The sequence below is a fragment of the Chrysoperla carnea genome, chromosome 2 (genome assembly GCF_905475395.1).
Source record: "Chrysoperla carnea chromosome 2, inChrCarn1.1, whole genome shotgun sequence".
NCBI classification, from domain to species: domain Eukaryota; kingdom Metazoa; phylum Arthropoda; class Insecta; order Neuroptera; family Chrysopidae; genus Chrysoperla; species Chrysoperla carnea.
The window spans coordinates 63786250-63858338 of NC_058338.1; the positions used below are offsets into that span (position 1 = coordinate 63786250).

General features: G+C 28.9%; 1 protein-coding gene across 1 annotated transcript; it reads left to right on the forward strand.

The window, feature by feature from the left end:
* The first annotated feature begins 41860 nt into the window (after positions 1–41860).
* Positions 41861–54350, forward strand: LOC123292834 (homeobox protein ceh-30). The gene is made up of 3 exons (XM_044873547.1): positions 41861–41933; positions 52088–52544; positions 54098–54350. The coding sequence occupies exons 1-3, from the start codon at positions 41861–41863 to the stop codon at positions 54348–54350; spliced, it is 783 nt and encodes a 260-aa protein (XP_044729482.1).
* The last annotated feature ends 17739 nt before the right edge of the window (positions 54351–72089 follow it).

A 72089-nucleotide genomic window follows, 5' to 3' on the forward strand; every position in this document is an offset into this window, starting at 1 on the left:
TCCCTAAATCCATGTGTACATAACGATTTAGTAAAAGCACAAACACTGAACACTCGATATTTTCTATAAAGATATACAATAAAAACTCCTATAATGACGAGTTGGAGTGCTGTTGCTTGTTAACTTTAAACGTTACGACAGTGGAAATTTTGATTCTCAAAATTTGAAATTAGATTCGATTTAAAATAAAGTGATGTGAAAAAAAGTTTTAATTAACTTGGAATGTTGTCAATATTATTGCTATATTGTCATGAATGATTTAGTGTGCTAGAGTCACGTTTTTAAGGATAACGCTGTCCAGGGCCTAACAATATATATAATTGATGTAAATTTCTTTAGAAACTTTATGCAAATTTCTTGTCAAGTCTAATATAATTAAAGTTTTTCGTGCTCAGCCGCATGCCCAATTTTTATATTGCAAATTTTCGAAAGTTGTACGAAATTATTTTTTTACATACCTTGAATAATATTCAACTTGATTCATTTTCAATTTCTTACTTTCACAGACACGGCACTTACAAGTATATTTTTTTGATTTCAAAAATTTATTATAACTTTTTAAAATCTTTTTACAAATAATGTCTACACATAAATGAAAAATTTGAAAAGAGATAAAGATTAAGTAAACGATAATCCCCCACCACATATTCTAATGTTTCGATCAGCTATATCCTCTATTTAACAAAATTTTTGGTTTACTTTTATGATTTAATAAACCCTTTTTAAATTCGATGTAAAGTGGACAAATTATTTGAACTAAATAATTTTATTTTGTATTAAGCTATAATTATTTATGTTTCACTTTCAAAAAGTAACTGATCAAATAGTTTATTAGCCAATAACTGACAATATTCTAGAATTTACCTGAAAATCACCAATCAAATTACATTGACCTTCTCATTAATTTTAGTGAATTATTTTGCGGTAAGATATTAATCATGTTTTAAAATAGGCAAGCCCAAAAGTTGTCTATTGAAAACTTGAAAACAAATATTTGGAAATTTGAAGGATACAAATTCCGAAAATTACCGAAGTATAATTTGCATAAAAATTTTGGCTTATAAAACATTGGGAAAATCCAACCAGCTATTCAAATTGTATATGTATAATAAATTGTTGAAAATTATTTAGCTTCAAATAAGCAGAAAGCTTGCTTCGAAAAACTTAATAAAAAATTATATAACATAAAATTAGAATATAATTTTATTTTGGCGTAGGTACTCAGCTAGAGTTTTCTACGGCCGTTTATTCAAATTAAGATATGCATTTCTGAGAGCTATAGTATGTATTAGGCTAAAAATATTTCCTTCAGGACCCGCAATAAAAGTTTTTATAGCTTAATATTCTGGGTTTGGAATAGATTTCTTTGAACAAAATACATTTTGTTTTCTTGACCTGATTCAGTGAGAAACTGTCACTTAGTAGCTACAATTATTGTTATTTTTGGAGTTGGTGCCAGCCAAGTTGATGTAGCAAACTGTTCTGTCACAGTTGTTTCCTTGGCTGACACCGAGTCCAAAAATAACAATAATTGTAGCTACATTATATTTTCGTTATTTTTTACTTTTTAGTGCATATCAATCTGTTTTTGAATTGTTTTTTTTGAAGTCGGTTTTTGTTTTGTTAAAATTTTTTTTTATATTTACAGGGCATCTGGCTCGAATGTAGAACCTCTTTCTTTTTTGTTTGAAGTCGGTTAAAAATAATTTCAAGGGATAATAACTGGATAAAATAGTTTAATTTTAATCAAATTAAAAATTGAAATTTTGAAAAGATTCGTTAATTTTGTTCATGGCAGTATTTGGAACTAGCTTTAAGATTGTGGGAGGATTTTATCCCTTATCAATATTTAAAATGTGATTTAAGACTTACCTTGCAAAATTTTTCACTTTTGTAGTCATTTTTATTTCACTATCACAATGTTTTTTTTTTTTAATTTCTGATCTGATGTAGTCTTATAATAAACCCTAATTTAAAGGTTGCCACTTAAAATATTGCAAGCTTATTATACTTTAGATTGAATTGTTGTATACACTGACAAAGCTTGCAATAGTTAATATTTAAAAAATTATTTACGTTTTTACAATCAGTTTAAGGTGACCTATATTTTTGATCACTTTTTTGAAATTTTTTACTTATTTATAAAGGTAATAAAAAATAAAATTAGATAAAAATGATGTATTTTTCATATAAAGGATTTAGTGAACTTAATCCTTTGTGAAAGAGAAAACTAATGCCCGCCTACTTTATTTAAAAATAAATCCTTTTTCAATGTTTTATGATTGTGATACACCGTTGAATAATAATCAAATATATTTTTAACAAAGCCAAAAGTTTTAAATATACTTCATCTTTAGCACTTTCATCATCCTCTTTAAAGCAAATTGAGGATCTTGGTATAAAATTTACCTGTTTAATTTTAGTTTTATGTTCTAAAATAAGAAATACAGTCAAACCTGGTAAGCGAGAGTTCAAGGGAGCACAATCTCATTCACGCTTATAGAGGTTTCTCACTAACCCGAGTTTCTCGCTAATGCAGGTACATGGGTAGCGTTTCTCTCTTAAAGAGGTACGCAGCAATAGCAAGTCACAGCAAGCACGAATGTATTTTTAATGTAGCAATAGTTCCTCCTAAATAATATAAATAAATAAAGCTCGACTGTCGCTTATAGAGGTATAGATAAGTAGCAGTCACACTTACGGAGGTCCATGAGGGAAAACGACTCTCTCTTACAGAGGTTTCTATTTCTCGGTAGTAGAGGTTTTGGGAGCTTAAAATGACGGGTTCTGGCTATTATTCTCACTTTATAGAGTTTCTCACTTATCCAGTTCTCACTTACCCAGGTTTGACTGTACTTGGATAAGTTATATTTGACATATTGAAATTTCTTTCTAACTTTTGTACTCAATATGATTAAGAGAAGTATCTATAATCTGCAACAGCCTTAATCTAATGTGAAAGGGTTTTTTTCGAATATAGGTACTAAATGTAAGTTGTACATTAATATACTTATCGCTACCAGGCCTTAGTATGTGTATTTGCTTAAGCGATTCTAATTGCTGGTTGATTTAGACTGTAGATTATACATGTATCTCTTATAGAGATTGTTTTCCAACTTTCGTAACGAACATATTCTGTGCAAGTTGGGTATGGATAACTAAGAAGAAAACTTCTGTAAATGAATATCCTCGAACACTTGAATATTTCATTTTCAATTTTTTCTAAATTTACGCACGCCCCCCCCTTTTCTTGATATATTATTCCAATTGTAAATATAAAAGATAAATTATCCACATTCCTTAAAGACATTTTTATAGGTAAACTGATTCTAAAGGAGAATTTGCGACAAAATTACCATTGACTTTGTAATCACTGATAATTACAAATACTGGTGGAACCTTAAAATTTATTCATCGGCCTTGATAAAGCGATATTTCTTTGTTTTCTTTTTTGTAAGTTTAATGATTGAATGTTTCCCATGGTCCGAGTGTCGAATTTATTGAAGATTTTTGACTTTCAATTACAATTGGGAATGTCAATGTTTTTTTTACTTAAATAAAAGCTTAGACATGCATCAAACAGTAGTTTAGGTCGAGAGGCACACTTAATAATTAGGACATAGGACCCATTGTGATACCATATACATGTTTTACCAACTTTTCCGCTGAATATTTCATATATCAGCTCCTCATTTATTTTTAGAGGCTAAGGAAGCGTACGGAATTGGTTATGCTTTAAACAAGTGAGTTATTAGATTTAATCATCTGAGCTATATGGGTTAACTTAACCTAACCTAACAAACAAGAGAATAAAATGATTTTTCGAATACCAATAAAAACAACCAAGATAAAAGCCATCAAAGATTTGTTTGTATCTATTTCTAGCAAAAGCGAAATAACCCTGAAGTTCTTATGATAAACATAGTATACGGCGTCAAATACCATACTCCTTGTCTCTCTATCATATCTGACTAATTAGTTGTTAAAAATGCTCATATCATCCGCATTTCTTGGTCAATTTTAATTCTAATTTCACTTGTAATCATTTCTTTTTTATATTCTGTTAAGAAATGCTAAAAAAATTTATCGATATGCCCTATTGAACTTTATTTTTCAATACTTAATACCTTTAAACTTCCTGCATGTGTGTTCGCGAATTATATTGTATGAGACTTATAGCTCTACAAAGGCAGTTGAAGCGGGTGTGAACATCTATCTTCGGTTAGAGGGTATAAACAAACAAAAATCATAGAACATATAATCAATCCATTTTATACATATAATTTATTCACAACTCTAGCTCGTAAGTAAGTCACTTAGTAGAAAGAAATTACGATTTTTCTTCATTTAATTATATGTTCTGAGTAAATGTTTACACTCTCTTTAATGGAATATATTTTTGAAAAAAATACGCATATATATAGCTACTCAAAATTTTATATTTAATAATTATTATCTAAAAATATTACAAATAAAAAAATACAATTTTTTCTATATACAAATAAATAATTTTTTAAGACTTAATATATACTACATACAGTTTATTATGTTACAAAAATGCTTAGATGCTTAAAGCTTAATAGGCCTAGAGCTAATTATATATTACAGCAACTCAATTGACCTATGACGCTAATGAAAAACTGATTTGAAAATAAGATGACAATTGAATAAAGAATACAAAATATTAAGACTTATAAACACAAAACCACAATTTGGAGCCAAAACTATTTTTAAAAAGTACACTTTCAAGATGTGCTCGTCAGAGGGTCATTTGAATCTGTAAAAAAAAATAAAATTGATTAATAAATGCATACTGCATATATGAAAAATAATCGAATACTGAACTCAAAATGCTTTTGATAAAATTACAAATTACAAAACTTATAATCAAATTACAAAAAATAAGTTGTAGCACACTTCTTTAGGTACTAACAGTTTCGAAAACCGTCATAGATATGACATATTTTAGAGAAAAGTTAATCAACCAATAATTCTGTTAGCCCAAATTCTTATTAATAAACAGTTTTTATGATAATCAAAAACTACTAACCTCTAGAATTTTTCTTAATCTGCAATGAAATTATGAACTAAAATTCTTGAAAACTGATTTGCAATATTTTTCTATAGGTATTTAGGCCAGTGGTTAGATGCTTTTTTGTTCGTCTTGTTTTTGTTGTATTACCCAAAAATTTTAGCGTTCGAACTAACTTTCGAGTAAAATTACTTTTCATTTTTAACTTCAATAAATCACTAGGACTTTTTACTTCACGGATTGTTATATTAATTTTTTCCATTTTCAAATAATTCATAATAGTGCGTATATCTTCCATTGATGTGTTCTTCTTGGTTACCAATTCCAATAATCTACAAAAGAAAATTGTTATATAAGAGTGTTTGTTAGTCTCAATATCATACAAAAATATTGGGTGATGGAATTAATCCAAAACTCTGTGCTCTCATCATTTAATAAAACTATTTACGCAATTTTTATCGATATTGGAAATACAATAATTTCAAATAATAGCGACGAACTAAATCTAAAACTATAAAGTATATAGTAAAATTTGTTTATTATACACTTAATTTAAAAAACTTCGAATTAAAATGTTTTTAAATTATTTTTGTTGATTTGGTTCCAATAATGGATCACCAATTTTTTACGATACACATCACATTTTGCAAATAGACATTTCTATCACTTTTTCACAGCTATTCAACCTTTCGATTGCACGGACCAAGAGAAAGATTTAAGACTTACCTAGTGAAATATTCCACTTTCGTTGTCATTTTAATTTCACTCTTACAATAAAAATTTAGCGAACTTTATATGAAATCTTATGAATTAAAAAAATATTCAACTTTGTATTGAAGTAAAAATTGAACACGTCCAGTTGCAAAATTTGCACTAATCAAAGTTTAAAAATATCTGAACCTTTTTATATTCAAATTTAGGTGACCCAAATATTTCGATCAGTTATATATTTTTTATTTTTTGAAAATATTTATATAACTATAATAAAAATAAGAAGAATTACGTAAAAATAATTTATTTTGAATATAAAGGATTTAGTCAATTTAGTGTACTTAATCCTTTGTGTATTGGACAATTTTGTATACCAACCTACTTTATTTATGAATAAATCCTTTCTCTCTGTGTATGTTTTATGACTCTGTAATTCACCGTTGAAAAAATAACCATCTACATTTGTAACAAAGTTAGGTAATATCGATTTAAAAATAAAATCCGATTAATGTACAATATTTTTTTTACATATTTTAAATAAATTGACAGTAGGTATAAACACAGTATATTTTTTGAAAATCGGCGTAGATGTAGTCCATGGGAAGTCTAACAATACTGAACAATGCCGCTACCTGAGATAGCCATACCTTTAAATTTCGTATCTAAGTAAATTTTTAAATGCACAAAAATAATATATAGAATAATATGGTTTACATAGATCTAACATTGATTTCAAAATGGCTGGTTTTTGGATATTTATTTTTTTATTAGCGAATTTTCGCAGGAAATGAAGCTATTGCTTTTGTACTAATTAAGGAATTTTGAAAAAATTTCTCCAAATGTTTATCGATCCTATCTAATAGAAAGGTCAAGTTCGTTAATGAGAAAAATCGACACATAGACAATGGGGGGCTGCGCAAAATACAAAATTTTGAATTTTTTTTAAATAAAAAATAGTTTTGTATTTTTTGATCAGTTTTAAGTAAAAAAGTACTTTTGTGATTTTTTCTCTAGGCGCTTAATTTTCGAAATAAAAATTTTTGAAAAATTAAAAATGCAATATTCGATTTTAAGAAAAATGTGTTATTTTTTCAAACTCTGAGGGAATTTGCTTAGCTAACGCAACTCTTGCGCTGCTCTTTTTTGGAATAAAATAGGTATGGTCTGACACCTGAGAGCAATTTTATTTACTGCCTTTACGTTAAGGTATTTCCAGCGTAAATGCACTTGGCGACAGATATGGTCCATTTCTTTTCACAGACTCAATTGCAGAATTTTTGGTTTTTTACATCGCGAGAAAATTAGCTGCAAAGTTCATGATGGCAAGCATCAAAACATGTAAAATTCACTGTCCTCCCAGCAATTTTTTACGATATTAAAAAATTTCCTCGAAATAATTGAAAAATAGTCGAATGGTTGAAAATAAAGTTTTTAGAATATGAAAAAAATTGCCACACAAAATTGGGAACTTTGGGATTTAATAGTAAGAGTCCTATTCTTAGTTTGTGAAAAAAAAATCGTTAAATTCTGTCGAAAAGTAGGTTTTACCATAGTTTTAGCATAGGAACAACAAATACATTGCTAGAAAAGCTAGAAAATAAAAAGACATATTTATTTGTATCACTTTGTTGTTACAAGCATTATCAAAGATAATAAATACGAACTCTAGGTTTTTTCGAAATAAATTACGATTCTTGCACTCAATTTTCTAAAACAATTTTTGTATTTTACAAATATTTATATCGACTATCAAGTAGTCATCATCAGTAAGAATTAGCTAATCATAATTACTCTTATAAATAGTGTATGTTACTCCTTGCTAATTTGGTGACCGAAACGGTGCAGACAGGTTTATTATAAAATGCAGGCAGGTTTATCATTAAGTAAAAAATTACACAATATTTTTTTCCCGATATTATTCCACATTTTAATGATTAACTCCTAAAATAAATCAGTTTTTATGAGCTACTTTTGCTTACAAATAAATTGAGTAATTTTATAAACATTTAAATTTTACGACCAACTCTGGGAGAACTGGAACTATGATTTACGAGTTTGTGACCCTTAAAATAGTTAAACTTTTGGTGGTTTAACACTAAATTATTATGTTGCAGTTTCACAGTATTTTCTACTAAATCGACTTTACTCGTTTGGCTACTGACTGGGAGGTTGCTTCAAGTATAAATTTAATTAATGGGGCGGTAAATAGATCACAATGTCATTGCTTGGGTACGAACGAAGTAACCGACTTTAGGTACCCACATCATAAAGTTAATTGTATATATGGATGTAGTTTAAAAATATATATAAATTAAAAATAATGATGTGGGTGGCTTTGTTATAGATGGATATTTGAAAAACGGAGATTAAATAACATTATTATTGCAGGACTAATAGTACTAATTCATTTATGATTGGTAAATTTTTAATAAGATAATTGTTTAGGTATAAGATTATATCTACAATTTAATGTAACGCTCATCCAAGACCTTCTCATAATTCTTTGAGATTTTTTTTTAGCAAGACAGAAAGCTGATAACATCGAATATTTAAGTAAATTATATCATATAAGTACGATCATTATCTCCAATATTATATTGGTGGTTTGGTTTGAATGTATTTAAAAATTACTGAAGTTTTAAATAATTATTAAATAAAATTTCATAAAAAGTTTTATTTAGAATATTTAAATTAAAAAAGTTTTTTAATTCTTTTTATTATCGATACACAAAATACAAAATATTCGGAATAATTCGATTTTTTAAATTCAAGATTACGTATCTGATCTGATTTTAAAATAGAACTTAAAGCTTATATTATTAGGTCTATTTAAAAAGGTTGAGAACATCATTCTAGAAAGCAAGCAAATGTCTTTATTTGGTAAAGTATGTATTAGTATTTTCATATAAGTATTGTAAATTTAAAATGCAACATTAGAGGCTGGAATAAAACAAAAAAGTTTTATTATCACACCCAAATTTTATCCTATTTTAATAAACCAAGTATAAAAGCCCTCTAATTTTGGGCAATACTTTTCAAACTTAACGTTACTGTAATATTTTTCAAAATTTAACTTTCATAATTTTTACATTTGGCCTCAGGAATGGTATAAGCGACTTACTAATACAAAAAAATCGAAAATACGAATCAAAGTTAGTATGTTTCAAAAAAAATTGCATCCAAATCGAAAAAAATTTGTATGTAAAAGTATGTAATCCCACTTACTTTGGGCCATACTTTTCAAAAAGCGACTTACTTATACGAAAAATGGAAAATAGGACCTAGTTAGTATCTTACAAACAAAATTTCATTCAAATTGAACAAAATTTGGCCAAGATATCCAAAAAATTGATTTTTTACACTCTATGACGTCTTTAAAATCCAAAAAATTAGATTTTGCTCTATCATACCAGAATTTTATTCTATTTCAAAAAACCAAGAATGTAATCTAATTAATTTTGGGCCATTATTTTCAAAGAACCCCGGACACAATACATTGATTTTTGGTTTCGGTTAAAATTTTTTGAAAATTATGGATTAAAGTAGCTTGGATCATGCTGATTAAAAGTTCTTATAGACTCAACCATCAAAACCCTTTTCTTCCAAGCTACGGCTCTTCAAAGATTATGCCTATAGAATTATGGTCAAGCAGGCAGAAAGCCATAGCTACTTTTGCATTTATAATATTAGTTGATTGATAACATTTATCATGATTTAATTAATAATCGTAAACAAAATAATAAGATGTATTTATTTGCATCATTATGTTGTGTATTTGGCACACATCACAAGACGGAAGACAATAACATGATATCTACATGTCTTTTTTTATTTTATATTCATTATGTGTTTGTTTACATTAAATGGTCCAAATAACTGATGGTGATCCAGACAAGCGCAGCCGTTTTGTTTTAATATCATTTATTTTCTTAATATAATCAACTACATTATTAATAATAGTCAAAATAGTTAATACGGATGGTTTCCGAAAATTGTTTCAAGTGCTTTTTTAATAATAACAAATGAAAATAACCTGTCTACAGACATAATGGCTAAAATTCCGTACATTTGTTGATTTGGTATCAATTTTTAAATAGTCATTACAGATAATAAAAAATTGTGAAGATTAAAATTAAATTATTTTGTCTGCAGCTACAAAAACAGTTTTCGTTGAGAAAAAATCAAACTCATTTTGTTTTTAATAATAATTTTCTATCAAAAATGTCATTATTTAGTTTGTCATTTGTAAACCTTAATTTCTGATGGCATGTAAAATCGATAAAACTAAAAATCGGTAATTACAAATTTTGTATTTATCGCCTAATCTAAATCGATAAAAACGTTTTTCTTCTTGAATTGGATTTTTAATTCATCTTCGTGTATTTTTTCGTTTTCATAAGATTACGTTTTTGCATACGTTGAGCAAGTTTTTTTTTTTTGAAGTTAAAATAAAACAATTCTGAAATGATTGAGTTGTTTTATTTCGGGATGAAAATAAAAAACAAAGACAATTGAAAAAAATACATACATGCTTGAGTCGAACCGGGGTCTTTTGGATCCATGCCTAGCGTTTTAATGAGCTTGGCCATGCATGCTATATTTTTTCAATTATCGTTTATTAAGATTTACTCCACAAGCTATAATGTCATTTATATAATAATGTCGATCATAATCGAAAGACTTCGACGTTTAAAATTTGTATACAAAATTTAGTAAACAAACATTAATAATATATATATTATATAGTTAAACAAATTTCCTTTTTTTAAATTTTATGTGCTAGTCATTTGATATAGAGATGAGTAAGTCTTAAGTCGTGGTCGAAGGCTTCTTTTATATTTATGATTTCTAAATATACTGTGTACACCATCCATATATTTGATAAACATTTTATATCAAAATTCATAAATTCAAAATAAACATCAATTTCAATAAATTCTTAACATTCTTGTAAATTGTATATAAATATATTGTATAGGGTGTTTCGACGGACTACGCTGTTCTTTGGATGACAAAAAGTTTTATGATTTTCCTAAACATCCAAATACAACCTTAATTCAAAATTACTTTTGGGATATTAACACTTATGAATTTGGTAAAAATCGACAACTCAATGCTACATTCCACTATATTCATAAAAATATAAATATTTCAAGCACTAATAATTGTTTACTTAATTTTCTTCATACTCTTCTAAGTCATTCATGACTGTCCTAAGAGTTATTAACATATTCACTTTTAGAACAGCCTGTATATACATTTTTATTATATCACTAAATAAACAGACAGTAAACAAATATTATTTTTCCTGAATGGTTTATATGTTTATCCTATGTGATCCTTATATGTATATATTTTAAAATATACCTACAGGATGCTCATAAAGCTCTAGAAATACCGAAGAAATTTTTAAGGGATGGTTCCCTTTTGATGCGAATGGTGAAGGACTAATTTAAAGGCCTTTGTTCTTGAATCATCAAAGTGTCAAAATATGACTAACACAGTCAGTTTATAACATTCCACAAGACAACCTTTTTTTTAAACTTGATCAAGACTTTCTTCAGCTTGTTGGTTATAAGAAATAAGCAAGAACATAACGTTTTAAGCGGTGAGTCATAATAACTCTTTTAACTTTTAGTTTTTACCCGACTGTCAAGGAGTGACTATGTTTTTCGGGCGTATCTTCTATCTATGTATCCATATTTCTTTGTCCTTTTATAAGATATTGTATCTTATAACAAATAAATTTATTGGAACGAAGTTCTTTAAGACAGCTTACCATAGTAAGCAAACTTTGAGATATGCTTTGTCTGTGTGTGTGTGTCATATTCATGGCAACCACGACATATTATCCTACTTGTATTATTTTTATTTATTTTTATTTATTAAAGTACACTTATTTTGCATTTTTGTACTATTTATAGCCAATTACCCGTACAAATTAACCGTGTTTGTCAATTAACTGAAAACTTTATGATTCCTAGAAAATCTATTAATGAATAGCATTATAATAGAGTTTTTTTAGTGCTCGGACAATAAAAAATCTAAAATAGTAATTAAAATAATAATTTAAAAAATCAAAATCCCGACTGCGTTAAATAAATCGGAAAATAAAGAAACAAGTGCAGTATTTTACATAGCGACCCATTGAAATATAGACCGAATCAAATCTTCCCAGTAATGGACCCCGACTGTTAAAATAATTCCTAGTTTCTAGTTTTTTGATAAGGGGTCGTCATTGTTATCTTTTTCGTGCACGTTAATACTTTTTAAATTAAAACAAACGTTAATATGCCAACTTTTATTATATCCAAAAGTTAAAAACAATTTTACATATTTTTAATAAGTTTGATGTTCAATTAAAAATATTTAGAAATTATCGTTTTATATTATATATTATATTTGATGTGATATATGTTTTGAGCGAGGTTTTATGCCTACCCAAGGAACTACTTTATAAGCACTCACGGAAGATAATTTTTTATATATAAAATGCATAATGGGTATAAAAAACCATAACAACAACATTTTTTTTTCTACAGAAACAACATTTATTCATTAAAATAATTACATAAATTTCATCCTCTTATAAATTCGACCGAAAACGGATGTTTTCAATGTGGTATGTATAGCGCTTCCGAGGTGACGATTCAAGCCATGGTGACTGACTAATATACTACAATTTTTAAACCCTACTAAAAAACTATTATAAGAAAATCGCTCAACGCGGCTAATGAAGAATCTACTTAAAAAATACTTTCCCCACTTTTTCGTAGTGCAATAAAAGACCTAGAACTATATAATTTTTTTTATTGAATTTGTATGATCAATTTGGCTTATCCTTTGTCACCGAGAAGTAAAATGTGCTTATTTACATCAGAAGTTTCTTAAATTTTTAACCGACTTCAAACAAAAAAGAGGAGGTTCTCAATTCGACTGTATTTTTTTTTTAAGTTTGTTACCTCAGAACTTTCGACTGGGTGAACCGATTTTGATGATTATTTTTCTATTTGAAAGGTGGTGCTTCCCGTGTGGTTTTATTTGGTTTAGTTTTGACAATGGTGTCCATGAGAAAACCATATAAGTCTGAAATTTGCATTAGGTATGTGCGCGACAAATGGACAAATAACTCAATATCACGCCGACCGATTTCTATGATTCTTTTTTTAGTGACAAATTAGGTAGTGTACTCAGATTCACTAAAAATCTAAAAATAATACAACTTTTAACAAAAAAACAACCGACTTCAAAAAATAAATATATTCCAAAACAAAGTAATATGCACTAAAAAGTAAAAGGAAAAATTGCGTATTCTTCTGAATAACAAACAATAATCAAAACAATTTTTAGAGTTTACCTAAGTAAAATGAACTAAAAGTATTAGACTACTTAAAAGTCAATCAAATTAATATAGTATATAATGTAGTTACAATTATTGCTACTTTTGGAGTCCGTGTCAGCCAAGGAAATAACTGTGACAGAACTTGGCTGACACCGACTCTAAAAATAGCAATAATTGTAATTACATTATACTATCGTAATAATTTGATTGACTTTCAAGTAGTCTAATATTTTTTATTTCATTTTACTTAGGTGAACTCTAAAAAATATTTTGATTATTGTTTGTTATTTAGAAGAATACGCAATTATTTGTTTACTTTTTAGTGCATATTAATTTGTTTTGGAATACATTTATTTTTTGAAGTCGGTTTTTGTTGTTATTAAAAGTTTTATGTAAAGTTCACTTGCTTCAGTAAAAAAGATGAAATCTTCTTGTCAATACACATTTCGGAACACCCGATGTGTTGATGTATAATACATTATTGAAGAAATGTATTGGTGGAATATATATATGTATATAAGCTCCCATGTCCATTTTTAGAATCTGATGATCAGAAGAGAATCTCTTCTAGTGATTCACAAGATCATACCAAGAATATATTTATTTCATATAAACCATCCATCCACCCTCGTGAATTGAAAATATTCCATTTATTTTATTTTATAATATTTTATGATACTAAATATTGTATGTTTGTTTCAAGCCAATTGTGTGTAGGTTATAGTTGCGTGGGATATTTTTAACCCTCGAACTAAAAAAAGGGGTGTTATAAGTTTGAACACTATGTGTGTGTGTATCTGTCTGTGCGTCTGCCTGTCTGTGGCACTGTAGCGCCCAAACGTATGAACCGATTTTGATTTTTTTGGTTTCGTTTGCAAGGTAATTTATTGGAGAGTGTTCTTAGCTATGTTTTAGGGTTCCGTACCCGGAAAAACTAAAAAAATTGGCGATGGTCTTCAAAATTGGTTCATTTTATAAAAAGCTTTACGGAAAACGGTAATTTAATGAAGAGTCTTCTTAGATATGTTTAAAAGTGCGAGTTTAGGGTTCCATACCTGACAAATTTGTAGGGGATTTTTGTTAAATTGGTAAATTTCAATTGTTAGACTGCTTTAAATATGGTACTGCTTTAAATATGGTGGTGCGACTATAAACATTGAAATTCTCTTTAATGTTACTTTCCAAAACTTTTCTTTTTAAACGATTGGATGTAGAAGGTTGCAAATTTTTTCTTCGAGTTGTTAGTTTAATTTTTTTTTTAATTTTACACCAAACCCACACGATCTTTCTTAAGAGATTAAAGCAAGAACTAAAAATGTCTTTCAAAGTTTTATATATTTGTGAGGCATATACGTCAAAACAACATTTCTGCTATATAAGTGAGCAACCATTTTACAACTGTTTCAAAACTTCTAGCTATTTCTTTACGTGATGTAAGTAGGCAAAAATAAATCTTAAATATCACAAAAATTATTAGATTTGATACTCGATACTCGGACCACAGACACGGTGAATATCCCATTTTTTCATTGTTACGAAACGTATCTCAACCAAACCTCTAAACAACGCACCAAAATGAATCACAGAAATTTTTCTTCAATGTGGGTTCTTATGTTCTATATGCTTCTAACATATATTTCTATCAAATAAGGTTTCGGTGTACTTATATCGATACAAAATATATTATGTCTACATTATCTATCATACACTTTTGTAAAATATTTTATGTAAAAAAATAAATAATATTTTCAGTATTAAAACATGTTTGGGATATACATAGACATTTATATTATATAACTATTTGGAATGAAGACCGTGAACCGTTGATAAAGCTAAATTTATGCGTGTCTTTTTATCTGTTCGCAGGATTGTTAAATATTATAAGTTTGGTAAAAAAAGTGAAGTTTTAACCATATGAACCGAGTATCAAATTTTAAAGAAAGCGAATTGTTCTATATTTTGCTTCGATTTGTGTCTTATTTTGAGAATGTTTCTCGGAACTATGTTCCTTATCGCACGTTATCGATCTGATTTGTTTGCTGGTTGGGAGGCAAAACCAAAAAAAGTGAAACAAAAAAAACAACTCCAAAAACCGACATGTATAGGTTACTTAGAAAACTAAAACTTTTTTAATCGATTCAGGTTGCCATGAATTTTGGGAAAATGCAAAATATTTGTATAACTGTATTTTTGTCAAAATTTTTATCATTTAAAAAAAATTGAGGTGTGAAAGTTATCAGAAGTTAAAGCTAACAGAGATAATTTAACGTAAGTACAATGAAATTTTTGAGTTATGTCATAATAAATATCCTGATCAAACCAAACGTAATGTACGCACATATTGGGTTGACTACTAAATCAGTAGTAGGTCTTTTTTAAACTAATACTACAATTTACTAATATGATAAAAACTAAAAGTAAAAATATAGCTCTTACCGGGTGTCCCACGACATCTCTCAATTTTTTTTTATTATCAAACTTATCATAACCTATGTTCTTCAAATGACACACATGAAAATTTCGCTTCATTATGGGCAAACGGTCGAATACACACATATATTACACTATCTAATATAATATGTATGTTTTAAATGTATAACATTATCAGAGAACAAGAGAAGAGAGAAGTTTGCTGCAGCTGATCATATGGATATGATCCATTTCGCCAAAATGAGTCTCAAGAGAACACTTTATTCTAGACTTTGACATAAAATATATATGTATCACTATCACTCTTACATGTATACAAATATGTACAGGGTAATTTGGCTAGTAAATTTATTTTTATCTAGTCATTTTTCACCAGGGATAAGCATTTTTAACTGTCACTCACTAAAAATTGATTGATTAGGTAGCTTTTGCTTCGTAGTCAAGTATCGGTGATATAAATAGTGTGCCGCATTTAAGATGGAGACACCCTCATATTTTCGTTTTTTATAGGAACTCTAGTAATATCGATTTGAAATTTTGCACAGTCATACAAGATGATGATTCAAATTTTTTAAGATACTGACCCAAAATCTGAACTTTAAACTCAGCCTACTACAAATTGGCAAATAGGTCCGGTTATTAATATTTTTCCTAGCGTCAGAGATGGTTGGAAATAATTACTAGAAATAGGTTTTTAGAATATTTTTTTTGACCCATACACCAATTTTCATTACCAAATTCGCATTATTAATTTTTTCATTATTTTGATTCACACTCATAATTATTGCAAGTTTATTGAAATATTTGAATACATGAACACTTTTAAATTATCAATTTGTCCAAGTTTTACATTCCATAGCGCACTGGTTATATTATTAAAAAATAAACTTTTATAACTAGTGTGCTATGGAATTAAAAAGTGGACAAATTGATAATTTAAAAGTGTTATGTATTAAAATATTGTAATAAACTTGTAATAAGTTTGAGTAAGAACCAAAATAATGAAAAAATTAAAAATTCGAATTTAGTCATGAAAATTATGGTAAATGATTAGTATAAAAATTATTATAAGCAACTTTTTCTAATGTTTTTTTTCGATGTCTTTAACCATCTCTGACGCTAGGCAAAATATTAAGAACCAGTCCTATTTGTAAATTTTTAGTGTCCTAAGGATCTTAAAAAATGTGAAAGTGACCATCTATGACTGTGTAAAATTTCAAATCGATATTCCTATAATACTAGCATAGATATCAAGCTTATTTGGCTGAAAATGACGGCATTGCGTCAACTTTCCCTTGAAATCTAGTAAATAAAAAACATTATATTTATGGCATCACTCATTTTTGTTGCGTACGTTTGTATGACACTTATCTGAAAGAATTGTGAAGTGGAACTCTCAGTTTTATCTTACTTTATCGCAACTCTCAGTTAAAACGTCGAATCGTCCTGTATTGGATGTATGATAGGTAATATATACTATAAATACATAAACTTCACACAGGATATCGTTGTAACAGTGTATCGATGTATGTGTTGTGATAACACTGTTGTAATTTTGATAATATCGATATGTATCGAAGAATATGTTTTAAAACTATTGGGTAAATCTTCAGAGAAGTAGTAAATGTCCTTTACTAATGTTAGACATTTCTATTGATAATACATGAATATGGTAGTCCTTGTTTCGTTAAAATACTTGATATGAATTTTTATTTACCCGATTCGTTATTTGAATTCCAATCATAAAGTTGATTTAAATATCTCAAATATTTTGATTATCGAGCATTCGTTATCTGTTTGCTTTACAAACGCTAAGACAATTATAAAGTTCCCAATTCAATCAATAATTTCCTTATGAGTAAAATGTTTTGAAGTCGATGGTAAGCGTATCCTTACCTAAAAATCGATTCGTTGGCGACGAATTTAAAGCCTTATTACTCACAAGGAAATTATTGATTGGTGTTGTTACCTATTTAAGAATTATTTGTTTCTTTTTATCACATTTTTCCTCTACTCTTTTTTTCCAAAAAATTTCCATTCTATACATTTAGTGAGGTGTACCTTCAACTTAGGTCTAACTTCGTACGTAATAAACACAGTCAGTTGCATATATTAGTCCATATCTTAAAAACTGCTGAGGAAATTTTGTTGAAAAAATTATTGAACCACTTTGAGAATACACTCTTTCAAACAAAAGTTCTTCTAAATCCACATGCGAATAAATCGGTGAACATACATAATAGTTGGTTTACAGATGAAAATTGGGTGGGTGAACAATAATTTCTTTTTTTAGAATCCTTTTGGTCGAAATTTATATGGTATCAACCTGAAAGAATACCTTATCAAATAAAATAACAACAATTAAAAATCGGACTACCTTACAAAATGTTATACATGATCAAACATTTTTTTTAAATATACGAGTTGAATTGAGAACCTTCCTACCATTTCGTCGGTTAAAAACTAGTAAGCATTACATACAAAACTGATATAAAATGATTCCAATGGATTGTCTATTATTGATTGACCCAGATAATATGGTATTAATTGAATGGATAATTAACTGTATTTATCTAATTGCTCCAGTATTATGATTTAAATTTCATTTATGTTTGCGTATCACATAAAATGTTTAACCAGCTCAATTTGAAACAAATGTGAATTAATAATTTATTTTCAAATATAAATTTAGACTATGAACTAGTAACAAAAAAAAATAATCAATTTTTTACAGTCTGCCAATGATAGAGGACATAAAGGTCAGCCATAAGTAACAGAAAATATATAAAATAGCGCATTAACGCATAGTTAAAAAGTGACATTTGTTTAGTGTTGTAAAAGTAATGAGAAATTGAGTACCGGACCCAAATGAATTTGTTACTAAAATAATCAGTACCCGTTACTGTCATATCGTTACGTTACTCGTTACTTTTGATACATATTACTTATAATATAATTGCCCGCTCCGTGGTATAGATAATTGCCCACTTCTGCCACCATTTCAAAAGACACTGATTTCGATGAATAATTCGTTTTTCTAGATATTGCCTAATAAAAGAAAAATTGGTTACAAAAATGCGAACATTGTCATAAATTCGTAAGAATACTGGGTACTAGATGGCGTACGCGTTACTAAGTATTCGGTACGTATGGTTTGTTACAGCTCTACATTTGTTTGTAAAACAAAAGAAACTGCATTTTTCAGTCTACCATTCATTTGAATAAAAGGCAGACTGTTCAATACACTCAAAATTTAATGGCAAACGATTTTCTCGTGAACAAATTTTAACATAGCCACATTGTAGAGTAAGTCTTCTAATATGGCATAAAATTAATTTATTAATTTAAAACACTCCCGCAGAAATAGAAATTTTAAGCTTCTTTCCTCACTGATCCCTTCATAAACAACTCATTTTATTTTAGTTTATCCAATCATACCTTATATTAATTTTACAGATGGACCCTTAATTCATTAATATCAAGCGCAGTTCAATAATCTTAAAATCGTTTTTAACCCTGCCAATAAATTTTTAGTGTTTTGAATAGTCTTACATTTTATTCAAATGAATGCCAGACTGTAAAGGATTGTTTTCTTTGTATTGCAAACAAATGATATTTTTTAACTATACGTTAATACGTTATGCGTGCTATTTTATAAATTTTTCTGTTGCTTGTGGTTCTTAGCATTGGCATATATGTCATTATGTCCCCTATCATAAAATAGACATTGGCAGACTGTCATTATCTGGCAGTTTAATTAGAACTCTCCTACTTAACACTGAAACTGATTAATTATTATCAAAAGTAACTCTGTCTATTAGTCTTTGTGACTGTCTATATGCTTGATGAAATTAATGACATTTGGTAGGAAAATACATCATACCTGGGAATATACTGAGTCCTGAATATCTAGACGGTAAAGATAGACTACTTTGTTTTTTGAAAATTCTATTGCGATACAATGATGTACTTGGGAAAAGGATTAAAAACGATTTTAAGATTATTGAATTAATCTTGAAATTAATAAATTAAGGGTCCATCTGTAAAATTAATATAAGGTACGATTGGATAAAATAAAATAAAATGATTTGTTTACGTAGGAAACTTTTCAATTTCTACTTCTCCGGTAGTTTAAAATAGGGGAAAACATTTTTTGTATTCGAGACTCCATTTAAATTAATTTTATGCCATATTAGAAGACTTACACTACAATTCCAACATACAAAGCTGAGAGTAGCCTAAGCTAGTTTAAAAGAAAATTCTTATGTACAAATGTAGTAGAATATTTCATACCAAGTATATTATGTATACCAAGTGTTTTTGTACCATCTAGGCATATACATGTCTGTAGTATGACTGAATACATCCGTTTAGTAATGCATCTAAGCGAGAGCTATTATATACATATATTATAAGGCTACAGATACGATACACAAGACTTTTGTTTTATGCATGCAGAGAGTGGGAGTTTTGTTGCATACAAATATTATTAATTAACTAAAAAACTTCCACTCTCCAAGCGTCTCCCAACTAATGTTAAATACATGTATATAATACCTCTCGCTTAGATGCATTACTAAACGGATGTATACTGTCATACTACAGATATGTATATGCCTAGATGGTACAAAAACACTTGGTATATGCTTTAGATTAAAATACAACACACAATATTCTATAACATTCAACATTGCAACTGAATATATAGGAACATATTTTATTATATTAACGACATCTGTATGGTTTTCCTGAAACTACATGCAGTGATCTGTAACTCTTTAAAAGTAAAAGAATGGAAAACAGAATAAAACAATGCAATAAAAACTAACTTTATGTTCTTCAAAACGACTTTTTCTTTGACCTAAAAATTTCAAATTAGTATATTTAAACATTTTCTAACTAAGTCAAGTAAGTTTTTTACTTTAGCCTTCTGAACAGTTTCACAGTCTTTGAAATGTTTATTTTTGTATGTTAATTGAAATTAGAAAAATTGTCCCAAAAATTTAAAGACATTTGCTAAAAGTCGATAAAAATATTAATATTGAAATAAAAAGTAACAATTTAGGATTACAAAATAGCTTTAAATTTTTATTATTAAGACATTAAACTCACAATTATTTAGAAAGGTGATTGTTAGCCAATAAAAATAGCCACATCAGTATATGTTAGCCAATAAAGGACGATTCAATTCCAGTCTCATATGTTTGCAACTCTGTAGCTTAGAAAACTGTTAATACGTACTGTCGCTTGTTTAAAAATTTCTCAAAAATAAAAATTATACAAGAACTGTGTATAGATTTTTACGGGAAGGTTATGACCAATTTCAGCGTCTTACTGAGCAAAGAATTCCCACGGAATAGGATAAGGCGTGTGTATCATCATAATGATACACACAATATTCTTCATTCGAGAATATTGCTTTTGTGAGTGATAGCGTAGCGGAAAACCCGTAATTATCAATTAATACAAGTTGTGGGCAATTCGTATGACTCCCATTTTGCATTGGCATTTGAACCTACATCCATATAAATCATGGAATGTTTCCTCGAACGAATAAACTTCTGCAGAATGTCTAGAGGCGACCATTTGGCTGGCATAATTTTCCATATTTAATAGATTATACTTAATATTCGATTAATATACCTATTACTAAGATAATAATACATTTTATGTGTTTTTATACTATATATATATATTTATATATATATATATATATATATATATATATATATATATATATATATATATATATATATATATATATGAAATATATCAAGGGATTCTAAGTTTAGTCCTAAGTTAACGCTTAAAAATATTTATGCTACCAATAAAATTTAGGTATAGGTGTTCATAAAATTACCTAATTAGTTCATTTCAAGTTATCCATCCATTCGTAAACACGATAACTCAAAACCGAAAAGAGAAATCCAGCTGAAAATTTTATAGCATGCTTAAGACGTAAATAGTGAGGTCGAGTTCGTAAACGAACAATATAGGATAATTGAGCCTTGGGTCCGTAGTAGCCATCTTCTAAACCGATAAAGATAGAAAAAAAGTTTAAGTATGAAAAAAATTAACAACTTATGTTTGAAACATTTTTTCGTAAACGTGACTGTTTACCCGTGAGGGCGCAAATTAAGTGAGAACATTATAGTATTACACAGTATATATGGGAATATCAGTTATGTGTATACACTATCTAAGAGTGATCATCTTTCTTTACTTACTTGACGTAAAAAACAAACGGTTGCGTAAACAACAATATCTATACATGGTGTTTCAACAATTAACTCAGTCAATTGTTTGTTTTCACATCTTATTTTTTTTAATTAAAGTAAGGTAACTCAAATTGGATCATCTTTTATTATTATAATTTAGGAGTTTGTATGTGGAGGTTTTTCGGAGTTCACATCCTTGACGTTTTTTATAAAAATAATTAAACTAACTACAGCAGACAGCATTGAATGCTTATTACTTTTCGTTATCACAACTAATAATAATAACAATGGCACATTACTGTTCATGATTATCTCTGTCTATATAAAAACAACAGTGTTCAACAGTACCTCCCTAATGATAATGAAACTACTAAACGTTTAATTTAATGTTAACACCATATTTTCAGTTCATTACATCCTTTACAATTTCTTTCCATTTTTAATGAGCATTTAATATTTGATGTGTTATTTTGTTGTTATCAAAAGTTCGTTAGTTCCTGCGATACGATACTAGTAGGACTGAAATTGGTATTTTTGGGTTTAACTTTAATTTATTTTGAAATTAATTTTCATCCAAATCGGAAATAATTTTTTGTTTCTTTCGAATTTTGACGAAACGTAATGGATAAAGTAAATTTGATCTAAAAAATACATAAAATAAAGTTTTTTGACTTCTAATTATCCTAAATAATCTATAAACACGAAAATCGAAATGGAAAAATACGAAATGGTTCATTTTATGATTTAAAGACAAGTTTTTGAATCATCGATTAGAGAAATTTTTCCGGGATATTAACGTTTGTTTATAATTTTTGTAAAATTTCAGAAAATATATATGCACTATTCTAGAAAATGATTTTTATCCAAATAAGAGGAAAGCAAAGAACCATCAGATCAAATAGGAAAATGGCTATGAAACTTTTTATTCCCAATCATTAAATGGTCTTTGGATCATTTTAATCATAAGTTCTTACGGCCACAACAATTTTTCAGCAACAGTTTCGAGTCGAGCTACGGGTGATCAATGCTGCACATACAATATAGCTATGTAGACGATAGCTCGAAAACTACTCATTAAAAAGTTTTGTGGCCGAGCGAGTTTTTGATCAGAACGATCTGAAAAACATTTTGGGGTCGGTTTGAAAAAGTCTCACAGAGAGCCATTTCCTAGTCATATACTAAAACTTTATGACATTTTAGATTTGATCGCCGGTAGCTCGAAAACTACTCGCTAAGTTTTTGTGGTCGTGAGAGCTATGTAATCTTTGGGGTACTTTTCCCTGTTATTCTGAAATTTTCTTAATATTCTTGTATCCGAGCACTGTTCCAAGTCAATAATAACCGGTTAAATCTTTGAGAGCAGCTGCATTTTACCGAGACTCCCAACTTTTTTCTCTACGAAAATTTTTCTAAGTGGGATATTCTTACAATTTAAATTTGAGAAAATTACCTCCAAGTTATTAGACAACGGATATTTTAAGTGTAGAACAAAACAATTTTTGCTATTGTTATTCGTATCTTTCTATTAAAATAACAAACAAAATCGATATCCGTTTAAGTAAAGCTTTTGCGTGAGATTAAAACCTTACAAAAATGAATTAGTGTTCCGATAAATTGAATCGACCGGATTCCTTGATTTCAGAAACTGGTGTTATCACCCTTAGATGAATACAGCTGATGACTGATGTGATAATATACAGTATGTACAAATAAACAAAGCACACAAACAACATTCATCAAACTAATTTACTTTAGAAAGACAAGTGTATAGTAACCAATTGCAAATAATTCAACATACACAAAACATTGAGATTCATCCATTATTATTATACACATATGTAGGTTTATTATTTATACAAGCTCCAAATATACAGTTTAGTTCAAAATAAATGGTCAAGTTTGTGTTTAATAAAATAATTATATACAAACCGTATGAAAACAATTTAAAATTTGTGTATGAATTACTGCATATATTCTACAGAGTAATCTAAAAGACCTGTAAAACGCTCCACCACTTATAAAACAGTTCAAAATAAATGGATTTAGCTAAAGTTCCTCTCGTACCAAATTGCTAAGTTTTTGGAGCTTTTGAATCTAAGCGTTCCTAAATTTGAAATTTTGAAATTGTTTTTTGTAATTTAATTACAAACGCAAAATCGAATTTACGTAAAATTGTGTATGTTTACATTATTTTATAGGATTAAATAGCCCACATAAAAATTAAGTTTATTAATCCATTCACATGTAGCGTGGAGTTTTTAGATTTTAGGCCCTTGTATTTCTACTTCCGTGGAAGTAAACGAGTGAAAATGTTAAATTTAAACTCAGGAAATTGTATACTACAAAAAGACGCCCTTATAGTAAGAATTCGATATCCTTATAGTTTACTTGAAATTTGTAATTGAACATGGCATATTTCGAAAATAGTGTTTTATACTCAGAGTCAAATTTACTTTAAATGCCACCCTGGGGCACCTCGAAAAATTCCGTCCCCTAACCAACATAAATTGAGTAAAAAACCTTAGCATAATTTTGGAATAAATATAATACGTCATTTGTATTGCAAAAATTTTGTATTATAACAAGGTACTTCTTACACTAAGGTTACTAGAAAAAATGTTCTATTTACGGTTTAAAAAAAAATTTTTGCGAGAGTAATCTGTTGAGCTTTGCGTCTAAGACATGCAAATTTATTGTTCTCATTCTTGTTTGACAACATCCTCACCGTCACCCCCTGCGCTTATATCCCCTTGCGGTGGCGTTACAGTTTTGTAATGTACACGTCGTGGTCTTTTATTTGATACTCCACTTGGGTATAATTGCAAATATTCGATTATTCTTCCCCACTTTTTCGCTCCAGCTTTCCAACCCCCGGAGGTGAAAAATAGATTTAAAAAAAAAACTTGCAGCTGGTTTGATTACTTGTCAATATTTGAGCTTAATAGATGCAAAACTTTTTAAGTTTTTGAAGCACATCCCTTTAAACCCCTATTTCAACCCTTTACTCTATTATATCATACATGTATTATACATAAAAACTTTCCCTTACTCTTGAATCACTCTATCTATTAGCATACATAGGGATTAGAGACAGACAGACGGCAGCGACTTTGTTTTATACTATGTATAGATTAATACTAAATGTGATCCTTTTTAAAGCTTTTTTGATAATATAGAAATAAAATTTGAATCACATCTGAAATTTTGTCGCCCAATTTTGGAGCTCTGAGCAATAATCCTTAGTGTCCCTAGAGTAAATCCAACACTGTTTTTATTTTTTTATGTATGAAAGGCTTACATTCAGGCAACACTTTAAAAAGTAAGTTTTGCGTTTTGGTTCAATTTAATAGAGCATAAGTTTATGTAGTGCAGTCAATTGTCTTTACAATTGCTTTCCCAACAATTGTAAACATTTCTCACAGCATCATTATGATCTAACAACATACAAAACAAATATTCTTTTATTACATGAATGGAATTGAATTGTATTTCATTCTGTTACATGTGTAAAGAATATCATTTCACTTTGAATGCATTATTTTTTAATTAATGCGAGTAATCAAATGGTTTCCTCGAATATGGTGGTGTAATTATTTACAAACCGGCTCAGTGGTCGAGTGGTTTAAGACGTTAGTCTTTGACCGTTTGGCTTTTGGCTGGCAAGTTGCGTGTTCGAATCCAGGCAGCGGCAGTGTGAACAATTTATAATTATTGGGGGTGCAGAATTGATCACATTGTCGTTGCTTGGATAAGAACGAAGTAATCGATTACACCCACAGCATAAAATGTAATTGTATTTATACGAATGTAGTTAAATAAATAAAGATTAACAAATAATGATGTGGGTGGCCCCTGTTATAGGCATATGTCAGAGAAACGGAGGTTAAATCCCATTATTATTATTATTTACAAATTTTTTATTTGATATACTGGAACTGGTAGTCTATCTTACTACTGAAACATATTTTTTTTAGGTTTTTAATCATTGCATTGGTAAAAAATCAATTATGACAACCCGCTTAGGGACACAACTCAAGAAAAGAAAGAAAATAAGAGAAACATTGTGAAAACATGTACTGTTTGATGAGTAGAATCAGATAAAAAGTAGCTTCCACTTAGACCGATCTTGCACAGAAACCGAGTTAAAGGCGATTGAAAAGTTGCATATGTTCTTACATCTTTATGACTGTTATCTCTATGTTTTGGTAAGTTCGTTTTAATGGAGAATTAAACGATCTTTCAAAGTTTATCTAAGCTAAAACCGCCCAAAATTTTTATTATCTGCACCCGGATCAATTGGAAAATTTATTTAAGTTTATTATACACATCAAACAGTATATGTTCCCGCAAAGTTTCCCTTGTTTTCTTTTTCGAATATTTGTAAAGTTAACTATTTAAATGACTATTAAATGGTGTCTTATTATACTTTGTTTCAAATTTTTCATCCTCAAGTTGTTAAGGCAAATAAATCTCAATACGTTGACCTTTCAAAATAATGAAGAGTTCCGTAATACCCGTGGATATAGTATTCTAAAAACGGTGAGTACCTTTTTAAAAATTTTCTTTCCTCCACATTTTGGTTCACAAAATTCAAGTTAAAGTTACTATATATGTATCAACATTAGTAAATATTATTTGGTAATTGAATCTGAAGAGACGACTTTTGATTAATTTCATACATTTTCACTGCATTATTTTAGGAATCTAGTAAAATTTAAAAGTGGCTCAACTAGTTTAAGCATTTACCAACTAGTTTAAAAAATATATGTCACACGGACTTCAAATAATTTAGATCAACACGCATGCTTTTATGTATTTAATTAACCTATTTCATTTTTCTTCGATAACGTCAATAAAACTTATATCTATTTTATTGAGAAAATATTTTTTTACATAATTACTTAAACTAGTAATATTAGTGAAAAGTTAACAAAAAAAACAACTGAAAACAAACAGTGGCTGAGTTGAAATACCATGTAGTGGCAGTGTTGATGACTCTGATGTGTAGTGTGGATCACATTACACATACGTACATGTCACACATACATAAATTATATTCCCATATAATTCATACTATACAATTTGCACCTAGTTTGCACCCTCACGGGTGCAAACGTAAACATCACTGGTTAATGTTTACAAAAAAATGCTTCAAACAAAAAAAGTTTATTTTTTTATAAGGAACATTTTTTATATTTAAAATTTTGTTCCATCTCTAACGGTTTACAAGATGGGTTCTACGGATCCAAGACCCAATCTATTTATTTTGCTCATTTACGAACTCACTCAACTTGATATCCTTTTCCGTTTTTGAGTTATCGTGTCCACAGACGGACGGACGAACGGACAACCGAGAATCGACTAATTAGGTGATTTTATGAACACCTAAAACAAAATTTTTTGGTAGCATCAATATTATTAAGCGTTACAAACTTGGGACTAAACTTAGTATACCTTGTATATTACATATATACATGGTATAATAAATGGTAATTGCCTATTAAATGCACTAGGCCGAATTTTAATGTTAACTGAGACACAATCTCACAACTGTCTATACCTCCATATATTCTCTTAAGTCAAAGAATTGCCGTCATAGTAAATTTTTAATAATAATTTTTCTATTTTGATTGAAATACGTATTTTTAGATGAAGTTAAATTTTCCATTTGTTATAATCATCAGTTAAAAATGACAGATGACAGTGAGTGCATTATTATTCTTATAATATTTATTATTCAACTAATGTTTAATGTTAATGTAATAAAAACAATTTATCACGAAGTAGCTGCGTAAACTACGCGAATTTCTTTTGTGGGAATAATAAAAAATAACCGTACCCTTTGTTGAAAAATGTTAAAAATGAATTATGTTAACTTTATATAAAATTTAAAATAAATGAGAAAGAAAAGTGTTAGCAAATTCGTTAAGTCATGGAAAGAAAACTTTTATTAAAGAAATAATTATAAATTTCAAAAGGATATGACCTGGAATAAGAGAGTCTTTTCATGCCGAAGTCTATTGGAAGACCACAGAGCTAATGATGAATGAGCATTATTTTTAAATTTAAAAGTTTTTAGTATTGTATTGATTAAACAAATATTAGAAAAGATAGTTCAAACCAAATAGTCAATAAGTAAATCGTAATAATCGTAAAAGTCAAAGACGATTAGTGATACAAAAAAAAAAATTTGTTTACAAAAAAGATAGAAAATTTAATTGTTTATAATAAAGGTAATTGCCATTTTTGGTCTAAAGTGCACGGTTACAAAGATATAGTCCAAAATAGTTTTCCTTAAAATAAAATACTTCCGTCCTCTTTTTTTGAAAGGATTTTGTGCATTTACATTCGGTACATGATACTAAACCTATTTTTAAATAAAAATAGCTTCTGTAATTTGGTCATTATGGACAAGAGTAACGACCTTTTATATAACTTGAAACCAGCTCAGTAGCCGAGTGATATAAAGCGTACTTACTTTCTTTAACTTTTACTAGCTGGAAGGTTGCGAATTTGAATCCGGGCAGCGGCTGTGTGAACAAAATAGTGAATGGGCGGGAAATTAATCACACTGTCGTCGCTTGAATAAGAACGAAGTAACCGACTCCATCCACATCATAAAATTAAATGTATATTCTATGTAGTTTAACAAATAAATAAAGATTTTAAATAATGATATGGGTGACCTCTGGTATAGACGTGATCTGAGAAACGAAGGTTCAACTCCATTATTATTATTATTATATTACTTGAATTAAACTTTAATGCTTGAATAAATCGCAAAATTTTTCTTCAAAATGACATTTGTAGAAAGTTTTTCTTAGTTTCAACAACGGTACAGAAGTAATTAGCTCCATTTCTTTTAAGAGGAAATTCTTTAAAAACATATATTTCTATTACTATTATAACCATCGAGCGACTCGACTGACTCAACTCGCTATAAGACCTGACAATGATATATGTATGAAGCAGATAAGTGTAAAAACTTGATTAAATACCATCCATGTATAATATAGTTCATAGTGTTATTCTTTCTAATATTATTATGATTTCTACAAGGTGTTTTAAGGTCAACGGAGAATTAAAGTATTGGTTTTTTGCATTATAATTAAACTTTTATGCACATTCTATCTGTAGTTAAAATAACGAACCAGTTAACAAAAAAGTAGATTTCAATGGAATGTTGGAATTCTAATACACTTTGTAAAACAAACATGAACTTTTGGGCTCCTTTAAAGCCTAGAGTTCTCTTGTGAAACTTACTTAAAGCAGCAGCCATATTAAGCTATTGATATATTTGGCAAATTTAAATCCAGATGTGCTTACAGAAATCGATTTCATTGTAACAAAACCATAGCAATGAAGTATTCAAAGATCAAAAGAAAGAATACGCAGAAAAGTAACCAACCTTGGAAGTCTTCGGCACGTAAGATGAAAAGACTCCACTTGTAGAGGTTTTTCAGCTTGAAACGAGTTTTCAAAGATTTATCAGCGAACATGAATCGAAAAAAACTGACGAACGATTCTAAACGGGAGATTAAATTTGCAATATAATGGTTTTTTTTAGTTTATAAACTAATCGGACTGGTTGTAAGTTTATAATCAAACGATCTTCTGTAATATTATTTACGAATATACACACCGCGAATCAATTTCTGCACATATTCTTGTGTTCATGTAACTGCAAATCATAACGATTAGTTTATGAAATAAAGGGTGGGTAAAGAAGTGTGTAATTTTGAAAACGCTGTAAAATAAAAATTTTAAAACTAATTAACGATGTTCCAGCATGGTATTTGCAGTTTCTATGTTAAAGCAATGGTACAATTTTTTTTTCGACAGAATTTAACGAAAAATTAAATTTAAGAATTTAATAATGCTTACTATTAATTCCCAAAGTTTCAGAAATTTTGACCGTTTAAAATGGGAAATAATTATGCCAACGTCCCAATTTCGATCAATTTACGTCAAAATTAATATCTCGAAAGTGAAAACTAATTTCTAAATTTTTTTTTTAGAATTTTATTGTATAAACATTTTTTTCTACTTTTTCTTCAATATATAATAATATCATAAAAAATAGTTGGAGAGACCGGACATTTTACATGCTTTAAATGGGACATGACCCTCAAAATCGCGAACTTTGTCTTTAAATATCTCGCGATCTAAACGGTCAAAAATTATTAAATTTTAGGAATTCATAAATAAAGCTATTATAAACCCGAGAAAAAAAATTCGGCCAAATCTGTCGAAAAGTGATTTCATGCTGGTACTACCTTAAGAGAATTGCATAAATTGTATATTGAAGAATTGTAATATATTGAATATTTAAATAAATTTAGTCTTTATAATAAACTTAAATTGTTTGATTACACAAAAAATTTAGTTCAAGAGACAACTCTAGTAACATTAGATGGTGTCATTTCAGGTGTACACGGACTTGTATTTCCGTCTGTTTCGTACAGCCAAGAACGTTAAACTAACGTGTTTTTTTATTGTAAATAATTTAATAATTTAATTTAATTGAAAGAAGATTTATAGTAGAAAATTTGACTGTGTGAAAAACAAAGAAAAATATACTGCACACAATTTACGCCGAGAAAATTTGAAAACATTGTGAGTCAAATTTTTGTTGATCATCTTTATAGTTTTCCCTGTGACGTTAGTAAGTGATTTTAACATATTTGCAATAAATACTCAAGCAGGTCGAAGGAATTTCATTCTGATAAGTAGGTATGCTTGTGAAAATATTTTGCTGAAGGTCGCTTTTTGTGTAATTGTATAATGTAATTAGAATATTTCAAACATGAACATATTTCCTGAATGGCAATATGTTTTTGCATGGCAAAAATTCTTGGTTATTTTATAGATATAAAGCCAACGTAAATAATTTGGAATTATTTTTTACCTGACAAAAATTTGTATAGATTTGTGTATTCCATTGATTATTATCTGCTACAACATTGAGAAAGGGGGTAAATGAGAAAAGCGCTCTATTTAAATATTTCTAAAAAGGGGTAATTAAAGTGACTCGGAAAACTGTACAGATGAAGCTTTTTCCCCATAAAAATAAATAAAAATCTTAATGTTTAAACTTAATAAATGATTAAAAAATCACTTTGGCGGATACTATATAAAATAAACGTACATTGTCAAATACCCTTGCAATGATCGGAATATCAGACTTAAAACAAAGGCCCCAAAATTAATTTTTATTTATTTAGTACGAACAATAGATTTAATGATTTCAGTAGTTCTAAGTTTTGCTTTATTTTTTAGACGCCAAAAGCAATTAAATATAATATTAAACCTATATTAGTTATTTTCCTGTTATTTTTTTTATTAATTTTTTTTTTTTTTTTTGGGAAGACACACAGCGAATGACATTTCTGCCACCTTGTGCTCTACGATTGTTATCATAAATCCCTATCATTCACCACCATTTTTATTACAATGTATAAATATATTTTTTTGTCAAATATTTTTCTACCTTTAATTCTGAAATATCTTGAAGACTGACTTGATTGATTCAAAGACCACGTTTATGATTTGCTCTTAAGCTCTAACTCAAGAAGAAATCTATCAGAATTGTTGATAAAGATGACGTTTAAAGGTTGGATTTTACCATGGTTTCATATCTTTTTCATTATTAAGATTATTTCTAAGATATTAAAATTCACGTTTGGTCGTACCTAGTAAATAGTTCAAGGAAATGCATTGTTTTCACCGAAAATGAGCCCAGTTTGAGCCAAAGATGAAAAAAATTGCGTATCTCTTTATAAGTCATGTAAAAGCTGCAAAATGAATTAAAGTTTATCGTTATTAGAGACGGTTTACTACAATCAGATCTCGTACTAATATACAATAATAAATATATAATAATATACAATAAATATACAGCATTATTAATAATAAACAAAGTATAATCATAATAAATAACTCAAAAAAACTCATTTCAAGTCGTGCAAAACTAAAAAAATATCGATAGAAAGAGCACAAATTTGGCTCTAAGATTTAATAATATAAAATATTTATATTTAATTAGCATTATGAGTGCAATTAAATCCTGGTTTACCATTTTAATGATGATTATACTTTTTCATGATTCGTTGGTAAGTGCTTTTGCATTAACATTTTAATATTCTTATCATTATTTAGTTATGAAGATAAATTATTTTATTAAAACTCGTTTTTGTTATTGTTAGTTAATTTAGTTCATGTAATTGTGCTTCGACATCCCAAATAGGGAGTATTCTTTTTTTTGCTTTAATAATTCAATTTCTATGAAAAAAAAAAAAAACAAGATAAAAGTCATGAAAGATTTGTTTGTATCTCTTTTTAGCAAAACAGAATTTAGCATGAAGTTTTTAATTTAAATTTCACTTTTTGTCATCTTTCATACGGTATTTTCATGTTTTGTTAAGAAATGCAAAAAACAATTTCATGCACATTATATAAGTAGACTGTTTACAAATCATCCTTTTCGTTGAAGAAGTATTAGTAAAAAAACAACTGATCCTTGATTACCATAAATGCAATCTTTCGATTTTTAACGCCCGAAACTAAAAAAAGGGATGTTAAAAGTTTGACCGCTATGTGTATGTGTCTGAATGTGTGTCTTTCTGTCTGTGGTATGGTAGCGCCTAAACAATTAAACCGATTTTGATTTTTTGGTTTTGTTTGAAAGATAATTTAATGGAGAGTGTTCTTAGCTATGACTCAAGGGTAAATTTAGGGTTCCGTACCCGAAAAAACTAAAAACTGGCGATGATCTTCCAAATCGACTCAGTTTAGAAAAAGCTTTAAGGAAAAGGGCAATTTAATGGAGAGTGTTCTTCGATATGTTTCAAATGCGAGATTAGGATTCCGTACTCGAAAAATTTGTCGGGGGTTTTTAAAATTTTGTAAATTTCTCTTGTTGTAAACAACGTTAGGACGCCATTATTCGGAATTAAAGGGTTCAGGTAGGGATGCCAAATCCAAAATTCTTCAAAACTGGAGTCTCCAGTTAGAAAAAAGGGTGAATTGTTTTCAAATTTTTAAATAATAGTAAAATTTATTAGCTTTTTTTGTGAATGAACAAAAATTATATTTTTCACTTTAATCCGGAGAATTTATACCTTGTCCTGAGACAGGAGACACATCCTAAAAACTGGAGATTCCGGCTCAAAACGGGATGGATGTCAAACATTTGTTCTGGAAATTGTTTCTACCTTTTAATAAGAGACGTTGAGTGGGTGAACTTGTATTTATTGCCACCAAAACAAAATTAATTTATTAGCATATTAAAATTCATTAAAATCCAAAACATGGAAATAATACAAAATAGACACAAAGTTTCGGATTATTGAAAGGTTGCAGCGCTGCCTTGGATGGATGCCTTTGTGCGCGTAATGACCCGAGCAATGTATTTCTTGTATATTACATAAAAAATGAACTTTTAAAATTCGATAATTTTGAGCTATTATTATTCAGCTATTTTTAAATAACATTTAATTTTTTCCCGGGACTTTATTAATAATTTTCAAATTATGTACTTTTCTAATTGTTAACAGATTGATGCAGAACCGCATGAGGCAGAACGAGGACTGATTGGGAGCGCTATTACACAAGACATAACACCTGAAGGAACTTTTATAACTCTTTTAAACATATTCATACTTTTACTTGGACCTGCTGGTATACCATTAAGAATTGCAATTACATTTATACCATTATTTTTTAGATTCCTAAAATTAGTCTATCGTATATTCTCTGGAATATAAAATAACACAGGCCTGTTGTTTTTCTAGCACGTAGACATTTATTTTCATTGTTGGCATAACATATTTTAGAATTTTTCAACAACTTTCATGAAAAAACAAATTTATTTGAATTTTAACCTTTTTTAAAATGTTAGATCTGTACTTAAAGTACAATACAGTATTTCTTAAAAATAATGCTTAAGACAGTAAGAAAATAAAAAAGGCTTATGGTATTCTTTTTCTTCAAAACTATTGTTTAATATTTTTTACAGCAGTAGTCTGCCACCATGTTTGCGTTTCAACTTTCTTGGTATCTCTTCTCCATAGCCTTAATATCTTGGTGGAAGCGTGCATCTTGTTTGTCACTTACGGCATCAAGATTCTCAGGAAAGAAGACAATATATCAGAATGCAGAAACTGTTCGACAAACAATGAATGCGAGTATATAAATATTTACATGTCATCAACATACACTGCTATCAAAGAAATTGAAATATACTCGGTAAACCTAAGGAAAATGAAAAATAAATAATAGTTTAAAAAAACTAAAGAACACGCTTTTGTAACAAGCTAAAATAAAAAGTAGAAAATGATTTCTTTCAATTCAAAAAATCATTTTATCGTAAAAAAGCGTGGGGTGCTAAATTTCTATGAATGTAAATATTTTATTGACAGATATTGGTAAAAATTTATGACTTTATACTACTACTAAAATATTTTTATTTATTTAAAATACCTTAAAAAGCAACTCACGCTTTTTTACAATAATATGATTTTTTTTAATTTAAAGAAATTATTTTACCCTTCAGTTCGGCTAGTTTCAAAATAGTTTTTTAGTTTTTTTTTTAACTATTATTTATTTCGTGTCTCTTAGTTTTTTAGACTCTTATTTATTTATCAAAAATTCAGTATAAATATGGTGGGAGCGCAAATAAATTATATTTTCAGTTATGGAAATCGTAAATCCTGAAAAACTAACATACGTATGAAGCTAACAAAAGCGTGTTAAAAAGTAAAATTTACGTGACGGAATTTTTTTAATACCTAATACCTAGCCAAATTGTTTATTACCTGCGTTGTTTTGATTGTATATCATAATTGAAAAACATCATTATTGAAACAGGCCTGTGTAATTTTGATTGTATATCATAATTGAAATAATAAATGTTTATTATGAATCTGGCTCAGAGCGTTTTATTTTTTTCACAGATTTTTAAATATATAAACTTTGGAGTTAACTTTTGGCGCAGATACTAACAACTGGCTGACCGTATGGACAGTCAGTTGCATGAGTATGCTTATACATACATGTATATCGACTTGGGTACTCAGGAACTACCTTAAATTTAATCGTAATCGATTTAATACTGATTTTGACCTATTTGGCATATTAGTATACATGCGTAGTATACGTAGAATTTAGCAATGGATTTCTGCCGCATCTATTTGACTTGCAAAAGAATATTTCAAATTTGAATTGAATTTTTATTTCATTTCTTATAAACCAAGAATATTTTTTCTTGAAATAAGAAATAAAATGGACTTGTGAGAAAAAAGGAAAACATTTTTTCTGTGTTCTGTACGTGGTATTGCTGAGCAGCGGATTCGATTCCAACAATCACAGCAAAAATTATTCTACTAAATAGTTGTGATGGGCTGCTATAGAGTATGGTATACCCAGGAAGAAGGGAGAGTTATTATCCAGCAAAGTCGTACAAATTGGCTGTTGTAGATATGACATACACTCAGGGGTGTGATATTCATATTCTCACCTGTACCGCGCAAAACTGACGCCATGGTGATTAAACTTACTTTTACATATACGATCCTCTTTTTCAACATGATTCCTGGTATGTCAATTCAGCCAAAAATATTTTGGCATGGGCTTTTAGTCTAATATTAGCCTGTGACCGAAAACTATTTCTGTTTATTTTAAATTACTACTAAAACATTTTAATTTTTGGTTCAGCCATATACAGTGTGATCATACATTGGCTATATCTTTTGTATATCACCATAGATGCCTAACGTATTTGGTTGAAAATGGCGGCATTATCTTAATACTCATTTCTACAACTTTGGTAAATGTAAAATATAAATAAACACTTCTTATGGGCTTTATAAATACCATCTAATAACCTGAGATGTTTTTACGATACCAGTTAAATACCATAAAATTGAAAATTGAAAGATTCATACGGTTAGATGATTTTTCTAACTGACAGAAGTTCAAATGGTGACAGGATCATCAATACTTAGCTGATCGATAAAAAATGATTTTCTTACCCATTCATTATAATACTTCCACGATAGGCATGAACTGCGCCTATAGTTATGAAATATTATTCGATGTTATACAAATTGATGATAGAATCGATTAATACTACTATGCATCAAATCTGAAAATTTCTGAAGAAGCGGAAACATTTTTAACTTTAAACTGAAAAGTAAACTTAAAAACTAGCAAGTAGTTTGTCACAATTATAATTTAATTTTAAAGAACTTTGATTTTTTACTGTATTGTCTCAGGGTGAAACCTCGATGGAAAGCTGGTACATCGATTTTTTATGTGTAAAGGTACATGACCCAGAAATTTTAATAGAGAAATGTTAAATTTCATAGAATCGATGGATATTTGGGGAAATTTTGCAAAATCTTATTACTCTGTAACAACATCAGTTTTATAAAAAAAAAAAAATTCCATGCAATTATATCGCTTTCATTTTGATTGTTACCAAGTTTTAACCATGGATAATTCTCAAATTTGAAGCTAAGTTAAAGACGTTAGAGCAATTCTTTAAAAACAACCTAAATTAAGTTTAAAGCGGAAAATTTGGTTATAAAATTGTATCAATGAAAATAATAAAAAGAGTTACATGTAAATGAGATTTTCTGACATCTAAACAACGATCGTTACACTGCAGTACATATAACTTTCATATCGTTCACTCGATATACAAACGTTGAAGCAAGACGATGTGTTGCTTTACTACCAACATTATTGTAGTATAAATGTACACTAATAGGTGTCACTCTGTGTAATGAATTTTCCTTGAAAATGTCCGCTTTCAAATTGGTCACCTCCATGTGGAATACTATTGTAATATTTAGTTATTTTATATTGTAAAGTTTACTGCTTAGAGTATATACGTTTGTTTCGATAAATAGAGAAGATTCCGAGTAGATATGAAAATTAATTTAAGCACCGCCCTTGTAAATATTTTACCCTTATCCTTACTAATACTATAAATGCGAAAATAACTCTGTCGGTCTGTTACGCAATCACGCCTAAACTATTGAACCCATTTAAAGGTGATTTGGTACAGAGATAGTCTAGAGCCTGAGAAAGGACATAGGCTGCTTTTTAATGTAAAAAAAGGGCTGAAGTAAGGGTTTAAAAATAGGTATGTTTCAAAAACTTAAAAAGTTCTCCATTAATTAAGCTAAAATTTTGACACGATATACAACTAGTTTCAAGAATTGTTTTTATCACTTTTTAACCTTAGATGGGTGGACAGGTGAGAAATGAAAAATCGAATATTTTCAAACATAAACAAGTGGGGTATCAAATAAAAGAGCATGACTTGTTCATTACAGAACTGTAACACCGACGCAAGGGGGGTATACCGAGGAAGGGGTGAAAGTGGGGATGAAAGATCTAACATTTTCAAATATACCTACCTGGATATCAAATAAAAGTGCATGATGTGTCCATTAAAAAACTGTAAATTACATGAAAATCAGTTCAGCTTAAAATTAGGATTCCGCAACAAAATAATAAAATCGGTGAAATTGTGAATTAAAGGAGGGTTAGTGACGGCATATGAGGTGAAGGTTATAACACAATAATCTTTGTTTTTAAAATGGAAGTTGCCCAGCGAATCGGGTAGTTCATAATCAATAGATAATAAATGGTCTTTATAATTAGGACAAATTTTTCACATCATGAAAAATGTAGCAAAAACTAACTAAGACCCGATACGTTCGATGGTAATGTTAATTAACTTTTTATTGAAATTGAAAATATTATTGTTTTGTTCGGAAAAAGTACGATCAACATTGGTTAATTTTAATTTTGACTCGATTCTTCTTCATCTTTAAAATTGACGTAAAAAAATTGTTTATATATAAAATAACTATGAACAATCGCATTCAATTATTTTTAATTTGAGTTTTTAAAAATAATTTTAAATTTTATAGTTATTTTATATAAAATAATTTACGTCAATTTTTAAAATCACCTGAAAAAGAACCGAGTTTGATTCGAAACTAGTAGCGAATTAACAACTAACAATAAAATATCCAATAAACCTGCAAAAAAGATGGTGTCTTAGAGGTTAAGACTTACTTTCTATGCAAGAGCTACTGGGAGCAAAAACTGGCACTTCCAAAAATATTTTTGAAGTGGAAACTTCCATAGGCGCGTTTGACGATATATAATTTATGTATAATAAATAATATTTGGTAGGGTAAAATCTTATGAGTTTGCGTCATCAACATGTTTTTGCAAGGTGTATCTAATATTATGCTCATAATATTTTAACAGAGGTACAGGGGCCTAATGTTAGAGCAGTGGAGTCCGACACCAGAGGCCAACGTTCGATCCCGGCTCAAGAATCTCAAAAAATTTGTGTTTTTCTTTAAATTCTGAAATTATTTTATTTAGTTTATCACCAATTTATATCGAACCCACCTTTGTACGAAAATAAAAAATTAAATTGATCTCACGTGTCATATAATGTAAGATTAATGTTAATAATTTCAATCAGATTAGGTTAATGATTTTTACTCAAAAATACGGTATTTTCCTGATGTCGAATTTGCCATATTTCGCATAAAAATGTAAAACTAGACTTGATACCATGACAAAATTTGAAAGTGAAATTAAAATTGATTAAAAAACGAAGAATTTATAAGCATTCAAAATTTGTTTAACATTTCCTTTTAGAAAATCAAATTTTATATGTATTTTCTATGTATCTTTATAGTGATATCGGGCAATGACGCCACTAACCTATATATTCCTCTTTGTTTAATTTGAAATTATTGTAATTAAACATTCATACTTATTTTTCGTACATCGAAAGATTTAAAAAAAAAAATTTCACTTTTCTGCCCGTGTAGTAACAATTCTTCACTGGAAGTCATTAAAAAATTTAATCAACATGCCTATTATGAAATTTTAATTTTGGATTTATATTACAATCAGTTTGAAAATTCAAAATACAGTTTTTAGTAAACATTATTCATGACACCCTCCGACTTTTTTAAAAATAATACATATTCCTGAAATCAATTATATCGAATATTCCTGTAAATATTTTTTACATAAAAATGATCAGAGGATAATATTTTATTTATTATCTACAATTTTATTAACTAAAAAAATGACCAGTTTCTTAATATATACAGAAAAATTTTTTGTTTTTACGTTTACCCTCCAATGCCCCCTAATTTCTAAGCGATTTTGGCATTCGTTTCAACACATTTTGATGTTATTGTCCCCCATTTGATACAAAATGGAGATCGCTATCACGTTTCTGAAGACGTTTACGCACGCATGTATGCATGCATGCACGTACACCAATCAAAAATTTAACAGTGGTGTTAATACATTTCCGTGGGTATGAGACTCAAGATTTCGACTAAACAATAAAGCGAATCATTTGTGTAAGTTTCAATTTGAAACTGGATTTGAAGAAATTTAGAAAATTTCGATTTGAATTTTTGTATTCAAGCAATAAAGTGTGAGTTTCATTTTTTATTAAAAAAAAAGTGGATTTTCTACGATAATTTCTTTACTATACAAATGTATACGCAAGCGAAGCTACGGGTGAAATCTACAGTAATATATAATTTAAAAATATAATTGCATACTTATTACGTAACTTTAATAAACATTTATTTATATTATACATAATTACTAATTAATATGAACGTTATATAACTTTTATTGAATCTATTTTTCCACATTTAAATTATTATTACAATTGGATAATGGTTTTAAGAGCGATACAACCAATCATCATGAGTGTGTTTGAACTGTTACACGCCCAATTACTATCATAATAAACAAAAGTTAACAGGATGATTCATAACATAATCATACGATTTTCTTCTCCTTTTTGTTATCCTGGATACTTGTATCTTTTAATACACTATTCATAGAATTTGATTGAATAACTAATAAACCCAAATAAATTAATCTAAAGAACCTATAAAACGCGATTCCTGGCGCTTGTATCTAGAATAGAATTTCTTTAATGCTAATTTGAGATTAATTCAAATATGGAAAAAACTACCAAAATTGTTAAGAAAATTTAAAAATAATGGAAAAAGTTTTTCTCTTCAATTTGTATTAAAATCTTTTTCTAGAGGTATGTCCAGAATCGTTAAAAAATAATAAGAATCATTTTTTGTGATTTTATCGCTTATGTCAAATGGGTTTTATGAAAATATTAGGATATCAAAATTCCTTTTCCATCCTCATTTGCATAAAAATAATCCTCTATAAATATTTTAACCCTGGAATTGGGTTTCTTTGATTATTTGGCCCATAGTTTCTGACATCGACCATGATACTATATAAGGTGATACTCCGAAGTTATTTCTTCAGTCATTCAATCAAAAATTTGCCATTCATAGAAAATTTCGTAATTATTTTGGGTAATTAAAATCCAAAAAATATAAGTACCCTGTTCATTTCACGAAACGATATTTTTTTAATTATACATTTTAAGCGGTTTTTTTAAAATTTCCTATTAGGTATATATAACAAGTCTTCATCAAATTTCAAATCATAAATTTTTTTGTGCTTTTTACCGTTTGTTTCTGATTCCTGCAGAAAATTGCGAAAAATAAGGAAAAATTCTTGATCTTTAGCTTGGACAAAAATTATTTTCTAGGGTAATTTTCACCCAGAAAATAAACTAAAATTAGGTGGTTTTGATGATTGGGCGAAAAGTTTCTGAGATTTCGGCTAAAATCCTTTACGAGGGGTGATACTTCGGAGCAAGTAGTCCGATCGTTACTTCAGAAGCTTTTCGGTTAGGAAATATATGAACTATAAATTAAAAGATTAGTAAAGTGTAAAATAATGCTCACGAAAAGTATTAAATAATCGTAAAAAGCTAACATCTTGGATTTCCAGCTAGATAGATATCTACTTAAGAGGCTTAGAAAAATTTCGTAGTACCTAAGCCCAAATATATTTACCCACTTTAGAAATAGGAACATTGTGCTTTTTAATGGAAAAAAAATTCAGTTAACCCTTTTGGTCATTAGCAGACGGGCTAAGACCGTGGATTCTTTTTCAGAGCCCATTTTTAAAATTACTTAAAGTTGTATCTAATCAAGAATACTGAAATCTTAGAATTTTAGAAACAAATTCAACTTTAAAATTATGGAACTCAACATTTGAAACCACAGAATTACAAAATCATACAACATGGCAAATCATAAAACGTTGAAACGGGTATTGATAACTTTTATCCTGTATAAACATTCAAATACAAATACACAAATGAAAATTAAACAGTATATACATATAACATACGGAAGACAGGCGGAGCTTAGCGTCGTGGCGCCGACGTTAGGCGTCATTCTATATAACGCCTCTTTGAAAACCACCCTCATTCAAATAGAAATAGAATACATTTTCGTTACACACATACGAACGAACCATTAAAAATAAATCCCTAAACCTTTGAAAAACACGTCATCTTTACTCTTGACTTGAATAAATATTGTATTTGTATCTGAACCATTAAGTAAACATATCTATCATCAACAAAAATTGATATTAAAACCGTATCAATATTCAATTTCATATAAATAAAATTAAGTGCATATTTTTGAAATTTAAAATAACTCTTATTATCATTAATAAAAAATAAAAAAATTAATAAATTTCCTAATAAACTTTTAACATATAATTCATATTTAATTTCATATTTTGTATATTTATTTTAATTTTTTTAATTACAATTAATAATTGACTCTGTTGTTATTTATTATAATTTAATTAATTGAATTTTTGTTTTATTAGTTTTGAAATTAATTATTTCCAATTTATTATTTTTAATATGTAAACTAATATTGATAATTTATTAAATTAAAACATATTATTTTTGTTGTTGAAAATTTGAAAAGAATAAAAAAATGTATGAATATAGTTTTTTATTTTTATAAAATAATAATAATATTAACTCTTTTGATGTTGTAATGATGGCACAATCCATTTAGTTTAATTCATAATTTATACTTAAGTTTGTTTGTTTTTTTTTTACTTCCAGTTATTGATTTTTTTTTTATTTGTGTAATTATAAAGTGTATAATTAATATTTAAGAACTAATTTAATAAAATAAAAATCGTTTATTAAAAATGATGCCTGAACATAAATCGTTTTTGATACGTGATTTACTAAGCGATGTTATCGAAGAGGAACATAATTCCGGTAAGCATTTGATTTCATATGTTTAATTAACAAATAAATCGATCAATCGGTATGAATACTCCCGTCCTATTTTCCCTCAAATGAAAAAAATTCATTTAGAAGGATTGAATTTAATTATCACGAAAATGTATTCAAACCATTTGATTCTAGGATTTAGATTTTTATATCATAAAAATTTAAAATATATCGGGAATACTCAAACACACTCACGCTTTAATTTTAAATTTTTAAATAATTGAATTGAATACTGTTAAATTTTTAAATTAAAAACATAAATCGCTATTTTTATTAATCAATAATAATCTTGTATACGTCAGCATTATTGAAGTTGATAACAAAGTCAGTGTGGAGTACTTTCGTGAAATTTTTTCGATATGATTAGAAATTGGAAAAAGTGTTCGTTTATGATATATAATAATATTGTATACCTTTTATGAGTTTTTGGTAATATGTATGTTATTTCGAAGATACGTTTTTACACTACGTGTATAAAAATTACGTAAAATTTTGACTGCTGTTTTATTTTTTAAGAATTGTACCCGACTTATTCATTATTCGTTTTTGTTCTTAAATACTAAATTATTCGATAGATTTATGAAAGAAATTAGCTTGAAATGAATATATGTATAATAAATAATATTGACATTAGGCTACTCGTATTTCTATACCTTTTTGAATTTTCGATCTGTGAAAAAGGACTAAATGTACAACGAAGCTAATATTTTCGGATAACTTTTATATTATGTATATTCATAGAATCATATTGCACCATTGATTTTCTAAATTAAAGCACAATCTCTTCACATATTGAATTTTCCTGTTTGAGAACTGTACTGTCATCCCAGAAAATGGATTATAGATAAAAAATAAAATATACTTATATCCGGCATCGAAAACCATATAGAGAGGGAATTTGAATTTTAAGGGAATATTCTTTTTAACTTATTCACACCGAAAATAAAAATAGAAGTAATTTATATATTTATGCGCAAAAATTTTGTGTGCAAAAAGCTATTTCAATTAATTTTTAATCGTTAAACCCAGTAGTTTTCGATACAAATTTCGAAACAGGTCTAGACCGTCCATGAAGTTTCTCAGACTTAATAATCATAGCTCGTTATTCAACATTTTCCCTTGACAATGAGCCATTGCATAGCTCCATCGGTTTTTTTTATTGCGGAAGACATCCACTTTCTGATGTTCCAATTAAATCACCCTACTCAATGTACCACCACTACGCGCGATAGTGTGATGATTTCAGAAATATTAGGTAGTTGATCCATCTATTCAAGTGTTTCTAGTGACACGACGTTGTTTGTTGGATTAAGATATAAAAATGATATATGTATATTACTATACATTAGTAATGGTTCTATGTTCGAGGATATTATTGGTAGCATTTCCAATTATTTCCAAATTAAACTATAATATACGATCTAAGTAAGGATGTTTATGTAAACTTTCTGGAATCAAAATCCTTTAAGTTTTTTCTATCAATTCGGGAGCATTTAGGCCCCTGGGAGCAAATTTTCTTTCCAAAATTCCCCTAGAATATAAACTGCTTTTTGCAGCTTCACAGGGGTATTTGTTAGAATAACTATTCTTATCTTAATATATATATTTCTTGTGTGCGTGTGTATGTGACTGAACTCCTCCTAGACGGCTGGACCGATTTCGATGAAATTTTTTGTGTGAGTTCAAGGGGATTGGAGAATGGTTTAGATTTACCATTCGGTCCACTACAACTGTTTTTAAGGGTTCCACACCAAAAAAGTTAAATCTCATTAAATGGTGGGAGCGCATATAAATCATATCACATTATATTACAACTTACTATGTGTACTATGTATTTTTTATTGTCAATAGGCATTTATTAGAGCCATATGCGAGCGCAGCGAGCTCCACTGCCGAAGGCCAGGCCAAAGGTCGAAGCTCAGGCCGGTCCAATAAATGGGAGTTAAATTGGGGTTTAGCGGGATGAGTGTAGCAGACAGGCTAAACGTAGTATAGGTATTAATGAATTGTAGTTACGTTTCCACAGGACAACGTCTGTTTGGGCCGCTAAATAATTTTGTGAATTCAGACCATTTAAACGCTTACAATTGTTTCAGCTCATTAAAAAAAGACGTGTGTACAGGACAACGTCTGTCGGGTCCGCTAGTAATATTTATAAGCATATCATCATTCCTCTTTCGAATATTGATTTTCACTTTTAAGAATTTAGAAATTTTGTTTGAGGCATCACTTTTGATGAGAAATTTACAGTTGAGATTGTATTGTCACTGAAAGTTGGAAATTATGCATATAATTAAAATGTTGTTTTACCGACGGTTACAACATAATAATATAAAATTATTTTAGTCCCTTGAAAAAATTTCATGTAAAACCACCTCTGAAGTATGACTTACCAAACAAAAAAAAAAAAAAAGAATCACGAAAATCAATTTAAAATTGATGGAGTTATCACGTAGCAAATTGAGGCAAATTGATTGCTGATCTTATTTTGCGAGAACTCATCTGGAATTTAATTCTTAGCAAAGTGGTCCCATTCAGAAACCCAAACCAAAATGAAACAACATAGCCAATATTATAATAATATATATTATATTGTTGTTATTAGATTTAATATATGTTGTTGTTATTAGATTTGAAATGTTATTACGTTTCTATCGATAGTACTTCATACTTACATTCTTCTTCTACCTAATATCATAATTTAATTCGATGAAAGCGGCGGAGATAATGTATAATTTAAAGAACAAGCGTTAGTAAATTCAATTAATTTTTTAAAAGCATATATAAAACAAGGAACTGTTGTTTAAAAATACTAAGAAAACGGCAAAGAATAATAAACCAAAAAATTAAATTTTTTTAAATTTTGGTCACGAGGTACATACGTTGATAGTTTCTCTTATCAATTAATTTATCTGTAAGGTTAAGTTTTGAACAGTTGTTTTAAGCGTAAAATTCATAAGAAATCGTAGGAAATTTCGAAAATTCTGCGAATAGACATAAAATTAAGAAGATATTCATCAAAATGTTTTAAACAGGGAAAATATTTGATTGTATATTAAGTTGACCCAAAAGCATAAACTGATTCAAAAAATGGTGTCAGTCTTAAAATCGTCGTGGCATTCTAGCTAACATAGTATGGAGGGTTTAGCAAAGAAATCAATATGGGCAGATAACCGGTGACATGTCTAGTTTTCCAAAAAAATTTCGTTCTTCTCTTACCAGATAGGTAGAATCAATTTTTCATTTTCATTGTTCCACCGTAGAGCCTCAACAATTGAACTAATATTCAGAAACCATTAGAATTTTTGTTAAATTTTGGATAGTATATGACGAAGAACACAATATTTCGAGCGTAAAACCTTATGTAAAATTAATGGATTTTTGTTTTAATCCTCCTGAAATAGTTTGGAAAAAATGAAATGACACGGTGGTACTCCGAAAATCATGGGATAAGTTTACAATTAAAAAGAGTATAACAAGTGGCATATAATTTCTGATTTATGATCTTTTACATGATCCTTTAATAGATAAAAAAATTGCATACTCCCATGCAAATCTTCGACGTCGATCGCGGGGTTGCTGATCACGGTTCTGAAATCAGTTTTCCGATTTACTAACGCCTTCTAGAGTAATTCGCCCAGCTAGTCCAAAACAGCAATATTTCGTAAATATTCAATAAAATGGGCGAAAAAAGTATTCTCGGGGTTTTTCTGGATCGCTGATCATAGTTCCGAAGTCAAAATTTTTATACACTCTCCCTCTCCTAGAGGGAGAGTGAAATCCCCCTGATACTTCAAAACAGTAACTGCAAATATTCGACTAAATTTTACGGGGCGCATATCGGAATTCTGACTTTCGAATCGTAGTCAGCAACCCTAAAAACTCCCGACTTTTTTGAGCAACTTTATTAAATATTTGCAGAATATTGGTGTTTTGAACCAACAGAGGAAAAACTATCCCTGGAGTGGGAGGGGGGTTTAGTTTCTCGAAATTTTGACTTCGTTATCGTGATCAGTGACCTCAAAATCCTTTGGGTTTATTCGAATATTTACATTTTTCGCTCAGTAAGATGCATTCCCTACTTGCATTCATCCCCTGCTGATTTGGATTAGCAGGGGATGAATTATCCCAAGAGGCGGTTGTTTATAGGAATTCTGACTTCGAAATCGTGATCAGGGACCCTTAAAACCCCTGGGTGTACTTTTCTTGCCCATTTATTGAATAATTACATAATATTGCTGTTTTGTACCTGCGAGAGGCAAATTACCCTAGGAAGAGGGAGTATACAGAATTTCTGGCTTCGGAATCGTGATCAACGACCTTGGAAACCCCCGAGTATACTTTTTTGGCCTATATAGTTGAATATTTTTAAAGTTTTAAAATTTTCAAAAATCATCCCAGATATGGATTCACCTTCCCAGAAATTAAAAAAAAAAACTGGCCCTATAGGTTGAGGTACAAAAAAATTCCTTTTTTTTCGTCCAAAATGATTCGCCTATCTGGTTCTTCTGAAAACAGTCAGACATGTCTACTTTTGTTACTCTTTGTACAGAGAGAACTAAAGAAAAGATATGATGTGAAAATTTATCACAAACATTTTTCAATGTAAGCACAAGCAATGGACTACCACTACCACCTAAAAATCGTAGTTATATCCACGTACATGTACCTATTATGTATGGATTCTCATAACTTGTTGTTTGTATTGTATTCCACGTGGTTGAACACTTAAGCATGCACAACATAAACTCATCTCTAATGTCCTGCTGAGTTGTTCGTGGTTTTTCTATCATTATAGAACATAACGTCATGTTTGGCTCACGGTTACATTATACAAATAACGTTATAAAACATAGAAGCTGTTGTGAGTTTGTCAAGAGGCCCATCATCGAAAATCATCATTTATTTATTTCTCTTTTCTGTATGTGTGTCTGTGTATATTGCACACATAGTCTCACGGAATTTAAACAACAACAAAAACCATATTCGATTCGAATATATTCCTATTTGTTCGATATATATTTTTTTCGATGATGCATTCAAGATTCTTTTTTTAATTTTATATTTTTTTTACTTTGATAGTGTCAAACCATGTGAAAAAATAATTGATATGAATTTTTTTTTTTTAATTTACGAAGTATTTTTAATCAATTTTTGTAAGACAGCTTTTTTATGGAGTATGTGGTGTAAAATAAATACGTGGGCTAAATTATAATTAAATTTTAAATAATTAAATCCTACATCGACTATTAATTGCGTTTAGAATGCTTAATTGAATTAAAAAATTGCATTATAACAAAAATGGATATTCATAATTGTTTTTTTTTATCATCCGCATTATTTAGAATAAATCACACTATCGATTATTTATCAATAAATTTATAATTTAGTACTTGGGTTTATACTCGGCTTTGAAATCGCATTGGCAATCAATACCATTCATTAACAAGGGTATTTTACCCAGGTAGAAGTTCCTTGATAACGCAACGGTAGTCTCGATCGAAAATAGAAAATAAAGTATAGTTTCAATGTTTTCAATAAAAAAATAACTGAAACAGTGGAAGTTCTTTATTACCTTTGTTTGTTGTGGTTGAACCAAAAAGAAATTTCTCTGCGAAATCAGAAAATTTTTTTGATTTACTAACAAATAAAATAAATTACGGTGATTAAAAATCTCAATTGAATCGTGCTTTCTTCTCAACAAACGTAACTGAGACCTCCCAGAATCTATTGCTTTTTATACTTACGTTACGCATGCTTTTTATACTTATGTTACGCTATTTATCCCATGTTTTTTGTCATTATACCTTCAAACTTAGAGACTAACTTATCAAACAGAATTCAAACTTCTCAAAATTTTGTATTAACCACACGCTTAAAAGGTTAGCTTTACCGCTAATTATATCATTATTATAAGCTGTCAACAGAAAGCGAATCAAGGATGAATCGCAAGGGGTCTGACAAATTTGATACTAAACATAAAACAATACATCGATAAATCCATTGAAAACCCTTTCTATAACTCGTGGTGAAACGTGTTAAATTACGTAAAGGATTTAAAATGGATTTATCGATGTATTTGTTTGATGGTTGTATCAAATTTTCCAGACCCCTGGGGATTCAATATTGAAAAAAATTCGAATCTTTATATATATTGACACATTTTTTTGTTTTGTTTTTTTTTTTTTGAGTATTTGGTTAAAAACCATTAATATAGCCAGGTACTACTAAAATTTCTCAAAAAAAATAAAGGAGCTGCTAACGAAAAATTGTATTTGTTTCGACGTATCAGTTTATAATATATTTCTGGCCTATTGTGAAAATCTACGAAATATATTCTAAATTAATTAAAGAATCCCCCAAAACGCGACAATTCGATAGCCTCGATTGGTTAACACACCCAGCCAATGCGTGTTTTCACAAATTTAGTTTGAATTAGAAATCAGATGTATAATCTCTCATAGATTATCGAAAAACAAAAAAAATTACGGTGGGCTTTCCTAAACAGACCATTGACCAGACATCTCTCCACTGCAATACCTTTATATGCTCTGCTTATTAATTACAAATTTCAAAATGGCCATTTAATTATTTTTTGTACACCTACACCTTTGTATTATGCATACGTTTATTATTAATTTTATTTATTTAATCAATTATAAATATAAAATCATAAAAATATTATATTTAATTAATTCTAATCATTTCTTTATATCATATACAAAAACAAGTTACGTTGATTATGGATGATATACTTTTCAGTCAATCATTAATTAGTGAAAATAAGTGCAACAATTTTTTTATCTCGATGTACACAGTTAAAGTAATTTCATCTCCTTAATCCAAGAAAAATCTTTTTTTGAACTAAATATACTTAAAAACCGTTCAGCCAAATATACACAACACCCTTGAACCAGACATATTTATTATTTAATATTTAAGTATTTTTTATTGGGTTGAGGTTATAAGGTAGAATAATCGTATACATTATATTTGTTATTTTTGAATTTAACCCAGTTAATACAATGATTGAAAAAAGTTGGGCAAACCTCAAATGACTTTCAAACGGTTCAAGATATACGGTTGCTGTTCCTCCCTTTCATTAAAAATGTTTTTCATTTTTAATCGAATGGTGGCTCATTTGGAGAAATGAAACTTTATGAAGACCTTCGGTGAACGCCCAACTCAATTACAGAATCCGTTTCGAAGAAAAATTTCAAACTAGAAGAAATTGAGCTACGAAAAAGATTTTAATGGAGATTTCACTTTGCTGATATCAAAATAAGTCTTTTTAGTGTTAAATACTACCAAGGTAACTATTACTTTTTCCACAAATGAATAACGAGGTACTATTTCCAGATGTTATAAATCAATTTTTATTTCATTATTTTCTAGTCTGCGAAAAGGAACGGAAATATTCACTTTCTAAAAATTGTCACTTATATTTTTTAATCTCCTTTTTAAAACTGCAACAAACTACTCATAAAATGACTTTTTTTATTAGGAATATAGTTAGTTATCTTCGGCGATATTTCCTATTGTAAGAATTGATTTTCCTATAAAATTAAGTAAATTACCTCAAAATTCAAATTAATCATTTTATAATAATACAAATGGTTTTAATTATAATAGTAAACAATCTATAAAAATAAAAAATATTAATAATGTAATCATTCACACCAAATTTAAATCTTTCTTTTAAATTTGTATCTCACTACATTGTACTTCCTTTATAACATGTGAGATTTTTGTGTTTCTAAATGTTCTTTAATGACTGTAATATATACATGAAGAAAATAACTTCAATACCAAATAAATTTCGATTTTTACCCCAATTTCCTAAATGAATTTTTGTATTAAGTATATAAATAAGTAATTCGACTCAAATGTAGTCATCATCTAATTTGGTGACGGTTTCGTGCTCGGTCTGCAGAATTTAATTCGAAATATCCTAGAGTTCTCATTTATTATCTTCGATGATATTTTTTATCAAATGTTCATTCGACATTTTTTTTGAGAATTTTTAGTCCTTTAATATAAATATCACCTCTATTTCAACATAAATCATGGTGGGAATTTGTACTATTTAACGGGTGCTTCCCTCAAGGTTATATTTTTACCATCAGAAGTGACCCGTGTTTTCGAGAAGCATTATTAGATATTTTTATACCATCTATATGAAATATACCAAGGTATACTCAGTTCAGTCCCAAGTTTCTAACGCTAAAAAATATTGATACTATGAACAAAATTTTGGTATAGGTGTTCATAAAATCACCTAATTAGTCCATTTCCGGTTGTCTGTCTGTCTGTAGTCTGTCTGTCATCACGATTACTCAAAAACGAAAAGAGATATCAAACTGAAATTTTTATAGCTCGCTTAAGAAGTATTAGGAAGTAAAAAGTGAGGTCGAGTTCGTAAATGACCAACATAGGTCAATTGGGTCTTGGGTCCGTAGAACTCATCTTGTACACCGTTAGAGATAGAACAAAAGTTTAAATGTAAAAAAGGTTCCTTATAAAAAAATAAACCACAAATTTTGTTTGAAACATTTTATAGTAAACATCACTGTTTACCCGTGAGAGGGCAAATTGTATAATATGTATTATATGAGAATATCAGTTACATGTATGTATGACATGTATGTATGTGTAATGTGACAGAGTAATCCACACTCTATGTATAGTATTTCAACAATTAACTCAATTGTTTGTTTTCACTTGTTTTTAGTATATATAGTACACAAATTTGTGCTTAATAAAGGTATAAATTCTAAAAGGAAATGTTTTTTTTTCTTGTAAACACATCACTGTTATCACACTTGATTGTTAATTATCACGTGATGATACAGAAGTGTTTGTTTTATACAAACATGAGATGATATACAAGATAAAGAAAACCATACGTTTATAGATAAGATAGATCTATTATATGTATAATGTTCATTATTATATGCTTCTCTAACATATGTACATATAATATACACTTTACAAACAAAGCTTAATTAATGCCAGAAGGCATACACAAACACTTTAAATATCGTTTGTTCATGGTTTATTATTTACACAAACGCTCTTGTTCTTGACTATAAAACAATAACTTTTGAATATATTCTGTTCTATGAATGGCACAAGATATTCATATATTATTACTCAGTTTTTATCTGTTTAGTGGATATATAAATGCCTTAAAGCGATTAAATGCATATATGTGAGAAAAAATATCTATTGTGAGATAACCGTAAAACGAACTTTATACAGATCGCCAGCTACAAACAAGTATGTTGTGTCGATTGAGCTTATACACTTGAGCTTATACCTTTCTCGAATTTTATTATTTGAAAGGTTGTCATTAGTACTGAACTGGACCAAAATCGAGGCCAAGACTCGCAGGTATTGCTTTTATTCTTGTATTCTCAGTCTTGATCGTGGTATTGCAAGCGAGACTATTGTCATAGCTTTAACTTTAACTTTTTCATAAATGATGATTTTGTTGCACGCTTCTTTCTATATATAATGTGTGTTTTCAAAGATAGTACAATCGGGATATCAGAAGACAAATAGCAATAGCATAAGACTTTACTTATCCCCAAAGAAAATAATCCCGTGGAGTGGATCACACCATCATGGAGGCTGATAACTGAATCCTCTACGAGAACTTCCAACAAACCTATCAAAAAATTCAACTCATATTCGATTCAAATTCCAATTTCAACAATTTGCAAGCGTTGCTCTGGCATGAGTCTATTCATTATGAAATGGCAAACAAAACATTGGCTTACCATTCTATTTATTGGAATATGAAAATTAAGTCAAAGATGGTAAAAATTTCGGCCAAGGCAGGCCCAAGGCGGGGCTAGTTAACATCTTACCTCGGCCGAGGTCGAGGCGAGTAGAAGGTAGTAAACATTCTACCTTGGTAAAAAATATCTGGTAAAACACTAGCGGTTTGCGCAAAGTACAAAATTTTGAATTTTTTCAAACTAAAAATATTTTTTGATTAGTTTTTTATTTTTTCTAGACGCTTAACCTCTGGGGAAATTCTCTTAGCTAACGCGGTGCCTGCGCTACAATTTTTTTTTTATATCTAACCATTATTAAATATTCCAAAGTAATAATAATCTTTTTCTTTGTTACAGATCGCCATGACTACGAAGAAAATTCAGATGATTCATCAACTGAAATCGATGTGAACGATTCACAAGAATCATATCCAATAACATCTTCAAACCATCTATATCATTCAAATTACGATCGTTTATCGCCACAATCTACAACATCACATACTAATAATAACCATGGAAATCATCATCATACCCATCATCATATATCCTCGTCAAGTGATAACTTGGTTGATCATCATCACCATCTGAAAGATTCAACTCCACCATCGTCAAATAATTCCAGCAATAATCATATAAGTGTAAAAGGTCGTAAGCCAAGACGTCGAAGAACAGCCTTCACACATGCACAGTTAGCATTTTTAGAAAGAAAATTTCGATGTCAAAAATATTTATCAGTTGCTGATCGTAGTGATGTAGCGGATGCATTAAATTTATCAGAAACCCAAGTTAAAACGTGGTATCAGAATCGAAGGTAAATAAATAAATTTGTAACTTACTAGAAATTCATATCCTTGAAATTTCCACTCTTACAGTTAGCAAAAATATATTTTTGCTACGGGCTACCGGCCAGCATCAACCTAGTCAATTCTGATGTACTTTCATTAAGATAGAATATCAAACCACGAGTCCATAATGGGTGTTCAACTACTGAACGACGGACAATCGGAATGGATTAAATAGGTGCATTTTAAACACTTATACCAAAATTTTGTTTGTATCTTCAATATTTCTAAGAGTAACAGACGTGGGACTAAAATTAGTATACCTTGATATATAAATCAATTATACAACTTATAATAAGTGTTAATAAACAATTAGTTAATTGTTAAAAATACCCTGTATAGGCAGTGTCGAGTGTCAGATCTGGTAATGTTTTATATATAAGATTAGCTTAAAAACATATAAACATTTATGTCTAATGAAATGTTGATCTTCTGACCACCCTTTCGAAAATGGAATCTTGTGTCGTAGCCTAATTTGCACCCTTACAGGTAAACAAATGTGTTTACGAAAAAATATTTGAAACAAAAGTAAATTTTTTTTATGCTATTTTTTACAATAAACCTTTTATTCTATCTTTTGCGGTTTAAAAGAAGGGTCCTAACCATAATGGACCTAAGACCTAATTGACCTACGTTTGATGCACATTTCCGAACTCAATCCCACTTTTTAAGTCTTGAGTATCACCTTTCGTTTTGTAGTTATCGTGCACACAAGCCGATAGTCGGGCGGGTGGACAGACGGAATTGGACCAACAAAGTAATTTTATAAACCCTTATACCATAATTTTTTTCGTATCATCAATATTTCTAAGCGTTACAAGCTTGGGACAAAAATTCATATACCTTACAATGTTATCTTACAAGCTTCCCTAATTATCAATTATATCAAGGTGGGGTCGATTATATCAAAGAAAACTCTTCAAAGCTTTGGACAGTTAAAAACTTTCTGTCATTCTCTTAACGGATAAAAAGTAATATTTCAAATAAAAAAAGTTGAATTGAAAAACTTCTATAGAAACTTATCTTTATCAATCCTTTCAAATTTAATGAAACAACACACTAGAATTTTCCTTATAATATGGGTTCATGATCTATATATGAGGGAAAACTAGACTTACGATAGCTGACCAATTTCTTGGGGTACAAAACAAGAATGATTTGTTTAAAATACCTCAAAAATTATGGAATTAATGTTTAAACTAAACTGCCTGCAAAAAACTTGAATGAAAGTATCTGCTTGCATTATTTTATCCACTCGTAGACATATAGCGAATATAATTGAAAACCTTTCACTCGTTTCTGGAACGGAACCAAATAATATCGAGAACAATTTTTATAAAAGCAGAGAATAGTAAAGGAAGACAGTAATTAGAAGATTTGTGTAAAGTATACACAAATTTTAAAATCACAATACGAGCCTACCAACTTTTCCCATTCAACTCAATCCTTCGATTTCAATTATCCCACCATCCCACTATAGTAACAACATAATAATCTTACAAATTTTTTTTTTTAATTCTAGAACGAAATGGAAACGACAAAATCAACTTCGATTGGAGCAGTTACGTCATCAGGCAACAATGGAAAAAGAATTATTGTCTGTGAATGGTTTAACAAATAATTCTTCGGCAGTTGGACCACAAGACAATGGTACATCATGTTGTCCGACGGGTACCTTATCAGTTCCATATCCTCCTCCATCTCCATGTAGTTTTCTAACAACAGCTGCAGCTATTTTTAGAAACGTAACTTATGTTCATGGTTGCCAACTTTAGATAAAAAAACCATACTATCGCGAAATGTTCATAAATTGAAAAAGAAAAAGTTAAATGAATTAAATTGTAAATATGTAAATGTTGAATAAAATTAAGTTATTATTAGTTTTGTATTTATTTATTTAAAAAAAAGATCAGTGCACTTATGTACGAACGTAAGACTTTATCATCAGACCCCTAGAGAACGCTAGGGGTCTGCTAGCCTGTAAGTGAATGCAATATGCTTACCGAGAGAGAAGACTGTCAGTGAGTTCTCCTGTGTCCTTATCTAATGCGTATACTTAAACGTAATATACTGACTTTCGTGTATAATAAGTCTACAATGTACATATGATTATAACAAGGACATTGGGTAACTCACTGGCAGTCTTCTCTCTCGCTATGCATATCGCATCCACATACAAGCTAGCTTTCTCCTTCTGCAACTATCTCTATGGAAGTTATACGTCTTCCAGTTAATATATCTATTGTATTCATGCAAAACACTTGATCTGTGATCTATTTATCCTTGTCTATTGTGAGTGACATTTCGTTTTTCTTATAGCGCCATGATGTTAAAAATTGCAAGTAACTTCAAAATATAGTTGTCATCACCCGCCAAAAAAAGTACAAACTAAAAATTTACATCTTATAACAACTAGAAATTGGAAAAGCTGCTTTGGAGCATTGCCAATTTGTATTGTGGAACAAACTTAAAATCCATTGTGGTTGACATTCAACGAAAAAGATGAGAATAAAAATAAAACACCCAGGTGAACAAACTTTCATGTTAGACACAACTTTGATACCATCATATCAAAGTTTCAACCATTCCAAATGAATGTTAAATAGTACTTTTTTCACTAGACCAGTGATACTTGTTTTCTTCGCTTGTTGTTATAAAAAAAAAAGTAAAGCGATATGGTTTTGTTCCTTCTGTTTTAAGGATCCTTAAATTAAGATCGATACAGTACCCAGTTCACTAATTATAATTAAAGAAAATGAGTATAGGTGAATTTATCTTCTATGTGAAAAATATCTTCAAAAATATAGAGGTCCCATATGGAATAAAATTATTTTTATTTCTGCTAAACCCACCCAACACATTTTTTATTATTTAAAGGTATACTGATGTGTAGGGTATACAACGTATTTTTTGATTTGCATATTTCTACGATATGTTTGGTCTTCCAAAACAAAGTCATTGGAAGCACAAAATTTAAAAATATATCCTTTCGAAAGTTGCAATTGTCCTGCTATTATTTTTACGTAAAGTGAAAATAGTTTCTTATATTTTACTTAAGTATAGGAGATAAAATAAATACCTAGTTAAAATACAAAAATCGAAACTCAAAGATCGAAATAGACGCTTAGACCCTAATGTTGTGATTAAATATAGTCCAATTATGAATCGAGTATGAGTATTTTTAATAATGCCTTATCCGTAATATAGGATCGGACTAAATTTTTTTTATCACTTCAGATGAAAAATTCTCACTTCACGAATACAAAAGTGAAGTTGATTAAAAAAAAGATATAAACGTTTAAAATTCCTAATCAAACAAAGAGGAAGATTACCCATTAGTGACGTCATACGTGGGTATCGCTATAGAGAATACATATAAAACTTTGTAAAAGGAGATGGACAACCTTCGATTGCTTATAACTTTTTCGTTTTTTAATCAATGTTTATTTCACTTTCAAATTTTGTCATGATATCAAGTCTAGTTTTCAGGATAATCCCCTATGGCTGTCACTCTATTGACATACTAATTTATAAGCACATCTCCTTCTTTCTAAATTGTATTGAAATGTTTTCGAGTCGTTTAAATCTACCATCATGTATAGACGTTTTGGAAAAATCAACAAGAGATTCTAAATATTATGTGATAACTAAAACAACTTATTGTTGGTATAATATGATGTTTTACTAAATCTGATAATCCGTAAAAGTTTATCCATGTAAAAAAAACTCTCATGTGTGTATGCATCCAGGCTCTATAAATTAAAAATAATTGATAATACGTATTCAATGATATAATAAAAATATATCTACAAACGTATTAAAATAGAATAAAGCTAAGTTTTTTATTGGGAAAAGGGTCGATCATTATATTATATGTTTTATTCAGTGTGCAGTCAGTCACTTATTATTCAATGCTTCTTCTACAAGTGGAGGTGCCCAGTTGGGGGTTTGCTTTAATTTACCCTACATACACCATCACTGAATATACAGTGTGTCGCCTTTAAGATGAAACACTACCATATTTTCGTTATTGATAGATATATCGATTTGAGATTTTGCATTGTCATCACCCTGTCATACTGGGTGATGGGACATATTTTTACGATAGTAAACCGAAATCTGAACTTTAAGCTCAGCCTGCTACAAATTAGCAAACAGGGCCGATTCTTTGCTTAGTGTCAGGAATGGTTTGAGATATAGAAAATAATTATTGACAGTTCCTTAGAATATATTTTTATCCCCACATATTCATGCGAAAATTCGCTTTTTTTATTGTTTCATTGGTTTGGTCTATACTCATAATTATTACTAAGAGTTTATTAAAATATTTGATTAAAGAGAATTGAAAAAAAAAATAGAGCGCTTGACATGAATCCAAGAAGTCCGGGTTCGAGTGTATTTTTGTCAATTCTCTTTAATTAAGATTACTAGACATGATGTAAATATCGTGTGCATGATTAAATGTAAACAACAACAAGTAATAATAAAATATTTGAATACATAATACCATAAAATTAAGAAATAAACTTTTATATCTAGTGCGCTATGGAATGTAAAAACAGGACAAATTGATAATTGTGTTATGTATTCAAATATTTCAATAAATTTGTTATAATTATGGGTTTGTTAATAATGGGAGTTTGCAATGAAAAACGTATGGGTATAAAAAAAATTCTAAGCAACTTTTTCTAATTTTTTCGATATCTCTAACCATCTCTGACGCTAGGAAAAACATTAATTTGTAGTAGGCTCAGTTTAAAGTTCTGATTTTGATAAAGTTACTCAAAAAATGTGACCCGTCACCCTGTATGACTGTATCAAATTTCAACTCAATATTCTATCATATAACGAAACATTCAGGATATCCTCAACTTGAATCCGACACTCTGTACATTTCTTCAAATAAAATGTTTTTTTTTTTTTTCTATTGGAGCTAATTTACAAGCTTGTTTATTTTTTTTATTGAAAATTAATATAATTATTATATTATGTATAAACAGGCTATTATAAAAGGTTGCATAAAGTAACATCTTAAAATGGGCGTTATGATACATGCCTATATTATACCATGATTATCAATCTTTGAGGATAAAGTAATCATTTTCTCTTCAAAGATTTGTACTCAAATTTATTTGCTTCAAGTCTAATTGGCTTTATATCAGGTAAGTGCCTTTCTTGTAAATGATTTATATATTCAATATAGATATCTTATAGTTACACAAATAATAATTTTACTTACACCTATTATTTATTTCCTCTTTTGTTAATCTAAAAGATTAAAAGTTATTATTTTTCACACTATTTCACACAGGATTCTCAATAGGTATGATTATTTTGTGCCATTGCCGTCACTTTGAGAGACCTGTTTTGTTCAACATCTCAGTTACAACAAATTTGATGTTAATTAATTAGTAAAATATCTTATTGAAAATGAAAAAAATCTGAAATCAACATCCTTAATTTTTCTTTAATCTCTGTAAGAAACATCATTATTTTACCCAAAACTACCATAGTTTATTTTAAACAATTCAAGCTAGACAAATTATAATATTTTCCCTGTAACTAACACTAATAATATTTGTAACTGTTCGCTTTTGTCTGATAAAACGCCAGTAAAAACATGCAAAATAAAAACAACTAAAATCGTTAAATGCGATGTAAAGCTGCTTTTTTGTTATTTTATACGGACCTCTTAATGGAGTTTGATACTACGTTTGGCAGTATTGAAAAAGCAGCTTTGAACTAGTTTTTGAAAATTTTGAAAATTTTTCGAAGTATTTTCTAGAAAACTTTTTTTTGTTTTTTTTTTTATAAGGCTCGCTAGTTGAAGCTACCTACAAATTTTCATGTGTCTATCTTTTATGCTTTTTGGAGAAAAATAGTCACCAAAATTTGTGTTTACGAAAAATTGTTTGTTTTTATGAGGAACATTTTTTACATTTAAACTTTTGTTCTTTCCCAAACGGTTTAACATAAGCAAAACACAAAATTTTAACATTTCTGAAAGCCATATAAATTTTTCAAGCTTAACATCTCAAAAACTATTAGACATAGGTGACTGTGGGCTAGCTTCAATTAGTCAAATTTAATATACTTTCAAAATGATAATACCAAAAGCTCATAGATTTTAAATTGAACAGTAAAAACTGAAAAATGTCCGAGAATTTAGCAGTTTTTCACTTATTACGTACGCAGGTAGCACAACTTTTTTTCTTATAAATCGTAGTTTCATACTTCCTTGAGGGGTTCAAATAGCATACCAAAAAAGTAGCCTTACATCGCGTTTTGCTATTTTAATGTAAGATTTGACTGGCGTATAAGATAACAGTGCATTTTTGAGTCCAAAGAAAATTGTAACAGATGTCTAGCGCGAAACATTACATTACTCGAAGCATACACTTTATTTTAAATTGACAAATTTTTAAAAAACATAAAAAAATTTGCGCTAATTAATGTTTCTTAAAAGTGCTGACTACATGTATTCTTATAATTTAGACTACTTAACAAATATCGAACACCTACCTAATGAGTAAATTATACGGAAGAAGTCAAACGTGTTATGAGGTGTTTATGGCAACTTGGAAACTTCTACACTTCTTTGTTAAGAGTTTATGTATCGAAACAATGTCCACCATTTACGTTAACCAATTGATTCTTTATTGTTTGTACAACTACCCTCTAAACAGTCCTTAAAACAGGAGTGAATATTTTAATTAAACAGTTAAAAAACAGTTCCCTTTTCATACCATCGCATCATTAGATATTAAGTAGATATCACACTGAGTTTTCTAAATGTACATGTTAATCAACTAGCATATGTGTACGTGTGTATAATAACGTGACTAAAGAGCTTTATTTTAGTCGCATCTTTAGTCAAATTTTTCCCAAAAATATAGACTTATACACTGTAACGATTGTCAAAATTTGTGTTTTTATAGTAGTGTTTTTAAAGAAAAAATTACATGAGCTAAAATTCTGAACAAAACGATGTTTATACATACAATGGTGGGGATTGATAACATCAACTTAAAAGAGATCCTTGCGGAAAAATCGTTTATTTTGACCGTTTTAATGGCCTTTCGCAATACAGTCTCTTTTCATTCAGATGGTTGGTTGAAAGTCGGTATAAAGATTGGATTTGTTTTCACGCGTATGTTATTTGTTTTTTTTTTCATGCTCGTTTGGAAACACAGCCTTTTCGAAAAAAATGGTAGAGGAAAGTTTGGAAAACTAGTCAAAAAGAAGTTACTTACAAAGTTTAATGTATGTGTTCATCATTTAAAAAAACCGTGGTGTCCCACGGTCTATATTTCGTGTTTTCACTAATAGAGAAAAATCTCATTTCATTAAAGTGCATTTAATGGCTGCAAGTATTAGTTGAGGGGAAAACATGACCTTGGTGATGGTGTTTAAGGAGCTTTTTTTAATAGCATCAGATCTGTTATATGTTAAAAGCCAAGATGAATCTATTAATTTAATTGTTACCTCGTTATGTCATGAATTTAAACCGTGTTGTTGAATATATCAAATATATTTCACTTTACGTGATGTTTACATTTTTTTTTCATAAATTAAGAGTATTTTTATAAAAGGTATTTAGGGCTTTTAAGATAGATACTGTAATAGATATAATCGATTCACAAAATTTTTCTAAAGTTGAAATATAGGAATCAATCATTTTCATCAAGAGAATCCATGTAGTAGTACCTCAATTATACGACTCATTCCACCCCTAAGCTATCAAGCTCACTTCAGAAAAAAGCTAACTTCGCGAAAAATCATTTATGTTACTTACGACGCAGATAGCACAGAACGAAAAACTGAAAGCTTTGTTTAAATAAGAACAATCATTTATCATGAAACTAAATAATAAAAATCATTGTTGGTAAGTCGGAGTACCTAAGTATTAAATTTTTATTTCATATTTAAATAAAACATTATAAATGAAATTACTATTTGTTAAATAATTACAAGTAAATAATTTTTAACTGAAAAATTTTGTAACAGAAATAAAATGGATAATACAAAATCATGATAATTATTTAAAATATATCAAGTTTTACAAACTTCGTTTGCAATTATAAACTATCATTTGCTCACAAAAGTACGCATTCTGGTATACTCCATCCGAAATAGGTCTAAATTAACGACGTTCAAAAAGCAGCAATTTTTGACTTTTAAAATAAACACTTTTATTTTTGTGAGAAAAAATACAGAATTCACACATTTTTCTTCATGTTTTTGAAATTTATTCAAAAATTTTGGAATTTAAATAGGTATAATTTAGTTCAAAGTTTGAGATCGTAAACCTTTCTTTCAATATTTATATTTGCTTTTTCTCTCGTATTTTTGCAACCGATCGAACATGAGATGTATGCGAAAGAACAGAAACAAAATGTGTAGTCGCAAGTTTAAAAAAGTATTGGGGCTAGTTCAATAATTATTAATGAGAGCATAAACACTTATCTTCACACAATAAACAAACAAAAAGTCATAGAACATATAATCTATTTTATATCAATCACAACTTGAGTTTGTAAGTCAATTAGTAGAAATTTCCTCCATTTACACCATTAAATTATATGTTAAGATAATGTTTACACCCTCTTCGTTATTTCAAATTTAAATCAGTAGAATTCAAATCAGTATTTTGGAATATCTCATATACGGCAAAAAAATTTTAATAAAAAATACTTTTTAAGGGACAAGCTTTTATTGTACTAAAAAGTAGAAAATAATTTTATCTATGAATCACTCATACACGGCTATTTTTAAAAGCGTGTCCCTTAAAAAATAAAATAAAAGCTTGTCCCTTAAAAAATATGTTTTATTACAATTTTCAATTAGAGACTAAAAACAATGTATATATATGGAAGCGATGGGAAAATCAAGATGCCACAGTCTTACCATGCATTGCCATCCAAACTAAATGTGCATGAAAAAATTTCAGTTCAATCAGAAACCGGGAAGTGAATCATATCTGACTTGCAAGATTTGATTACAGACAGACAACGGGACAGGTGAAACTAAATAAAAGCTTATAAGAATAAGTCGTAATATTATAAATTTTTCCAAAAGCACCCCCTTTTCGGCGCACATGAAACATTTTGCTCTACATTTCGAAGCTACAACTAGACATAGGTAGCATTGCTGCATTTTTACTTCAGAAAATAAATGATATTTAGTCAAATTCAGCCGGAGTATTAACTCTTCTGTGTTTTAAAGGTGCACACACCTACATTTATTAATAATATTTATACGACCTAATATACAACACACAATTGATATAAAAATTAATAATCAAACACTCATAAAATAAAAAAAAAGTTATTATTTATTATTGAAAAATATGTGTCATTATATCCGCGTTACAAACAAATTCACTTCTCTGGTAGTATTGTTTTTATATTAATTGAATTTTTATTGTTATTATTTAGCTTACATTTATGTGCATCTGTAATATAGGACAGTTTCTTAGATACAAATACGATCAGAACCGTGTCAAATTATTAGTCTATGATTTTGCCACCAATATGAGCAATATGTTTAAATAGCAGGAATGTCGGTAAAGATAAATTGCTTTCAATACAGTTTGGAAATTTCATTCTTGCCAAGCTGCACACTTCTCCCCGTAAAGAAAAGCCAAAATTATTGGGAAATAGCTGTATTATTATTAGCATGAATTGACAAAAAAGATCGTGAAAACGTTTCGGTGAACTATTGAACGAATTATTATTCGTTATTTCCGCTTATATCAAATATTTATGATATTGTTTCATTTTAAAAGCATATCATTCTTATGAAGTAACCCTATACACAAAAATAACAAATTTAAGTAAACAAATTCACCCACTAATTTTTATACTATGCATATATGCAATATGCAAGGTATACTAAGTTTAGTCCCAAGTTTGTAACGCTTAAAAATATTGATGCTACGAAAAAATTTTGGTATAGGTGTTCATAGAATCACCTAATTAGCCCATTTCTGGTTGTCTGTCCGTCTGTCCGTCTGTCTGTCAACACGATAACTCAAAAACGAAAAGAGACATCAAGATGAAATTTTTATAGTGTACTCAGGACGTAAAAAGTGAGGTCGAATCATTCTTTTATGCTTAAAAAATTTTAAACTGAACATTTAAGTTGCGTGTATCCTTTCGGGTGTTAAGAAAGGGGGTAAGCGAGATCAAGAGAGTTGGATGCTATAAACGGTGGTTTTTACTTAAAACCCAGTGAAACGGGTGGGTATCAAGCTAGTATTTTATATTTTCTTCCGGAATAAAATGTATAGATGGTTCTTTTATCACAAGAAACTGTGCTAAAAACGTACATGCATTTATGTGTAGTTTGTATACATAAGTATTTGTATATTTCAATTAAAAATACTGACATTGCAAAAAAAAAAGTAAAAATTACATATTATGTGCCATTATTATTAAAATATAATTTCATTACCAATCAGTGTGTGGGTTTGTTCAAATTTTTTACTCCTACTAATAAAAATTATTTTAAAACTATACGTGCTAAATTTTATTAAACTTTAATGAATATTGTAAATTCATCTTTTTATCCCCTGAAAAAGTCATTTTATAATAATGTACTCAAACTAAATAATGGCTTAGATAGTATTTACATACATAAGATATTCTGAAAGATATGTATAGGTACATTCCAGAAACTGAAAATCTATTGCGAGTACACTATTGAATGTTGTTAAGTTTTATATTTAAAGAATATAATTATAATTTGCAAGACACAATTTTGGTTGCTATTCGTTGTGTACGTTGTCATAGTAGGAACTATAAAATCGATGCCAGCGCTTCCAGTGAAAAATTTTGGCGATAAAGGACGCTGTTATGACTAATTTGCAATGCTTTACATGTTAATGTTATACAAAATGTCAAATTGAAAAATACTAATTAATTAAACTTAATGCATTAAAAATTGTGAAAATAAGAAATCAAATTGCACAAATATTATATTTGAAATATAAACTGTCATAATTATTTATTTAAATTTGTTAGAAAAAATATTAAATTTTCAATGTAAGTCATAAATGCAATCCATACAATTATATATGCATCCATACAATTCTATAATTAAAATAGTGTAGCGTTGAAACGCGTTGATTCGCGCACGTTGCGAATATAAACGCCCATTTCTTTCTTCATCTCTAACCTAGTTCATCAATAAGGAAAGACATATCCAAAAAAAAAATTTTTTAATTTCCAATTTTAGTTCTTTTAACAGAAATCAAAATCAGAAAACTTACTGCACAAAAAATCGTTATGTTAGCTTCTTTTTTTATTAACATATATTTTTTTAAACTCATATAACGCACAAACAAAAGTATATTTATCGCCAGCTCGAAAAAAGAACATATTTTATCCGAAAATTAAATAATAATTATCAATTTTACCAACAATTTATTTATTTCAATAAAGCCAGCGTTAATTCCAATGTTTTTGTTGTTTAACTTGTTATTTATGTAAAAAACAGACCACAAACGTTTTTTGCACTAAATCATGAAATAAACATTAGTTATACACATTATTGTATTCGAAAATTGGTCATAATAAATTCATTCTGTCGAACCCAAAAATAAAAACAACAATTTGATAACATCCTAACGTATACTATAAACGCAAGACGACAGTACGCGTCGTTAAATTCAAGTAAGCAATCATCGTTTCACAAGAAAATTTGCGTGTAGTATCCAAAGTATCTACAACTATTTCTATATTTTTCGTAGGTATTTCATTGATTCATCGAGAAAAATTAAAGTATTTTGAAACAAATCAGATTAAATTAAATTTTCTAACAATTTACATTATGTAGGATGATTAATTGTCGAATTGTGAATTTTATATGATCAGGTAAATTGTTTTGTGAAACTGATACAATTTATTGTTTTATTAATTGGTGTCCATTTTATTACACTTGATTGGAAAATAATATACACAATTAATTTTTTACTATTTTAAATTTGATTCTATAAAACATTTGAAATATGATATAACCGTATTTTATTATAGAATATTAAATTGGAAATACAAATATAAAAAAGTGGTGATAAATTAAACTGCGCTTAAATTAAACTACCATGATATAAAACTTTTAATTATTGCCCAGCAAGGTTTCTATCATACTGCACTACCAATAGGATTTACCTATATATATACTTGGATATGGTATTCATAAATTTTCGACAAGCATTTAGCTCAAAGGAAAGAACGAAAAATCGGATTTTAGCCCAATTGGGAATTAAATGCAAGTATTAAGCACTTGGAGGCATAACAATACTTTTATTAACAGTCTACAAGGTTGATTCAGGAGAAAAATTGATCTACTACTATTTAAGGAAAGCAAACCTTAAAGATTTTTTTTTTAATTTACCTATTGAATTTTATTTAAATGGGTAATTTAATATAATTTTAAGCCCCTGTTTAACGTGTCTGTGTATCTGTGTATGTGTGCATCTGTTTGTGATCAAATTTCCTTTTAAACAAACAAAAAATCAAAATCGATTCATTCGTTTGGGAGCTACGATACCACAAGCACATTTTGTCTCGCGAGTTCCTTTAAGTTTTTTATTTAATACTATTGTACCTTTTTTTAACAATATAATAGAAATATATAGATATATTGTACCTGTGTAAAACAATCCTTACCATTATTTCGAGTGTTATAGAAAGGGGATATGCGAAAGTAATCTTTATCAATTTTTACTTTTAAACCCAGTGAAGCGAGTGGGTATCACTCTAATAAAATATATGTATAATAGATACATAGAGTTTCTAAAATAATGTTAAATTTTGCAGTCTATAGAATAAGTATCGGCAGTCAGAACTCTTATTGTCTTGGCTCTCGTTATGACTAAACTAAAACATTGTTTTGAATCGTTTCTTTCTTTTTTAAATTATTCATTGTCCAAGTTATTTTAAGTAAATTGTTCATATTGCAATTTGCCAATTTTGTGGAGTCTTGGATAATACGATTTGTGCCTATTTTCAATCAGTTTTGTATTAGAAGTATCACAACGAGCACCATACAGTTTGATTTAGCTTCCATATATCCATGTTTCAGTATGTTCTAAACTTCTAGAGACATAATTTCCATACGTTCGACTAACATTTTCTTTAAAACATTTTTCATGTTTTAAGGTTAAATATTTATCAATTCCCCCCTCTTCCATTGATAAATATTAATAATTTTTATGATATAGAAATTTAAACAGATTAAATATGTTTTAAAATACCTACGAAAAAAAAAATGAAGTAATGTGTTTAAAAAGTGTGAGTCAGTTAATTAATAAGTTTTAATAAGTTTTTCAATAATTGGCTAATCGTCATGCATTGCGAAATGTTCTTAGTTTTCTACTCAGAACAATTGAATTAAAATTTAATTATTTTATTTTTTTAAGTCAGCTTAGCCAGCTGTATGAATAAAATTCTTATGTTTTACATAGTCAAATTTAATTATTTTAGCAAAGCTTTTCTTTCACCCGCTGTTATTTTTTTTTTCTTTTTGTATCTAACACGTTTTAAATTCTTAATTCCAACATAATCTCTCAGGTTTTAGTATAACTACAAAGTTTGTAGGTAGGTATTAACAAATCAGCTTACACAAAGATTTGGTTTACCATTCTTAATAGGTGCAGTGTTGCTTATTTCTATTGCTGCTCAAAGTTCAAAAAATGGCTTTATCACAAAATACACCTCTGTGTTTAATATTACCCGAAAACTAAAAAATTAATTAATCTCGGCAAAACTCTACATTACCATTCTTTGAACGATTTCAGAAGATTAGGAAAAGAAAGTGAAGCAAAATATTTCAAAAGTAGATACCTTATCGTCTTAAGCATATTGTAAATAATAAAATAAAATTGGGAGATTTTTTAATGAAAAATCAAACAGTCAGTAATTTTACTAACAATTAGCATATAAAAAAAATATTTTTTTTTAAACATTGATCTTTTTATTCAAATAAATAAAAATAATGAATGCAATACTGAATGTGTATATGCCTTTTCTTTGAAATAAATTTAAATAATAATAAAAGTAAGTAAAATTTTTCTGTTCTTACTGTTTATACATTATCTGCAATTTGTTTTTTTTTCTATATTAGAGCTATAATGTCCAATTTGCAAACGACATGTTTATATTAAAACATTGAAGCTGTGACAATGAGATGGTAATTTGTCTGTTACTCGGGGGTAAATGTTTGTACTTCATATAGTAGTCATCATAATATAAATTCAACATTTATTGTTACTGTGGAAATTCATATCACAATGTCATCACGACATTCTAATATCGTGTAAATTATTGTCAATAGTAATGTTTTGTTTGTTAGATGGTAGGCACATCATACCTACCATCTAACATTAGTTAGATGCTAGGCACACAATTTGGGAGCTTGTGTATCAACGATACTTTGCATATTATGATAGGAGTGAGTAAAATTACACCAAATTTATTGCACGGAATATGTAGGGGAAAAACAGCCAAACATATCATCCTATCTGCGTTTCTTACGAAGACTTTCGTGGTCCAATAATCGGCAAAATATAAGCCCATTAAAAAGATTTTTTCGACAAAGGTTTGTCGCGAAATATGGATACAAAAGTAGAGATGGACATACCTTTGAAACTAATTTCCGCTCTTTACTGACACTGGGAGATATACGCACCTTAAATTTTCCAAAAATTTTTTGAAGGTAGATAGATAAAGTTTTTTGATAGATGTCACGCATCTTTTTGTATATAAATTTGCTTGCAAGTATTCGTTTAATGTACAAGCAGTTAATTGTTTGAATTTTGAAAGATTATGTCTATTAACGAGCATCCGGGTTTGGTGGTCATTGAAACATTCGATTACTACCTTATAAATTATCGAATTATTGGGACTTTTCTGAAACAACTGAAAATTAATTGTAAATTTAAACCGCAATATTGAAAACAATTTTCATCCATATTATTGCTTTGCGGTAGTCAATAGATCCTGCAACGACAAATCAGTTTTGTGACAAAAACTTTTTACACAATATGTTTCATAGCTTGATAAATGCTCGAATTAATCAAAACGAGAACTACTTTTATGACTAGTATTTCGAAAATTCGTTATTTTGAAATATCAGGGCCGGTTTGTGTATGCTAATAAGAATCGATCAAGAAATTATCTTGTTATTTCAATTAAAACTAATTCATTGATACCTAGCTTGCATGTGATAATGGTTTCAAAACTTTCCTCTCAAACAAACAATAACCAAACCAAAGTCCAAATATTTTATTTTCTTGTATCCGTAGCCATTGCTTAAATTAGTATTAGGAGAACATATTTTAAAAATAGTTCAATTTTAAAAATATTTTCCTAATAATGAAGTCTTACTCTCGATTTTTAACCTGTGTCTGTCTGTGGCATCGTTGCGAGTGAACGAATGAACAGATTTTAATTTTATTCGTTTCATTTGAAAGGTTATTTAACGGAGAGTGTTCTTAACTATGTTTCAAGTGCGAGTTCAAAAATTGGCGATGATCTTCAAAATCGATTCAGTTTGGAAAAGCCATGACATATAAATAATTACTATGGAAATGAATGATCAAATAAGCCTGGTTAAATTCATTTCGAAAAGTAAAATGGTAAAATAATTACATAATTTAAAACAATAATTCAAAAGAATAAAGTCAACTCAAATATTTCATTTACAATTAAAATATTTCCAAAAATTTCTTCCAAAAAATGATAGCTCACTAAGTATCCTTTTGATCTCATCTGGTGTCCTTGACCTTCACTTTGATATTGATTTAAGAAGGAGTGATATAAGTTTAAAGTGTTTATCTGTGCGTCTGTGTGTTTTTCAGTAGCATCGTAGCCCCTAAACGGTCGAACCGACTTGATTGAGAACATTTTATAGCAAAGTTTCCAAAAATCGGTTTACTAGGAATAAATCGCATTTGTCGGGGGTTTTTTGTAATTTATAAATTTCACTTGTGTTAGTTGGAGAATATTTATAAAAACTGTTTCATTCGAAACATGTTTGTCTATTTGTCTATTCAAAATGACTCTTAATTTTGTTACTCTTTGGTTTATTATGGCGAGCGGTACATTTATATACCGTAAGATATTTGTCGTCATTAATCAGCACCATAAGGTTAAAAATGAAGAGTAATTCATGGAATTTGAGAAAGAAATCAGGAAGATAAGTATTGCCATTAATTAAACACATTTTATTTGCTTAAAATCCACTTTATTTTAAAAATTTTGTTTATCAAAATATTTTGTTGATGATCATTTCAACTTGTTAGTCATCTTCAGAACAATAGAATTTAAAACAACAACGTACCTGTATTTATACTAAAATACAAATTTGCAAATTATGTAATAATCAGGTGATATTGAAACCTGTAGATTTGTTAAAAAATAAATAAAAACAATTGTATGATTAAAAAACGTTAAAACTCATTCGTTAAAAGAAAACGAAAGCAGTTTTCGCTTGAATAAAATTAAAAATAAATAACAAATAAATAGTTAAAAGATAAATAAATAGATAAAATTTGTTTCTTTTTCAGAAAACCGTTAAAAAGTTAAAAGATTAAAAAATAAGTTAATAAAACAATTATGCACTAATGTCCATTTGACTAGAAGGAAACTAATTTTTATAAATGCGAAAATAAAGTTGAACCCGTTAGAAACATTTGATCGTTCAAAACTTCGAAACCATCCCTGGTGTGTTTTTGGATTTCCAAAGCCTCTAGTAGATTCATTCTTGTACCTTTTTGGGCAAAATGTAGAATTTCCATCGTGTCTTTAGGTTTATGCCCTGAATCCACTAGGTGCTTTGCAAACGTAGAATCATCAGTATTGTTTCGATACGATCTTAAATGTTCCCTTTTTCTCACTTCAAAATTTCGTCCGGTCTGCCCCAAGTATACTCCCAAACAATCTTCGCAGGTTAACTTGTAGATACCAGATTTCTTCATTTTCTCCACTTTGGACTTATTGTTCAATAAGAAATTAGACAACTTTACAGGAGGTTTAAAAGCTATATTAACTCCATGTGATTTTAAAATTTTTCCAATTTTATAGGATATGTTCCCATAAAAGGAGATGGTTTTATAGCCTTGATGTATTATAGTACCTGGATTGTACAAAGTGCTTTTTGTAAAGTTGTTCAATTTCTTCTTAATGAGAGAATCTATTACATAATCTTCAAATCCATTACTTGCAGCGATGCTTTTTATAGTAGTAAATTCTTTTGCCAAATTTTTATCACTTAGTGGGATATTCAAAGCTCTATGGATCATTGAATTAAAAGCAGCCATTTTGTGGGCACGTGGGTGGAGAGAATCCACTGGAATGGTGGTATCTGTGTACGTGGGTTTTCTGTAGATATCAAACTCAAAATGGTCATCTACCCTGCTTAATTTTAGATCCAAAAAGTTTAAGGACTTGTTCACTTCCCTTTCTAAGGTGAATTTTAATTTGGAGTCAAAAGAATTTACATGATCCAAAAAATTGTTCATTTGTCGATCCGATCCGTCAAAACATAGAAAAATATCATCCACGTATCGAAACCAAAGGATGACATGTTGTTTTGACTGAGGTGACAATAATATCCTTTTTTCTAACGATGACATGTATATTTCCGCAAGTAAGGGACTCAAAGGACTACCCATAGCCAAACCATTTTTTTGATGGAAGAATTTGTTGTTGAATTCAAAGTAATTTTGATCCAAAGTTAATTGGAGACACTCGAGAATTTCGTCTTTAATTATCGGATTAACAAGTTTCTGGTCCAGTAAATCTGATATCAATTTTACGCAGTCTTTACCTGAAATGTTTCCAAACATATTTGTTACATCCAGTGAAGCAATTTTGTAACCAGTCTTCATTTTGAACTTTTTAAGATGTTTTGTAAGTTCAACTGAGTTTTTTATCCCATATTTGCTCGTGAACCCTGTTTTCGATGTGATAATAGTATGTAGTTTCTTGCTTAATTTATGTACAGGACAGCCTACATGCGAAACTACAGGTCTAATGGGAGCATCATCTTTATGAATTTTTAACAGTCCATATAATCTTGGAGCACTAGGATTCATTTCAGGTAAATTATATTTTTCGTAGCTCGAGAATAATGTGTTAGTGTTTTTGAGCACATCTTTTAAGGCAGTTTGAAATTTTGTTGTTGGATCTTTTTTTTAGTCGAGTAATTTTTTCTTTGTATAAAAAGTCTGATATTTTATTCACGTAGTCTTGTTTTTTTAAAATGATAATAGAATTACCTTTATCAGCCCTTGTCAAAATTAAATTATTATCTTCAATTTTTTGTTTAGTTGATTTTATTGATTTGGTTATAGTGGGCTCGTACGGAATATTTATATCCTTTGAAATGAGTTCTCCTATTAATTCCTTCGCTAAATTGTCCTTTTTCAAAAAGGACAATTTAGCGAAGGAATTAATAGGAGAACTCATTTCAAAGGATATAAATATTCCGTACGAGCCCACTATAACCAAATCAATAAAATCAACTAAACAAAAAATTGAAGATAATAATTTAATTTTGACAAGGGCTGATAAAGGTAATTCTATTATCATTTTAAAAAAACAAGACTACGTGAATAAAATATCAGACTTTTTATACAAAGAAAAAATTACTCGACTAAAAAAAAGATCCAACAACAAAATTTCAAACTGCCTTAAAAGATGTGCTCAAAAACACTAACACATTATTCTCGAGCTACGAAAAATATAATTTACCTGAAATGAATCCTAGTGCTCCAAGATTATATGGACTGTTAAAAATTCATAAAGATGATGCTCCCATTAGACCTGTAGTTTCGCATGTAGGCTGTCCTGTACATAAATTAAGCAAGAAACTACATACTATTATCACATCGAAAACAGGGTTCACGAGCAAATATGGGATAAAAAACTCAGTTGAACTTACAAAACATCTTAAAAAGTTCAAAATGAAGACTGGTTACAAAATTGCTTCACTGGATGTAACAAATATGTTTGGAAACATTTCAGGTAAAGACTGCGTAAAATTGATATCAGATTTACTGGACCAGAAACTTGTTAATCCGATAATTAAAGACGAAATTCTCGAGTGTCTCCAATTAACTTTGGATCAAAATTACTTTGAATTCAACAACAAATTCTTCCATCAAAAAAATGGTTTGGCTATGGGTAGTCCTTTGAGTCCCTTACTTGCGGAAATATACATGTCATCGTTAGAAAAAAGGATATTATTGTCACCTCAGTCAAAACAACATGTCATCCTTTGGTTTCGATACGTGGATGATATTTTTCTATGTTTTGACGGATCGGATCGACAAATGAACAATTTTTTGGATCATGTAAATTCTTTTGACTCCAAATTAAAATTCACCTTAGAAAGGGAAGTGAACAAGTCCTTAAACTTTTTGGATCTAAAATTAAGCAGGGTAGATGACCATTTTGAGTTTGATATCTACAGAAAACCCACGTACACAGATACCACCATTCCAGTGG

What these genes read in the sequence shown, in the direction of transcription:
- LOC123292834 (XM_044873547.1), top strand. Translation starts at nt 41,861, where the DNA reads ATGATGCCTGAACATAAATCGTTTTTGATACGTGATTTACTAAGCGAT. An exon ending in CGAAGAGGAACATAATTCCG is followed by an intron (nt 41,934 to 52,087) that starts GTAAGCATTTGA and finishes TCTTTGTTACAG; the next exon opens with ATCGCCATGACTACGAAGAA. An exon ending in ACGTGGTATCAGAATCGAAG is followed by an intron (nt 52,545 to 54,097) that starts GTAAATAAATAA and finishes TTTTAATTCTAG; the next exon opens with AACGAAATGGAAACGACAAA.